At 46.9% G+C, this 72,089-nt stretch overlaps 1 protein-coding gene across 3 annotated transcripts; it reads right to left on the bottom strand.

Moving 5' to 3' along the window:
* Positions 1-7,392: 7,392 nt before the first annotated feature.
* Positions 7,393-55,398, bottom strand: tmem177 (transmembrane protein 177). Of its 3 annotated transcripts, none has more exons than XM_038790058.1 (2): positions 55,379-55,398; positions 7,393-9,118 (listed from the first exon to the last, which is right to left on the bottom strand). In XM_038790058.1, exon 2 carries the CDS (start codon positions 9,087-9,089, stop codon positions 8,154-8,156), a length of 936 nt encoding a protein of 311 aa, XP_038645986.1. In that variant the 5' UTR covers positions 9,090-9,118; positions 55,379-55,398; the 3' UTR covers positions 7,393-8,153. The 3 variants fall into 3 exon arrangements, with proteins under 3 accessions (XP_038645986.1, XP_038645984.1, XP_038645985.1); XM_038790056.1 differs by lacking the exon at positions 55,379-55,398 and adding an exon at positions 14,612-14,736; XM_038790057.1 differs by lacking the exon at positions 55,379-55,398 and adding an exon at positions 14,560-14,657.
* Positions 55,399-72,089: the final 16,691 nt, after the last annotated feature.

Here is a 72,089-nt window from a genome sequence, read left to right on the forward strand (position 1 = left end):
CGCACTGTCTGTAGAGGACGGCATCGTTTTAAAAAACGGAATTTATGTGGTCCCACCCAGGACAGAAACCAGCTCATTTGCCAATTTCATGACGGATACAGACATAAGGGGATAGACCATTGCCCATTTAAGATCTTTGTGTTGGTGGCCCGATTTAAAAAGCAATGTATCCCATTATGTCGAGAATTGCCTTATCTGGGCTCAGAACAATCCTGAACGTTACTCAAAGAAAGGACAATTACGTCACACCCGACCTGTGAATGGCCCTTGGACAAATTTGCAAATCGATCACATTGGCCCCCTTCCCCTTTGCAGAAACGGCTTCAAGTACGTGCTGGTTGTTACCGACACCTTTATTAAACGGGTAGAAGCATTTCCCTCACGGACAAACACAGCAAAGGCCACTGCTAAGATTTAGACCCAACAGTTATTCACACGCTGGGGTCTCCCCCACAGCATTGAGTCAGACCATGGTTCCCACTTCACCGGCAGTCATGGAAACTGTTTTAACAATTTTTGGGATCAGGCAGAAATTCCACATAGCATATCACCCCCAATCCAGCGGCATTGTCGGAAGAATGAATCGAACTTTAAAAGCGACCATTAGGAAGATGGTGCAACAGAACAATACCACGTGGGACACAGTCCTCCCATTTGCTCTCATGTTTATTCGGAACACCGTTTCCAGTTCAACAGGTTTCACCTCCCCACACGCTCATGACTGGATGGCCCATGAAAGGTATTGAATATTTATTAGGCCTCGATCTGGCAAGCCCTACAGTAACCACCCTCACCCACGAAAAAGCAGTCCAACAGGTTACAGATAACACTAAAGCGGCACAAATGGCTGCAGCTGTCCGATTAGGCACAAGAAGGAAGCAGAATAAAGCCTGCTTTGACAAAACTGTCCACCCCATAGAGTACAGTCAGTCAGTAAGTAATGGTTTCACTTTACAACCCCAGTTCTTTCCTCTCCCCCAAATCTGCAGGACCCTACTCCATTTCTGACAAAGTGAGCCCCTCCGTGTACAAGGTAACGTACCCCAACGGTAAAACTGGTTGGTTCCACATCAACCAACTCAAAGTCTATGGGTCACAATGTAGCCACTCCCACCACATCTCTTTGACAATAGGAGATGATTACGCCCAGCCCATCGACAACCCAGTCCAACCCCTACGCCAACCCTCCCCCAGCCATGCCGGCATTTATCCCTTGTCCACGCCCACAGACCCGAACTTGTCTCCGCCTACAGGTATGAACTTTCACCTTGAACTTGACTCTGAAGACAGCGAGAGCCTCCCGGATTTGATTACTATCCCTGAACACTGGCGCGATCTCTCTGCCCCCAGTCACTCCAGCCTCCGGAACCAAAATTTAGATATCTTTGACCTCCTATATGCCCTCCCCGAGCCACCGCCACAGCCGCCTGACCACAGTAACTTGCCCTCCACTCCCACCACCCCTATGGCTCACGACAAACAAGCCCCTCTTTGACACCACAACTCTTGCTGACTGGTAAGGCACAACGATTCGGACCATCCGACGGCCCACACCGCCAAGGCACAGAAACTGCAGACACGAGTCTGGCAACCGGGAAATGGGGATGATTCAGATACTGACTCTCGTTTTGGTAATGCTGTTTGGTACAGAATCCTGAGGTGTCCAGATGATGAGAAAGAGACACCTCCTAAGTATTAAGATGTCCAAAGTTCTGATGGAGCCTGCCGCCTTTTTCCATCTTATTTTTCTACTACATGGTTTTAATTCATGTCGTCCGACACACAATTACTCTTCTGATTCGAGGGTACGATACCCAATGTCAGTTAAAGGCACATGTTTGTCGAGAAACAGATCACTGTTCTTCCAGTCTTTATGATTAGGTTCCACACAACTACAAATTCTTACCGTCCACCCAGGTCGGAAGTAACGGCACTAATCCCTGCCCTACTTGAGGACCCCAAATGCATCCGGTCAGTTAAGCTCGGGTAGTGGAGTAACGGCACTAACCCCTGCCCTACCCAGGGATTCCACCCATTCCTCTCCCGCAGTGGCCCACACACACCTCATGTTCCCGTCACTTCATATGCTCTGGAATGGTTCTCTACACTGTCTTTGGCAGGACTTAGTTTCACCTTCTCTGCTCTCCGTTTGGTTGTGGTATGAAGAATGCATTTTGCCATGTTCCGTAGGCTTACCCCTTCTTTCCTTCACCTCCCGTGACCCCCTGGTCCTTCCCACATATGACACAATTGGTTGCTGATCTCTGCTGCTATACACGTTGCTACACGCGAACTACCACTGAGCTGTTTTTGAAAACACACCATTATTCTTAGAATTCCCCCTATACCAAAAAGGGCTGACATTCTAAATGGTGAACAGGGATTCTCACTCCCTGACTCTGATGCAGGCTTTGATGGGTGCTATTCAGGTCAAACTATATTTTCAAGTTATCCCCCGGTATAACCCACACCTTCACCGAAGAATTTTACCTACTTACCCCTTAGTAGCATCGATGTCCTGGGTCCTGCGTTGTTAAGTAAGTAAAGTAGGCTAATAACCACTGTTTCAGGTTAAAACATTTTAGTTATTTTATTATTATAATTTTTTTTATAGCTGTAAACTCTTTCTTAACAGAAAGGTAAAAAGATCTTGCTTCTGGATCCTTCCTGTTGGTTGAAGGGACCTTCAGGTCCACCTTGACAATCAATCTTCTTTTAAATCTGGTCTTCTTGAGATGTATTCGCTGGTGAACTCGGTTGCTGTGTCCTATCCTTCCCATGTACCGAGCTGTGAGAGCTGGCTCTGGCGGCTGTCCCCTTTCTTTGGGTTTATATTCTCTTTCGAAGAGATATTAAGTTTTAACGACTTTATTGTAAATGAGCTTGTTTCACTTTGATTGTTAAAAAGTATCTTTGATGTAAACATTTTAATACAACTAATTATTCATTTTGGGCATAATGTCACCTCTCAGATCTGATTAAAAAATGCTTTGGTTTCAATAGGTGTTACTTTTATTTCTGTGATTTCGAATCGTTTTATTTTCTAATTGTCCCCAGCTCATAACTTTGCCTTTGATTTTGACTTTAAATTAGACAGGTTGTCTCCAATTTTCTTTTAATTGACTTGATGTTCGTAGAATTTTACACTTAGAATTGACACCAAATTCGACTGAGCATCATCCATCCTTTCCAGCTGTTTACTAAGAGAGTTTACTTCAATTAAGGTGTGAAACTTTGCTTTTAGCTGTATGCTAAAATTTAACTTGGTTATGACTTGAAAGACCTGCCTGTTTTAAACATTCGTCACTTAATTCAATTGAAACTCTCATCCATGCTTTTCCAGAAACTTCCTAAGATAGTTACATCCTATGAAGGTGTGAGCCATTGTTTTAGCTAAATACCAGAATCCTGTGTGTTTGCTAAGCCTGCTTGTGAGAAAGAATCTGCATTTTATAATCCTGCTCTTTGCAGCTGCTATTAACCTTTTGTGGGATCTTTCCCTGTATCCTCTCAGACCAGATATTGCCAGACTTCCATGTTTCAAATGACACATTTTTCTGCATTTTCAAGAACAGGGCCCTGGGACGAAAATCTATAAAACTGGTCGCCCTGAGATTCAGCTGCTTAAGATATGCCTCAACCACCACAGGTTGCAAGTAAAGAAAAGGCCGGTCGAAGAAATTGCCCGATCGCTCCCAGCATCGACCACAAGCTGCGAGTCTCTGTACTTTAAAAGAAAAATTTCATTTCTTGTCTCTCCAAAATGGTATTTTTTAAAAAATGAGTCACACATGGTGACAATCATAACGGGTAATTGGAGTAAGGAGAGAAAGACTAATAAAATGAGATATTAACCAAAGAGAATAACAGATACTATGCCTGCACCCGCAGGATTACATGGAAAACAGAAGACACAGGATGAAGCAAGGACTGCTGACATGCGTTTGGATCATCGCTGGACTTCTACAACTGCGCGCGCAACAAACCTTTGTAACAAATCCTACACAAGCCCCGAACATTACCACCCAACAGGCCACCACCAGCCCAGGTACTACACCAAACATAAAGACAGACATCGAAACCCCCACTTGGTGCGAAAACATTGCCAAATGAAACCCCCTTTCATACATCGTAGAGGCCCTTCTAGTAATTGCAATAATCTGCAGTGTCATTTAGACACTCCGACTCCGTAAATGGCGAGCAAAAGCCTCCTGCTCCCCGATATATACAGTCCGATCCCCCTTCTTTGGAATTCAATTAAATTGAACTCATGTAACTATCGCTGCTAAAAATAAACCATTTAACTTTAAACCATTAATCTTTAACTTTATTAGGATTAAGTAGAAATGTGATGCAGCTGCTTTAAATTTTGTACTGTATATAAGGGAAGGTTTGTGGTTCTCTAAGATAAATAGAAATACCCACAGTATTGGCGACGCTGTTGGGACCGAAACAGAGCAACACTAGGACCAAAAATCAGGAGCTTTTGAGCCTCAACATTTCTGAAGTTCCAAGATTAATTCCTGCATTTGGGGACAATATTCTGGAGGGATAGCTTTGGGCTCAGTTTGGAGTTGGTTCTTACTGTCTGTGGACATGGAGACCTGCTCAAACTTTGAACCCAATCCCCACTTAGGACACCACAACAGCAGTTTAGGGACAGGATCCCAGAGCATAGGGCAATTGGCATGTTATCCAAGTACAACAGATCATTTAAAGCTCATCTTCTATTTTGCTCAATTCCCACAGGGCTGAACTAATAACCCAGAGCTGAGCATCTACATCCGACCACAGGTGCTTGAGAATCTGAATATTTATAAAACATATTACAATAAAAAGCTAATCAGGAGAAATGACCCAGTGAAGTTAAAGATTGTCATAAAAACCCAATCATTTCATTAATGTATCTTGGGGAAGGGAACCTCCCTGTTCTCACCCAAGCTGGCCCATAACAGACGTCAGGTCCACCCGAACGTCCCTCTGAAATGGACTGACAAACCACCCAGTTGTCAGGATACCTGGGATGGACAATAAATGCCAGTCTTGCCAGTGATATCCAGCTCCTGAGAATGAAGACAAATTGCGAGCTAAGCAAGTTCCTTTCTCGGGTTAATTGTGCCAATTGCTCCAATGGAAGACAGTCTTGAAAAATTATATAAAATGATGGGCCATCCAGTATCTTGATTTGGCTGTGAACTCGGCTTGCCCACTCAACTGCTGCTCGCCAGCGATCTTCAGCGAGGCTTACCAAAGCTGGATTCTAATTTCCACTCTTAGCACATGACTTGTTTTTAGACAAGATCTGCACTCCACCTACAATGGTTAAGCAAATGAGCTAACTCAAAACGTCTGGTGGATTCAGGTCTGTAGGGCAAAATTGGCCACGATTCAGTTTGGAATGTTGAATTTCTTGGTCAAGTGCACCATCTAAGTAACAGGACTATACAGATCGTCCACCTTCCAGTTTGCAATGCTTTAGCTATTGTTTCCAAATGATGAATACATACCAGCAGCTGTGCCTTGGCAAAACATGTGTGTAGGTTTAATTAAAGACCTACTCATCTTGCAAGTGCAATTAATTAGTTTTCTACAGGTTTTGGTGGCCAAATGCAATAACCTTTCAATGAAACATGGGATCTAATACAGCCCAGAACGTTGGAAGAATTCTTTATTTTGTACAAATTATTGCAGACAGCATATAAGTTATGGAAGTTAGCCAGTCTTAATTTAAGCAAATAAAGAGTGCAACAAGAGAAAGAGCCGGCCTCACGGAAGCAGCACAAAATTCCTAACATTTCGCTTTTGGGAATACAGATTGTTCAGGCAGAATGCAAATACAGCTTGAGCATCTCTTATCCGAAATTCCAAAAACTGAAAGATTCTGTGAAATCTGCACTTTTTGAGCGGCAGTACCGACGTGATGTCACGGGTCCCCGGGCGATGCGCAGGTCCTAACGCCTGCACATACGTAGTTTCCAATGCACCATACATGCACAATTCCCAACACGCAGCAGATGCACATTATATTCCTAAATCGGATTGCCACCAGGCCCAAAGCATTCCGGATAAGGGGTGCTCAACCTGTATTGCATTACCAATATTTTAACTGTGGAGTGTAGCACCTTCAGTGAATGATATGCTCACATGCCGGTGAAATGCACCATTCGGCACAATGAGAACTCAAGGTAGGAAATCAAAGTTGGAAGCACTTCTTGTACATTATCAGACAGCAGAGGTATTAAAACATGCCTTGTTGGCACCTGCAAAAAAAAAAACTCGAAGTCCGTTCAGCCTCCTAACACTCAGCTGGCACTTATACACTGGTCATAATTTAACGTGAACACTTATTATTTGCAATATATTTGCACGAATTAAACTTTGGGGTAACTAACAATCGGTTTATTTTCACTCCTGATCCATGTGCATGGTTTGATTTCATTTCATAATGGTCTTAAATATGAAATGTCATGGAAAAGAGTGAAAGTTAATGCTTCATAATGTTCCCACCCCCATTAATTACCCAAATCCATGATGCTGCTGTATTTCTGATACTGAGAAAGAGGTAGTCCATTCACACACATCATGCCTCTCTCCACTCTCGTTATTTCATCAATATGGATGGAGAACCTTCTTGGATAGGATTTTCCCGCTCTGGTAATCAGACTGCTGAAATTCACCCTGCTTGGCAAGTTCAAGAGTTGACCATCAATTAAGACCGGCATTCAAATTCATTTTAGTCATCAAGCGTTTTTACTCATGCGGCATGGTGGCACAGCAGTTAACACTGCTGCCTCACAATGCCAGGGATCCGGGTTTGATTCCGACGTCGGGCAATTGTCTGTGTGGCATTTGCGCCTTCTTCCCGTGTCTGCGTGGTTCAGTAACGTGGACTGGCTACGCTAAATTGTCCCTAGGTGGGATTATGGGGTTAGGGTGAGGGATTGGGCCTAGGTAGGGTGCTCTTGCAGAGGGTTGGTGCAGACTCGATGGGCCAAGTGGCCTCTTTCTGTACTGTAGAGATTCTATGATTGTATGAATGCTTAATTCGCAATTTCTGTTCGAACTGCTATTTGTCAACACCTCCAACAAATATGTTTCCTTACTAGTCAATGTAAGGCGACATGAAGAAAAGGTTACTGACGGATTTAAATCTACATCTTCCAGCAGACCATGCAAAATCATCACGCTCATGGATTTAATAACTTGAGAAAAATTGAAGCCCAAATTTATTCTTGATCATCAAAAAGGCAAAGAAAAACTCCAGAATACCGGCTTGTCATCGAAACCGTACAGTGCAGGCCATTCGGCCCATTGAGTCAGCACCTACCCCCCCCCCCCCCCCCCCCCCCCCGCCGCAACCGAAAGAGCACCTCATCTAGGCCCACTCCCCTGCCCTATTTCCATAATCACGTAACCGGCACATCTTTGGACTGTGAGAGGAAACCAGAGCAGACACGGGAAGAATGTGCAAATTCCACATTCAACCAAGGCTGGAATTGAATCCGGGTCCCCGGCATTGCGATGCTATAAAAGTGAATGCAGTAGACATCAAGTGGCAAAACCCAGGGAATCCAACATTATTAATCACTGTACTGGCAACACTGACCACAAAATTAATTTTTGGGACGTTAGGCTACTCCCTCTATAGGAGAGCTGTGAAAACAAGAATTGGAGAAAGGAAAACTGGTTCAGAGGAACGCAGAAACCCGTAAAATGAAATTGAAGAGAATTCACTGACACATGATAACATACAAATAAATACCATCAGATCATTTTTCCTTTCACGGGTGGTGGGCGTCGCTGGCAAGGCCAGCATTTGTTGCCTATCATCTAACTGCCCTCGAGGTGGTTTGAACCACCTGTTGAACCGCTGCTTTACATCTGGCGCAGGTACACCTACAGTGCAAAAATGGCGACAAAGATCCAAGTCAGGGCGGTGTGTGGCCTGGAGAGGAACTTGCAGGCGATTGTGTTCCCATGCATCTCCTGCCTTTGTCCTTCTAGGTAGAGACCGCAGGTCTGCAAGGTGCCATTGAAGGAACTTTGATGAATTGCTGCAGTGCATCTTTTACATGGTGCACGGTGCTGCCACCGTACATAGCTGGTGGAGAAAGTTCATGTTTAATTTGGTGGATGGGGTGCCAGCCATTAGTTTACATCCAGCAATCCTTCAGAGTATTTTCAATCATCTCTTTCCTGGAGGTGTATGGAGCATGTTTTAGTCTGAACCAATGCTTTGGGAACAGGTTTCCATTGGTTGCATACATTTCCACTCCTTTTTTGCCCAGGAGAGAACGAAACGTTTTATTCCGTGCAAGCACTTTATCATAAAACTCAATACCTCCTTCTGCATAGTTCTTTGATATTGTAGCTGTCCGGCGGTCCGATCTGTAGTCAAGCCAGTGACTAACTGCATCGGAAAGAAGAAAATAACCCACAAGTCCCATTGCTGCTACAGCCAGGTTATAAAAGCCACGTAACATTAAAGGGCCAGAGTAAAGGCCAAGGGCTTGTTTTGCTGCCACTCCAGTCAGATACGTGCCCGCCAAACAGGCTGATCCCACCAGTGAATGAATGATGGGGCTGTTGCTCTGTAAATATATAATCTCTCTCGCAATGGCAAACTTCTGTGCATCAGAGGAGAAGGTGAGGGATTCTCGGAGGGCTTTTCCAACCTCACTGTCCCACTTGACGTCTCTGCCATTGATCATGACAATTCGATTGGTTATCCCTTTCCCTTCGTTATCTGAGCTATTGAAATTGGCAGGGATGCCAACGATGGAACCAGCTGGTAGCCAAGGAACACCCGCACTCACTGGCTGAAAGCTGAAGGCAGAGAACGCTGCGTAATTTGGAGCTGAGTCCACCCCAACATCTTTAAGCACCTCCTGAAAAGTATTCTGCAATTTGTCCGAGAGTTGAGCAGGGACCCCTCTTGACCAAGCTTGGTACAACTTTCCGTATGTCCGCTGGGGGAAAACATGGCAGAAGGCATTGGCAACAAACAACCCTCCACAGGAAACAGCCAGCAACTTTATTCGATGCTTGCTGGCAAATACAGCAAGTTTCCTAACAAACTGACTCGCCATCCCCCAACTGTATGTAGGAACTTGTTTATCTGTAAGAGACAATATCATATTTAGACATGGGCAGGTGAACAAACCAAATAATTTAACTAAAAAATTAAAAATCTAAAACCATTACACTAGGGGAAAGAAACAAAGTCATTCCAAAGTAACACTTTCCTGTCATCTACAAACATGATTTCCAACCTGTATGATTTTCAATCTGACTCTTAATTCAAGTTAATTTGCACTACAGCATCAGTAAAAAAAAAGCTGGGAGCGATTAGCAGTGGAGGCACATTTCTGGCAGGTCCTTAGCTACTGCCTTTTTAAAATTTACTATTAAACAAGATGGCGCACACTATTACTTATTCAAGATACTGGAGAGGAAGTTTCCTCTTATGGGGAACTAGAACTAGAGACAGAGTTTAAAATTAAGGGGTCTCCCATTTAAGACTGAGACAAAAGGTGTCTGGATGTGCACCTCATGTGTGTACCCTAAACGGCTACTGACCAAATGCTGGAATGTGTGATTTCAGCCGAGTGGTTCATTTCTTTGGCCGATGCAGACAAGATGGGCCAAGCGGTCTCTTTTTGTGCCATCAACTTTCTATGATTGGTAGGGAAAATCTTTTTTTCTTTCATAAGATTGTTAGTCTGTGGTATTCTCCTCCGCAGGGAGCAGTGAGGGAAGGTCACTGAATCTTTTTGAGGGGGAGTTAGATCCTCTGCCCTGTCAATCAATAATCTAAAGTTACAGGGGAAGATGGGAAAGAAGAGATGAACAACAATCAGATCAGCCATGATCTTATCAAATGATGGATCGGGGATGAATGGTCTACTCCTGCTTTCAATTTGTCTGATGTAGAGAAAAATGAAAAGTATAACGGCAGTTCCACTTCCACAAACAGGTAGGCACTGATTCGCCATGTTATAATAATAATCTTTATTATTGTCACAAGTCGGCTTACATTAACACCGCAATGAAGTTACTGCGAAAAGCCCCTAGTCGCCACATTCTGGCACCTGGTCGGGTACACAGAGGGAGAATTCAGAATGTCCAATTCACCTAACAGCACGTCTTTCGGGATTTGTGTGAGGAAACCCACACAGACACAGGGAGAACATAGAACAGTACAGCACAGAACAGGCCCTTCGGCCCTCAATGTTGTGCCGAGCCATGATCATCCTACTCAACCCACGTATCCACCCTATACCCGTAACCCAACAACCCCCCCCTTAACCTTACTTTTATTAGGACACTACGGGCAATTTAGCATGGCCAATCCACCTAACCCGCACATGAAATGAAAAAATGAAAATCGCTTATTGTCACGAGTAGGCTTCAATGAAGTTACTGTGAAAAGCCCCTAGTCGCCACATTCCGGCGCCTGTCCGGGGAGGCTGGTCTTTGGACTGTGGGAGGAAACCGGAGCACCCGGAGGAAACCCACGCACACAGGGGGAGGACGTGCAGACTCCGCAGACAGTGACCCAAGAGGGAATTGAACCCAGGACTCCGGTACTGTGAAGCAACAGTGCTAACCACTGTGCAACTGTGCCGCCCATCTCTAATCTTCTCCAATCCCACAACTACTCCTGCCCCCTGTGCTTATGTAATTCTAGCCTCGTGTGTCCCCAATTTGAATCGCTCTACCACTTACGGTAATGCTTTAAATGGCCGAGGAGCTGAATTTCCACCCTAACATTCGCTGCCACTCAAAATATTCCTTAAAACTTACCCCTTTTAACAAAGCGTTTTGTAATTTAGCCATGTCTGTTATGTGGCTTGGTGATGATCTTTGGGATCTATCATTACACTTAAGCCACGACATAAATAAAAGTTATTGTTGTCACCAGTATACAAAGCTCTGCTTCCCTTGATTAAAGCTTCATAAGGAACAAACGTAACATGGCAGGGTCCACTTGTGCTTTAGATGAATGCAGAACGTTACAGCACAGAGGTAGGCCATTCAGCCCATCATGTCCTTTTTTCTTTTCATGGGATGTGGGTGTTCCAGATTTCTTTCTGAAACAGTCTCACACTTAAAGAGTTTTAATAATGGGAGATGAGGAAATGGCTGAGGAACTGAACAGGTTTTTTGGGTCGGTCTTCACAGTGGAAGACACAAATAACATGCCAGTGACTGATAGGAATGAGGCTATGACAGGTGAGGACTTTGAGAGGATTGTTATCATTAAGGAGGTAGTGATGGGCAAGCTAATGGGGCTAAAGGTAGACAAGTCTCCTGGTCCTGATGGAATGCATCGCAGAGTGCTAAAAGAGATGGTTAGGGAAATTGCAGATTCACGAGTGGTGATTTACCAAAATTCACTAGACTCTGGGGTGGTCCCGGTGGATTGGAAATTTCCAAAGTGACACCAATGTTTAAAAAAGGAGGTAGGCAGATAGGAGGAAATTATAGGCCAGTGAGCTTAACTTCGGTAGTAGGGAAGATGCTGGAATCTATCATCAAGGAAGAAATTGCGAGGCATCTGGATAGAAATTGTCCCATTGGGCAGACGCAGCATGGGTTTGTAAAGGGCAGGTCATGCCTAACTAATTTAGTGGAATTTTTTGAGGACATTACCAGTGCAGTAGATAACGGGGAGCCGATGGATGTGGTATATCTGGATTTCCAGAAAGCCTTTGACAAGGTGCCACACAAAAGGTTGCTGCATAAGATAAAGATGCACGGCATTAAGGGTAAAGTAGTAGCATGGATAGAGGATTGGTTAATTAATAGAAAGCAAAGAGTTGGGATAAATGGGTGTTTCTCTGGTTGGCAATCAGTAGCTAGTGGTGTCCCTCAGGGATCCGTGTTGGGCCCACAATTGTTCACAATTTACATAGATGATTTGGAGTTGGGGACCAAGGGCAATGTGTCCAAGTTTGCAGATGACACTAAGATGAGTGGTAAAGCGAAAAGTGCAGAGGATACTGGAAGTCTGCAGAGGGATTTGGATAGGTTAAGTGAATGGGCTAGGGTCTGGCAGATGGAATACAATGTTGACAAATGTGAGGTTATCCAGTTTGGTAGGAATAACAGCAAACGGCATTATTATTTAAACAATAAAATATTAAAACATTAATGCTGTGCAAAGAGACCTGGGCGTGCTAGTGCACGAGTCACAGAAAGTTGGTTTACAGGTGATTAAGAAGGCAAATGGAATTGTGTCCTTCATTGCTAGAGGGATGGAGTTTAAGACTAGGGAGGTTATGTTGCAATTCTATAAGGTGTTAGTGAGGCCACACCTGGAGTATTGTGTTCAGTTTTGGTCTCCTTACTTGAGAAAGGACGTACTGGCACTGGAGGGTGTGCAGAGGAGGTTCACTAGGTTAATCCCAGAGCTGAAGGGGTTGGATTACGAGGAGAGGTTGAGTAGACTGGGACTGTACTCGTTGGAATTTAGAAGGGCGAGGGGGGATCTTATAGAAACATTTAAAATTATGAAGGGAATAGATAGGATAGATGCAGGCAGGTTGTCTCCACTGGCGGGTGAAAGCAGAACTAGGGGACATAGTCCTAAATCTACTTCCCCTTATTTTGAGGCTGAGTTTAGGAGGAACTTCTTCACCCAAAGGGTTGTGAATCTATGGAATTCCTTGCCCAGTGAAGTAGTTGAGGTTCCTTCATTAAATGTTTTTAAGGTAAAGATAGATAATTTTTTGAAGAATAAAGGGATTAAGGGTTATGTTCGGGCTGGAAAGTGGAGCTGAGTCCACAAAAGATCAGCCATGATCTCATTGAATGGCGGAGCAGGCTCGAGGGGCCAGATGGCCTACTCCTGCTCCTAGTTCTTATATCCATTGCTTTTAATTTCTTCACCAGAGGAAATACCTCCATATCTACCTTAAACATTTGAAACAGCTCAATCAGATTATTTTGGGCAGCACAGTATCACAGTGGTTAGCATTGTCCTCTGGGGCATTGTCTGTGCGGAGTTTGCACATTCTCAGTTTCTACGTGGGTTTCCACCGGGTGCTCCGGTTTCCTCCCACAGTCCAAAGACGTGCAGGTTACGTGGATTGGACATGCTAAATTGCCTTTAGTGTCCAAAAAGGATAGGAGGGGTTAATGGGTTACAGGGGTAGGATGGAAGTGAGGGCTTAAAATGGGTCGATGCATGCTCGATGGACCGAATGGCCACCTTCTGCATTGTATATTCTATCACCCTTCAATATATATTTTTAAAATTACTGTCTCAAGAGGCCTGGGGTCACTGACAAGGCCAGCGTTTATTGCCCATCCCTAATTGCCGGTGAACTGCCTTTATTAACCATTGCAGTCCACATAATACAATGGACAGTGCAGAAACCAGCCACAGGCGCCGGAATGTGGCAACTAGGGGCTTTTCACAGTAACTTCATTGAAGCCCACGTGTGGGCTTCATTTTCATTTCATTTCATTTTCATTGTGACAATAAACGATTATTATTATGGCCCATCGAGTCTACACCAGTCCCTGAAAGAGCACCCTACCTAAGCCCACACCTCCACCCTATCCTTGTAACCCAGCACCCCACCTAACGTTTGGACACTACAGGGCAATTTAGCATGACCAATCCACCTAACCTGCACATCGTTCGACTTTGGGAAGAAACCGGAGCATCCGGACGATACCCACACAGCCACAGGGAGAACGTGGAGACTCCACATAGACAGTGACCCAAGCTGGGAATCGTATCCGGGTCCCTAGCGTTGTGAAGCAAGTGCTAACCACTGTGTACCATGCCATTTGGTGTAGGTACACCCTCAGTGCTGTTAAGGCAGTTCCACGATTCTGGCCCAATGACACAAAAGGATCAGCAACATAGTTCCAAATCAGAATGGTGCAGGGTGACAAATGATTCTGTAAAATACAGGATTGTCCCTTATTTGCTCAGTTCACCTCAAGTTGCCTCCACCAAGGACAGTTTGCAATTTGTGCATGTAATGCAATCTCCCTCCCAGCAGCTTGACACCAAAAACTGATACATGTTCACTTTCCCCACCATCCCTTCCAGCTTCCACAGCACCCTCACCCTCTTGCAGCTTTTGAGCTGCCAACAACGAAGCCCTTCAAATGTTCACCAGGAGTCGGTCACCCATGGATGGTGTGTGGTGTGGAGGGGAACTGAAGTTGGTGGTGTTCCCAGACATCTGCTGCCCTTGTGGGTGGTAGAGGTGGAGGGTGTCATGGAAGGAGGCCTGGCGCTAACCTCAAGCCCAGTCTGTCCTGCTGGAGTAATGGAGACCCTTTAGGGTGGATCTGCATTGAACTGCAGCCCCATCCCCTCCATGACCACCTTGCAAACATGTATTAGTGAATGGAGAAGTTTCTTGTTTTAAAACGAGCAGCAGCAGGTGGAGCAAAACCCGCCCCGAGGCTGGGGTTGGATTCCCGGGGCCGAGTCAGCAGCTCAGCCTGAGCCCTATCCCCCCAGCCCCCAAACACCCAGAGACCGGCGCCGACTCACCACACTACCTATCAAACAAACTGATCACTACGCACGTTTTCACCCACTCCCCACTCCCCCTGACGCCAACTTGCTCTCCATCTTTACCTCCGGCTCCAGGAAACCACAGGAAGAGGCGGACGCCGCTTTACGACAACCGCAGGATCCGGAATACGGCAGGATTCCGGAACACGTGATCCCCAGGCTCTGAAACGAACGAGGCCGCGGGCGCCGCCATCTTTGTAAGGTCCAGGGCCGGAGAGCGTCGATCAATGAACGGCCATCTTTATAAGGTCCGGGGCCGACGAAGGAGAGGGTCAATCAATGAGCGGCCATCTTTGTAAGGTCCGGGGCCGGCGAACGAGAGTGTCGATCAATGAGCGGCCATCTTTGTAAGGTCCGGGGCCGGCGAACTAGAGGGTCGATCAATGAGCGGCCATCTTTGTAAGGTAAAATCCATATACCATTTGTTTGTCGAGCCAATGAATAAACATTTTTGTAAAGTAGGGTTAATAAGTGAATAAATGTACTGGAGGGCACCTCGTGGGAGATGTTATGGTAAAATATGTTTTAAGAGCTAATTTTATTAAGCAGCATTAGCGTCATGTAAGTGCCAGGCAATGACAAGAGAGAATCTAACCATCTCCCCTTGACATTCAATGGCATTACCATCACTGCATTAGCATTATCATCAATGTCCTGAGGAGGCTCCCTCTCCATTGCGGGCAAAACTCTGGTCATCAGGTGTGAGGTACTCTCGGTGTTACTGTACGTGGCGCAGGTCTGGCCATTCACTCGGACCTACGCCGCAGCAGTCACCCGGGCCATCTTCAAATTCATTTGGAGATCCAAGATGGACCGGGTCCGAAGAGACATAATGTACAAGCCTCTAGAAAAAGGAGGGAGGAACGTAACCAACGCCACCCTCATCCTGATGGCCACCTTTGTGTGCAGCTGCATCAAGCTGTGCGTAGACCCTGAGTATGCAAACACCAAGTGTCACTACATACTGAGGTTCTACCTGTCTACCTGTGTTACGAAGGATGGGCTTGGCCTCATTGCCGCGGAACGCTCCAAGCAGTTGGACCGTGCCGTACCACCTGTCCTTTGTGGAAACGTTTTTGAAGAAAAACACCTTTGACCACAAAGCAATTAAGCAGTGGTCAGCATGTAATGTCCTCGAGGCTCTCAGGGAAAAGGAGACTGTGGGGGACGTTGGATGGTTCCATGAGCAGACTGTCAGAGTCATCTGGCAGAACGCCTCATCACCAGAACTTTCAAACAAGCACCAAGACCTAGCTTGGCTGGTGGTGAGAAGGGCCCTCCCTGTCAGATTCTTCATGTACACCCGAAGGCTCAGCACCGTTGCACGCTGCCTTCAGAGTGGCTGTGGGGGAGATGAGACGGTCACACACCTCCTTGTGGAATGTGCCTTTGCAAAGAAGGTCTGGAGAAAGATGCAGTGGTATCTGTCAAGGTTCATCCCAAGCAGCTCAGTAACACAGGACTCTGTGCTCTACGGACTGTTTCCAGGGACACACACCGAGACAAATATCAACTGCTGCTGGAAGGTCATCAACTCGGTGAAAGACGCTCTTTGGCCTGCCCGAAACTTGCTGATCCTCCAGTGCAAAGAATTGTCCTCGACTGAGTGTTGCAGACTGGCACATTCCAAGGTCCAGGACTACATGCTGAGGGACGCACTCAAGCTTGGGGCAGCTGCCGCCAAGGCGCAATGGGGAAAGACCACTGTGTAAGGTCTTACCAGCAACTGTACACCGAGGGATTGGCAACAGTGTAAAGCCCCTCGGTCCGGATCTTCAATACCACAATGTATGAAAGAAACAATGCAATGTAAATAATTAAGAAAGAACTGTAACTTAAAGTAGGATACGTGTGTAACGTTATCCCAATTGAATTGAAGAAAGACAAATGAATGTAACTCAGATGGAAATGTACAGACAAGACAATTTGAAATGTTCTGTAAAGTTTATGATAAATTTTATGAATAAAGTATATTTTTTGAAAAAAAAAATCAATGCCCTGAGGAGATTTCATACAGTGCAGTAGGAGACCATTCGGCACATCGTGTCTGCAGCAACCTTCTGAAAGAGCATCCCACCACCCCACTCTATCCCTGTAACCCCACCAAACCGGCAAATTCCTGGACATTAAGGGGACATTTAACATGGCCAATCCATCTAACCTGCACATCTTTGGACTGTGGGAGGAAACCGGAGCACCCGGAAGAAACCCACGCAGACACTGGGTAAAGTGTTTCCCGTAAAGGGATAATCACCACAATCTCCTAGCTCTCTTTGTTCCAATAAATCAATCTCCATTTCCTTGGTTTCTTCTCTTAAAATGACTGAAGGATATTTTTCAGTTTCTTTCCTCTCCTGTATTTTTGCACAAATTATTTCTCTCCGATGTCAGAAAGAACAAGACTTATATTTGTGCCATCAGAATGTCCCAAGATGCTCCTTAGCCAATCTATTACGTTAGAAGTGTAGTTTCTGTTGAAATGTAGGCAAATAGGTAGCAATACGACCATAAGACATAGGAGCAGAATTAAGCCACTTGCCCCATCGAGTTTGCTCCGCCATTCAATCATGGCTGATATTTTCTCATCCCCATTTTCCTGCCTTCTCCCCATAACCCCTGATCCCCCTATTAATCAAGAACCTATCTATCTCTGTCTTAAAGACACTCAGTGAATTGGCCTCCACAGCCTTCTGCGGCAAAGAGTTCCACAGATTCACCACCCACTGGCTGAAGAAATTCCTCCTCATCTCTGTTTTAAAGGATCGTCCCTTTAATCTGAGATGGTGTCCTCTGGTTCTAGTTTTCCTAGCAACAGTGCCTTCAGTACCTTCTTCCAGATCATTAATGTATATTGTAAAAAGTTGTGGTCCCAGCACAGACCCCTGAGACACACCACTAGTCATCGGCTGCCATCCTGAAAAAAGACCCCTTTTTCCCCACTCTCTGCCTTCTGCCAGTCAGCCAATCCTCTATCCATGACAGGATATTACCCTTAACACCATGAGCTCTTAACTTATTTAACAGTCTCCTATGCGGCACCTTGTCAAAGGCCTTCTGGAAATCTAAATAAATCACGTCCACTGGTTCTCCTTTGTCTAACTTCCTTGTTACCTCGATGTCTCACAAAGTGGGAAAGTGAGCAGTTAATATGTTTTAGTTGGAAGATAAATGCTGGCCAAGACACCTCACTGCTTGCTGCATCTTATGCCGTATTGGTATCTACTTTCAGTGGCAGGAAGGACTTTGATTCAGCATCTCATCCAAAATACAACACTCCCACACTAATGCACTGAAACACCAACCGAGATTATGTAATCCGTGACTGCCTTGCCAATCAAAAATATGTGTAACTCAGCCTTGAGCATATGCAATGATTTAACTTCCACTGTTCGCTGGGGAAGAGCATTTTAGACATTAGCATCTCTGAGTGAAGAAATTCTTCCTCATCTCCATCTTAAATGGGAGACAACTTATTTTGAAACTATGTCTTCTATTTGTAGATTCCCCCATGAAGGAAAGCATTCTGTCAGCATCTACCTTGCCAAGCCCCTCAGCATCTAATATGTTGCAATAAGATCACCCCTTCTTCTCTCTCCCTTCTGCTAATCTCCTCTGCTCCCGACTCTTTCTGTTCTCCCCCTCTCTGTCTCTCCCCTCTCCCTCTTTCCACTCCCCTCTGCTCCATTGTCTCCCTCCCTTCTCTCTCCTCCCCCACGTTATCCTCCTCTTTTCCCTTCCTTTCTCACCCTCTGCTCTTCCTCTTCCTTCGTCTCCTCCACCCCCTTCCTCTCCTCCATCCTCCGAAACCAGAGATCTCACGTTTTTGGACCGGACGGAGCCAGAAGTGATGTTGAACGCTGGCTTCTGCAGTTTTCCGGCCAGTTTGTGCAGCAGTAATAGTGACCGGAATGAGAAGTATTAGGTTGGGAAAGTTGGGGGTTGGGGATGTGGTTGTATCAGAGAGAGTCGTCGGGGTAGGGAGGTTTGGGATTTGGGATGGGGCCTGTGGGGGGGGGGGGGGGTGGGGAGAGGGGTTGTGTGAAGTTCAGAAGGAGCCGCCGAGGCTTGGAGTTCAGTGGTGAGGCCCAGAGATCAGGAGTAACGTGGGGGGGGGACACGTGGTTGGGGATAGTGGGATGACAGAGAGATTAGACCCAGAGATTGGGGTGTTGTGATGGGCGGGGGGGGGGGGGGTGCGGGTAGGGGTTGAAGGAGAGTGTTTAGACCCTAGACTGGGGGATACAGGAGGTTTTAGATGCTGAGACAAGGCAAGGTTGGGGGTGCTGTGGTTGGGTGTTGTGGGGGTGGAAATTTAGACCCTGAGGTTATTGGGGGTGGGTATATAATTTTATACGCCTCAAGCAGGTCCCCCTCAGACTTCTCTGCTCCAGGGAAACCAATCCCATCCTATCCAGTCTCTCTTGATAGCTGAAACAAACCAGCCCTAGCAACATCCTGGTTGTTGTTGAAAACTCACCACTATTCTCAAAATTCCCCCTATACCAAAAAGGGCCACCATTCAAAATGGTGAACAGGGATTCTCACTCCTTGACTCCGATGCAGGCTTTGGTGGGTGCTATTCGGGTCAAACTATATTTTCAAGTTATCCCCTGGTATAACCCATACCTTCACCGAAGATTTCACCTACTTACCACTTAGTAGCATCGATCCTGGGTCCCGCATTGCTAAGTAAGTAAAGTAGACTTAGGAATAACCACTGTTTCAGGTTAAATTACGTTATTTTATTATTATATTTTTTATTTTAAAATCTGCAATCACTTTCTTTACAGAAAGGTAAAAAGATCTTGCTTCTGGATCCTTCTGGTTGGTTTAGGGACCTTCAGGCCCAACTTGACAATCAATCTTCTTTAAAGTCTGGTCTTCTTTAGATGTATTCTCTGGTGAGCTTGGTTGCTATGTCTTGTCGATCCCATGTACTGAGTTATGAGAGCTGGCTCTGCTGGCTATTTCTGAGATGACTCTGAGCTGACTCTGCCTCCCCATTAAATTCTAGTCTTCCTTAGATGTATTAGCTGTTTTATCTCGGCTGCTATGCCCTATCTTTCCCATGACCGAGCTGGCTGTAAGCTGAATCTGCTTGATTCTCTTGTTCCTTCTCTGCTTCTCTCTGAATTCTGGTTCTGGTAGTTCCTGCCCTGGTCTCTAGGTTTATATTCTCTTTCTAACAGTTATTAAGTTTTTATGACTTTATTGTAAAGTAACTATTATTTCACTTTGATTGTAAAAATTATCTTTGATCTAAACATTCTAATATAACTAAGTATTTATTTTGACATGACCTCACCTCTCAGGTCTCTGATTACATTGTTTCCTTTGTGATGTTCAAAGTTCCTTTGTGATATTCAAAAATGCTTTAGTTTCAATAGAGGTGTGAATTTTGGTTTGGTTCCTGTCATTTCTATAGTTTTATTTCCCAATTGCGTCCCCAGCTCATAATTTTGACTTTGATTTTGGCTTTAAATTATGTTTCTCGTAGACCGATAGTCTCCAGTTTTCTTTAATTTACTTGATATCAGCAGAACTTCACACCTAGAATTGTCACCAAATTCAACTGAACCTCATCCTTTCCTTTCCAGCTGCTGACTAAGAGAGTTAATTTCAATGAAGGTGTGAAACATTGCTTTTAGCTGTATGCTAAAATCCACTTGGTTATAACTTGAAAGGTTTACATTTATCACTTAGCTCAACTGAAACTCTCATCCATGCTTTTCCAGATGCTTACTAAGATAGTTACTTTCAATGAAGGTGTGAGCCATTGTTTTTAGCTTCATTCAAAACCCCTGCGTGTTTGTTTGGGAGAAGGAATCTGCATTTTATAATCCTGCTCTTTGCAGCTGCTATTAACCCTTTGTGGGATCTTTCCCTACATTCTCTCATGTTTCTCTCAGACCAGATATTGCCAGACTTCCATGTTTCAAATGACACATCTTTCCATATTTTCATTAACGTGGTGAGTCTCCTCGGCACCCTCTCCGGTACAATCACTTCCTTTCTACAGTGTGGTGATGAGAACTGTACACGGTATTCCAGATGGGACCTAACCAGCATTTTATACAGCTCCAAAATAACCCCCCCACTCTTATATTCAATGCCTCGGTTAATAAAGGCAGGAATCCCATAGGCCTCCTTAACCACCTTATCTACCTGTCCTTCTGTCTTCAGAGATCTGTGAACCGGCACACCAAGATCCCTTTGCTCCTCTGTACCTCCGAGGGTCCAACCAGTTATTGCCTTGTCAGTCCTCCCAAAATGCATCACCGCACACTTTTCACCATTTGCCACTCTTCTGCCCATCAAACCAGCCCGTCTATATCACCCTGAAACCTAAGGCCTTGTTCCTCACTATTTAACACACCACCAATTTTTGTGGCATCCGCAAACTTACTTATCATACCTCCCACATTCACATCCAGATCATTCACAGATCCCTGCGGAACATCACTGGACACAGGCTTCCAGTCACAAAAACGTTAACCATCACCCTCTGCCTCCTACCACTCAGCCAGTTTTTGATCCACACTGGTCTGGATCCCATGGGCTCTTACCTTCTTCATCAGCCTTCCATGTGGCACCTTTTCAAAAGCCTTACTAAGGTCCATGTAGACTACAGCAACCATACTACCCTCATCTACACACCTGGTCATCTCCTCAAAAATTTCAACCAGATTGGTAAGACACAACATCCCTTTGATAAAAGATGCTGACTATTTGTTATTAATCCTTGCCTCTCCAAGTGGAGATTAATTCTGTCCCCCAGAATTTTTTCCAGTAGATTCCCTACCAATGAGGTTACTCACTGGCCTGTAATTTCCTGGTTAGTCCCTACTTCCCTTCTTGAATAATGACACTATATTAACTTCCTGACATCTCTCCTATGGCCAAAGTTTTGAATTTTTTTGTCAGAGCCACTGCAATCTCCTCCCTTGCCTCCCACAACAACCTGGGATACATCCCATCGGGCCCCGGGGATTTATCCATTTTTAGGCCTGGTAAATCTGTTGAATTGTCCTCCCTCTCAATGTCAAGTAATTCAAGTAAATCACATTGCACCTTCCTGATTTCTAAACCTACAACATCCTTCTCTGTCGTGAACACAGATGCAAAGTACTCATTTAAAACCTCACTTATATCTTCTGGTTCCACATGCAAATTGCCACATTGGTTCCTAATGGGCCCTACTCTTGCCCTGGTCAATCTCCTGCCCTTAATATATTTATAACACACCTTTGGATTTTCCTTTGTTTTACCCATCGGTGCTTTTTCATGAACCCTCTTTGCTCTCCTAATTTCTTTCTTAAGTAACCTTCTACACTTTCTATATTCCTCTCGGGCTTCCACTGCTTTGAGCCCTCATTATTTTCCAGAAGCCTCCCTTTTTTCCCTTATCCAACACTTATCTATCCCTTGACATCCAGGGTTCCCTGGACTTTTGCTGCCACCCTTCACTATCATGGGAACATGCTGGCCCTGTACTCTCTCTATTTCCTTTTTGAATGAATCCCGCTGCTCCGATGTCTATTTTGCTGATGCATCGCATCATGAGCTACAATGTCCATTGTGTAATTGCTAAATTAAAGGGAGTGAAGGAGCAGAGGACCAAGGTGTCGGTGTGCATAAGTTATCAAAGGTGGCAGGATAGATTGAGAGTGTGGTTAGCTCACAGCATCCTAGGTTTTATTAATAGAGACATAGAGCACAAAAGTGCTTGTACAGCTGAAGTCCCGTGTGTCACACAAAGAAAAATGTGAAAGTGTTGGAGAGAGTGCAGAAACGATTCATGAAAATGGTTCCAGGGATGAAGAACTTCAGTTGTGTAGATCGATTGGAAAGGGGGGGGGGGGGGGGGTGACATTATGTAGAATGTCGAGTATATAAAGAGTTAATGTAATATCATAATTGACCACTAGATGGAGATGGGAACAGACCTATAAAAGATCTGACTGTCCGGTTTCAGGGTGAGAGTGTAGGAGAGAGCAGAGTACAGTTTAAGATAGAGAGCATGAGACAAGTATTAGTATAGTGTAGACTGTAGTTTAATAGATTAGTGCTTGTTATCGGAGGAAGTGGTTGAGCTGTATATTAAGTAGTGTAATAAATGTTAGTCTTGTTATTAAACTTAGCTTGTGTGGTCTTTATGAACACTATGACATCCATCCTGAGTATGATAACCACAAAGAACACCACAGGTGGCACTGTTATCTGTGAAAGAGAAACAGGATCGAGGTATAAAATAACCATGATGGGTCTGGAGGGAGTAGATTGAGAAAAACATCTTCCCATCGGTGGAAGGAAGCATTGAGAAGGAAAAGGGCACAGATTTAACATAATTGGCAAACAAAATAATGGTGACGAGGAGAAAGACTTTCACGCAACGAGTGTTTAGGACTTGGAATGCGGTGTCTTGAGAATGTCTTGAAGGCAGATTTCAATTGAGGTATAGAAGAGAGAATTGGATTATTATCTGAAAATAACCCCATAATTCCCGTACCAGCCTCCCCAAACAGGTGCCGGAATGTGGCGACTAGGGGCTTTTCACAGTAACTTCATTTGAAGCCTAGTTGTGACAATAAGCGATTTTCATTTCAAAAGGAAGAAGGTGCAGGGCTGTGGGAAGGTATCCAAGGAGTGGAATGAGGTAAATTGTTCTTTTGGAGATCCAGGACAGACGCGATGAGCAGCATGGTAGCACAGTGGTTAGCACAGTTGCTTCACAGCGCTGGGGTCCCAAGGGTTGATTCCCGGCTTGGGGCCCCGTCTGTGCGGGGTCTGCACGTTCTCCCTGTTTTTGCCTGGGTTTCCTCCGGGTGCTCCGGTTTCTTCCCACAGTCCAAAGATGTGCGGGTTAGATGGATTGGCCATGCTAAATTGCCCTTAGTGGTCAAAAAAAGGTTAAGTGGGGTTATTGGGTTATGGGATTAGGGTGGAGGCATGGGCTTGAGTGGGGTTCTCTTTCCAGGGGCCGGTGCAGACTCGATGGACCGAATGGCCCCCTTCTGCACTGTAAATTCTATGAATGGTCTCCTTTTGTGCTGGAACCATGCTGTGATTCTGTGACAATGCTTTCCCCAGTGACTGATAGTTCAGGGTGCAAGGAGCAGAATTTCAGTGCACAGAGAGGGTTTTGGGAACTGACATCAAAGCATTGTTATAATGAATGCAAAATACAGTAGATGCTGGAAATACTAAATAAAAACAGTCAGTGTTGGAAAATCTCAGCAGATCTGGCAGCAACCATGGAGAGATAAACAGAGTTAACATTTTTAGTCAAATCTGACTCTTCTTTGGAGCAGGAAAAGGTAAAACTGGCGACTTCCTTGGAGGTCGCTTTTCAAAGCCTCAGTGCATTCCCAACTGATCACGCGACCTTATCGTGGACCCCGACCAAAGACTGCCCCAGGCCTGCGCTGCGCGGCCACCCACCCACCAGGGAGGACTATCGTGCCATTTCTGCGGCCAGCCCCAGCACCCCCGACAGCAATGCCCGGCCTGCAACGCAAACTGCAGCAGCTGCGGGCGAAATGGACACTTTGCCAAGGTCTGCCTGGCCAGGTTGAGAGGGTTGTTAAGAAGGCGTACGGTGTGTTAGCTTCTATTGGTAGAGGGATTGAGTTTCGGAGCCATGAGGTCATGTTGCAGTTGTACAAAACTCTGGTGCGGCCGCATTTGGAGTATTGTGTGCAGTTCTGGTCGCCACATTATCGGAAGGATGTGGAAGCATTGGAAGGGGTACAGAGGAGATTTACAAGAATGTTGCCTGGTATGGAGGGAAGATGTTATGAGGAAAGGCTGAAGGACTTGAGGCTGTTTTCGTTAAAGAGAAGAAGGTTAAGAGGTGACTTAATTGAGGCCTACAAGATGAACAGAGGATTAGATAGGGTGGACAGTGAGAGCCTTTTTCCTCGGATGGTGATGTCCAGCACGAGGGGACATAGCTTTAAATTGAGGGGAGATATAGGACAGATGTCAGAGGTAGGTTCTTTACTCAGAGAGTAGTAAGGGCGTGGAATGCCCTGCCTGCAACAGTAGTGGACTCGCCAACACTAAACGCATTGAAATGGTCATTGGATAGGCATATGGACGATAAGGGAATAGTGTAGAGGGACTTTAGAGGGGTTTCACAGGTCGGCGCAACATCGAGAGCCGAAGGGCCTGTACTGCGCTGTAATGTTCTGTGTCTATGTCTAAGTTGAAAAACCCCACTCCAACTTGAAAACTCCCTCCTCCAACCCTCAGGCTCGCAGACCCCGTAACGTGGCAGCGGGTCTGCGCACTCCGCCTCCGCACATGTGCGACTCACGGGGGCAGCCATCTTGGCCATCCTTTCGCACGCTGCCGGCCACGTGTGATCCATGGGGGCCACCATCTTCCTCGCCGCCCGCCACATGTGATCCATAGGGTGGCCATCTTGGACGCCATCTTCCTCGCCGCCCGCCTCGTGCGATTCATGGGGGTGGCCATCTTGGACACCATCTTCCTTGCCGCCCGCCACGTGCGATCAACGGGGGCCGCCATCTTGGCCATCACCCGCTACCCAACTCGAAAAGTAATTGCGGAGCCGCTCCAGCACCGCCGACCATGCCGCCGTCTACCCTCAACTCCGCGCCGTCACCTTGGACCAATGCAAAAGCTCCCAGACCTCTGTGCCCGCTCCTACTAGGACTGGATTTCCAGTGCAACCTCAGGAGCCTCACACTCAGCTTTGGCGGGCCCCTGCCCCCACTCACTATACGCAACCTAGCAACCCTGAAAATCGACCCCCCCTCACTCTTCGCTAATCTCACCGCCAACTGCAAGCCAGTGGCCACTCGTAGCAGGAGGTATAGCCTGCAGGACAGGGTGTTCATCAGATCTGAAGTCAGGCGCCTGTTGCGTGAAGGAATCATAGAGGCCAGTAACAGCCCCTGGAGAGCTCAGGTGGTGGTCGTCAAAACTGGGGAAAAGCTCCGGATGGTGGTTGATTTCAGCCAGACCATGAACCAGTTCATGCACCTTGATGCGTACCCCCTCCCCCGGATTGCGGACATGGTAAGCCAGATCGCACAGTACCACGTGTTCTCCACGGTGGATCTGAAGTCTGCATACCACCAGCTCCCAATCCGCCTGGAGGATCGCCACTACACGGCGTTCGAGGCAGACGGCCACCTTTTCTATATCCTCCCGGTCCACTTTGGCATCACAAACGGGGTTTCGGTGTTCCAACGAGCAATGGACCGAATGGTGGACCAGTACGGGCTCTGGGCCACTTTCCCGTACTTGGATAATGTCACCACCTGCGGCCATGATCAGCAGGACCACGACGCCAACCTCCACCGATTTCTCCAGACCGCCCATAAGCTCAACCTCACCTATAATAAGGAGAAATGTGTTTTCCGCACCACCAGGCTAGCCATCCTCGGCTACATCGTGGGAAACGGAGTCCTAGGACCCGACCCTGACCGTATGACCTCTTACAACTCCCTCTCCTTCACTGTCCCAAGGCCCTCAAGAGGTGCCTCGGATTTTTTTCGTACTATGCCCAGTGGGTCCCCCAATATGCGGACAAAGCCCGCCAACTATTTAAGCCCTGCACAGTGTCTTCACCCTGTTCGGTTTCCCCAACTATGTCCACAGTGACAGGGGCTCGTCCTTCATGAGCAACGAACTGCGTCAGTACCTGCTCAGTAAGGGCATCGCCTCGAGCAGGACTACCAGCTACAACCCCAGGGGGAACGGGGAGGTGGAGAGGGAGAACGCGACGATCTGGAAGACCGTCCTACTGACCCTACGGTCCAGAAACTTCCCGACCTCCCACTGGCAGGAGGTCCTCCCCGATGCGCTCCATGCTATTAGGTCCCTCCTTTGTACGGCCATGAATCAGACTCCTCATAATCGCCTATTTGCCTTCCCTAGGGGAACTACTACGGGGGCCTCGCATCCGTCCTGGTTGAGGACACCGGGCCCCGTCCTGCTTCGAAAACACGTTCGGACACATAAAATTGACCTCCTGGTAGAGAGGGTCCAGCTCCTGCACTCGAACCCCCACTATGCGTTTGTTCAACACCCCGATGGCCGACAGGACACCGTTTCCCTCCGGGACCTGGCACCCGCAAGCTCTACTACCACTACCGCCGATGTACCTCCCACACTACACCTCACCGACTTCCCATGCCCTGCGTCCCTGCATCTATTTGCTCCCCACGCTCCCTTCCACCCAACACACCGGTCCGCAGGAACGAAGCTCAGGAAGAGCCATCCCCGGAGTCTGCCCCCAGACCTGCACCTGACACCCTTCCACACCCACCCAAAGCAGCTGCAGCACCTGTGCTTCATTGGTCGCTACGCACGATCCGGGCGCCGGACTGCCTGAACTTACGAAGAAAATGAAAATCGGTTATTGTCACGAGTAGGCTTCAATGAAGTTACTGTGAAAAGCCCCTAGTCGCAACATTCCGGCGCCTGTCCGGGAAGGCTGGTACTTATAAACACGTCACCCCCGCTGGACTTGATTTTTTTAACAGGGGGTGAATGTGGTAAATGTGTAACCACTATAATTCACTGTACATTACTGTATCTCTGTGGGCTCCATCTGTGAGCCGTTGCGCGGCTCTGCCCACAGGGGGAGATGAGGAGCATGTACAGGGCTCCGCCCTTGGATCTGCCCCTTCAGGAAGTATAAGTGCTGCGGTCTGCGAGTCCGCCCTCAGTTTAGCACAGTCGCAGGCAGGCTCAGTTGTAAGCCGATTAAAGCCACAGTTTACCCAACTTGTGTCTCAGTGTGAATTGATGGTCGCATCACACTGGAATCCTCCTGTACCCCAATCCCCTCCCTTTTAATCACTGGGAACCTCCCGTGCCCCAACCCCCACCCCTTTAATCACTGGGATCTTCCTGTGCCCCAATCCCCTCCCCTTTAATCACTGGGATTGTTCTCTACCCCAATCCCCTCCCCTTTAATCACTGGGATCGTTCTCTACCCCAATCCCCTCCCCTTTAATCACTGGGAACGTTCTGTACCCCAATCCCCTCCCCTTTAATCACTGGGATTGTTCTCTGTCCCAATCCCCTCCCCTTTAATCACTGGAATCGTTTTCTACCACAATCCCCTCCCCTTTAATCACTGGGATCCTACTAGAACATAAGAACATAAGAACTAGGAGCAGGAGTAGGCCAAATGGCCCCTCGAGCCTGCTCCGCCATTCAATGAGATCATGGCTGATCTTTTGTGGACTCAGCTCCACTTTCCGGCCCGAATACCATAACCCTTAGTCCCTTTATTCTTCAAAAAACTATCTATCTTTACCTTAAAAACATTTAATGAAGGAGCCTCAATTGCTTCACTGGGCAAGGAATTCCATAGATTCACAACCCTTTGGGTGAAGAAGTTCCTCCTAAACTCAGTCCTAAATCTACTTCCCCTTATTTTGAGGCTATGTGCCCTAGTTCTGCTTTCACCCGCCAGTGGAAACAATTTGCCCGCATCTATCCTATCTATTCCCTTCATAATTTTAAATGTTTCTATAAGATCCCCCCTCATCCTTCTAAACGAGTACAGTCCCAGTCTACTCAACCTCTCCTCATAATCCAACCCCTTCAGCTCTGGGATTAACCTAGTGAATCTCCTCTGCACACCCTCCAGTGCCAGTACGTCCTTTCTCAAGTAAGGAGACCAAAACTGAACACAATACTCCAGGTGTGGCCTCACTAACATCTTATACAATTTCAACATAACCTCCCTAGTCTTAAACTCCATCCCTCTAGCAATGAAGGACACAATTTAAACCAATTTAAACAATGTAAACCAACTTTCTGTGACTCATGCACTAGCACACCCAAATCTCTCTGCACAGCGGCATGCTTTAATATTTTATCGTTTAAATAATAGTCCCGTTTGCTGTTATTCCTACCAAAATGGATAACCTCACATTTGTCAACATTGTATTCCATCTGCCAGACCCTAGCCCATTCACTTAACCTATCCAAATCCCTCTGCAGACTTCCAATATCCTCTGCACTTTTTGCTTTACCACTCATCTTAGTGTCATCTGCAAACTTGGACACATTGCCCTTGGTCCCCAACTCCAAATCATCTATGTAAATTGTGAACAATTGTGGGCCCAACACGGATCCCTGAGGGACACCACTAGCTACTGATTGCCAACCAGAGAAACACCCATTAATCCCCACTCTTTGCTTTCTATTAATTAACCAATCCTCTATCCATGCTACTACTTTACCCTTAATGCCATGCATCTTTATCTTATGCCGCAACCTTTTGTGTGGCACATTGTCAAAGGCTTTCTGGAAATCCAGATATACCACATCCATTGGCTCCCCGTTATCTACTGCACTGGTAATGTCCTCAAATAATTCCACTAAATTAGTTAGGCACGACCTGCCCTTTACGAACCCATGCTGCGTGTGCCCAATGGGACAATTTCTATCCAGATGCCTCGCTATTTCTTCCTTGATGATAGATTCCAGCACCGTCCCTACTACCAAAGTTAAGCTCACTGGCCTATAATTTCCTGCTCTCTGCCTACCTCCTTTTTTAAACAGTGGTGTCACGTTTGCTCATTTCCAATCCACTGGGACCACCCCAGAGTCTAGTGAATTTTGGTAAATCATCATTAGTGCATCTGTAATTTCCCTAGCCATCTCTTTTAGCACTCTGGGATGCATTCCATCAGGGCCAGGAGACTTGTCTACCTTTAGCCCCATTAGCTTGCCCATCACTACCTCCTTAGTGATAACAATCCTCTCAAGGTCCTCACCTGTCATAGCCTCATTTCTATCAGTCGCTGGCATGTTATTTGTGTCTTAACCTGTTCAGTTCCTCAGCCATTTCCTCATCTCCCATTATTAAAACTCCCTTCTCATCCTCTAAAGGACCAATATTTACCTTAGCCACTCTTTTTTTTAATATATTTGTAAAACTTTTACTGTCTGTTTTTATATTCTGAGCAAGTTTACTCTCATACTCTATCTTACTCTTCTTTATAGCTTTTTTAGTAGCTTTCTGTTGCCCCCTAAAGATTTCCCAGTCTTCTAATCTCCCACCAATCTTTGCCACTTTATATGCTTTTTCCTTCAATTTGATACTCTCCCTTATTTCCTCAGATATCCACGGTTGATTTTCCCTCTTTCTACCATCCTTCCTTTTTGTTGGTATAAACCTTTGCTGAGCACTGTGAAAAATCGCTTGGAAGGTTCTCCACTGTTCCTCAACTATTCCACCATAAAGTCTTTGCTCCCAGTCTACCTTAGCTAGTTTTTCTCTCATCCCATTGTAATCTCCTAAACACAAAACACTAGTATTTGATTTTACTTTCTCACCCTCCATCTGTATTTTAAATTCCACCATATTGTGATCGCTCCTTCAGAGAGGATCCCTAACTATGAGATCATGAATCAATCCTGTCTCATTACACAGGACAAGATCTAGGACCGCTTGTTCCCTCGTAGGTTCCATTACATACTGTTCTAGGAAACTATCGCGAATACATTCTATAAACTCTTCCTCAAGGTTGCCTTGACCGACCTGGTTAAACCAATCGACACGTAGATTAAAATCCCCCATGATAACTGCTGTACCATTTCTACATGCATCAGTTATTTCTTTGTTTATTGCCTGCCCCACCATAACGTTACTATTTGGTGGCTGATAGACTACTCCTATCAGTGACTTTTTCGCCTTACTATTCCTGATTTCCACCCAAATGGATTCAACCTTATCCTCCACAGCACCGATGTCATCCCTTACTATTGCCCGGATGCCATCCTTAAATAACAGAGCAACACCAGCTCCCTCCTGTGCCCCAATCCCCTCCCTTTAAATCACTGGGATCCTTCTGTGACCCAATCCCCTCCCCTTTAACCACTGGGATCGTTCTCTACCCCAATTCCCTCCCCTTTAATCACTGGGATCGTTCTCTACCCCAATCCCCTCCCCTTTAATCACTGGAATCCTCCTGTGCCCAAATCCCCTCCCCTTTAATCATTGGGATCCTCCTGTCCCCCAATCCCCTCCCCTTTAATCACTGGGATCCTCCTGTGCCCCAATCCCCTACCCTTTAATCACTGGGATCGTTCTCTATCCCAAGTCCCCTCCCCTTTAATAACTGGGATTGTTCTCTACCCTAATCGACTGGAGATAGATGGGTAACTGTAAGAGGGACTGGGAAGAAGCAGTCAGTGCAGGGACCCCCTGCGGTCGTTCCCCTGAGTAACAAGTATACCGTTTTGGATACTTGTGGGGGGGACGACTTACCAGGGGTAAGCCATGGGGTACAGGCCTCTGGCACGGAGTCTGTCCCTGTTGCTCAGAAGGGAAGGGGGGAAAGGAGTAGAACATTAGTAATTGGGGACTCAATAGTCAGGGGCACAGATAGGAGATTTTGTGGGAGCGACAGAGACTCACGTTTGGTATGTTGCCTCCCAGGTGCAAGGGTACGTGATGTCTCGGATCGTGTTTTCCGGGTCCTTAAGGGGGAGGGGGAGCAGCCCCAAGTCGTAGTCCACATTGGCACTAACGACATAGGTAGGAAAGGGGACAAGGATGTCAGGCAGGCCTTTAGGGAGCTAGGATGGAAGCTCAGAGCGAGAACAAACAGAGTTGTTATCTCTGGGTTGTTGCCCGTGCCACGTGATAGTGAGATGAGGAATAGGGAGAGAGAGCAATTAAACACGTGGCTACAGGGATGGTGCAGGCGGGAGGGATTCAGATTTCTGGATAACTGGGGCTCTTTCTGGGGAAGGTGGGACCTCTATAGACAGGATGGTCTACATCTGAACCTGAGGGGCACCAATATCCTGGGGGGGAGATTTGTTAGTGCTCTTTGGGGGGGTTTAAACTAATTCAGCAGGGGCATGGGAACCTGGATTGTAGTTTTAGGGTACGGGAGATTGAGAGTATAGAGGTCAGGAGCACAGATTTGACTTCGCAGGAGGGTGCCAGTGTTCAGGTAGGTGGTTTGAAGTGTGTCTACTTCAATGCCAGGAGTATACGAAATAAGGTAGGGGAACTGGCAGCATGGGTTGGTACCTGGGACTTCGATGTTGTGGCCATTTCAGAGACATGGATAGAGCAGGGACAGGAATGGTTGTTGCAGGTTCCGGGGTTTAGGTGTTTTAGTAAGTTCAGAGAAGGGGGCAAAAGAGGGGGAGGTGTGGCGCTGCTAGTCAAGGACAGTATTACGGTGGCGGAAAGGATGCTAGATGGGGACTCTTCTTCTGAGGTAGTATGGGCTGAGGTTAGAAACAGGAAAGGAGAGGTCACCCTGTTGGGAGTTTTCTATAGGCCACCTAATAGTTCTAGGGATGTAGAGGAAAGGATGGCGAAGATGATTCTGGAAAAGAGCGAAAGTAACAGGGTAGTTGTTATGGGAGACTTTAACTTTCCAAATATTGACTGGAAAAGATATAGTTCGAGTACATTAGATGGGTCATTCTTTGTACAATGTGTGCAGGAGGGTTTCCTGACACAATATGTTGACAGGCCAACAAGAGGCGAGGCCACATTGGATTTGGTTTTGGGTAATGAACCAGGCCAGGTGTTAGATCTGGAGGTAGGTGAGCACTTTGGAAACAGTGACCACAATTCGGTGACCTTTACGTTAGTGATGGAAAGGGATAAGTATACCCCGCAGGGCAAGAGTTATAGCTGGGGGAAGGGCAATTATGATGCCATTAGACATGACTTAGGATGTGTTGGTTGGAGAAGTAGGCTGCAAGGGTTGGGCACACTGGATATGTGGAGTTTGTTCAAGGAACAGCTATTGCATGTTCTTGATAAGTACGTACCAGTCAGGCAGGGAGGAAGGGGTCGAGCGAGGGAACCGTGGTTTACCAAAGAAGTGGAATCTCTTGTTAAGAGGAAGAAGGAGGCCTATGTAAAGATGAGGCGTGAAGTTTCAGTTGGGGCGCTTGATATTTACAAGGAAGCGAGGAAGGATCTAAAGAGAGAGCTGAGACGAGCAAGGAGGGGACATGAGAAGTCTTTGGCAGGTAGGATCAAGGAAAACCCAAAAGCTTTCTATAGGTATGTCAGGAATAAAAGAATGACTAGGGTAAGAGTAGGGCCAGTCAAGGACAGTGGTGGGAAGTTGTGTGTGGAGGCTGAGGAGATAAGCGAGATACTAAATGAATACTTTTCGTCAGTATTCACTCAAGAAAAAGATAATATTGTGGAGGAGAATGCTGAGACCCAGGCTAATAGAATAGATGGCATTGAGGTGCGTAGGGAAGAAGTGTTGGCAATTCTGGACAAGGTGAAAATAGATAAGTCCCCGGGGCCGGATGGGATTTATCCTAGGATTCTCTGGGAAGCCAGGGAAGAGATTGCTGAGCCTTTGGCTTTGATTTTTAGGTCATCATTGGCTACAGGAATAGTGCCAGAGGACTGGAGGATAGCAAATGTGGTCCCTTTGTTCAAGAAGGGGAGTAGAGATAACCCCGGTAACTATAGGCCGGTGAGCCTAACGTCTGTGGTGGGTAAAGTCTTGGAGAGGATTATAAAAGATACGATTTATAATCATCTAGATAGGAATAATATGATTAGGGACAGTCAGCATGGTTTTGTGAAGGGTAGGTCATGCCTCACAAACCTTATCGAGTTCTTTGAGAAGGTGACTGAACAGGTAGACGAGGGTAGAGCAGTTGATGTGGTGTATATGGATTTCAGTAAAGCGTTTGATAAGGTTCCCCACGGTCGTCTATTGCAGAAAATACGGAGGCTGGGGATTGAGGGTGATTTAGAGATGTGGATCAGAAATTGGCTAGTTGAAAGAAGACAGAGAGTGGTGGTTGATGGGAAATGTTCAGAATGGAGTTCAGTTACGAGTGGCGTACCACAAGGATCTGTTCTGGGGCCGTTGCTGTTTGTCATTTTTATAAATGACCTAGAGGAGGGCGCAGAAGGATGGGTGAGTAAATTTGCAGACGACACTAAAGTCGGTGGAGTTGTAGACAGTGCGGAAGGATGTTGCAGGTTACAGAGGGACATAGATAGGCTGCAGAGCTGGGCTGAGAGGTGGCAAATGGAGTTTAATGTGGAGAAGTGTGAGGTGATTCACTTTGGAAAGAATAACAGAAATGCGGAATATTTGGCTAATGGTAAAATTCTTGGTAGTGTGGATGAGCAGAGGGATCTCGGTGTCCATGTACATAGATCCCTGAAAGTTGCCACCCAGGTTGATAGGGTTGTGAAGAAGGCCTATGGTGTGTTGGCCTTTATTGGTAGAGGGATTGAGTTCCGGAGCCATGAGGTCATGTTGCAGTTGTACAAAACTCTAGTACGGCCGCATTTGGAGTATTGCGTACAGTTCTGGTCGCCTCATTATAGGAAGGACGTGGAAGCTTTGGAACGGGTGCAGAGGAGATTTACCAGGATGTTGCCTGGTATGGAGGGAAAATCTTATGAGGAAAGGCTGATGGACTTGAGGTTGTTTTCGTTAGAGAGAAGAAGGTTAAGAGGTGACTTAATAGAGGCATACAAAATGATCAGAGGGTTAGATAGGGTGGACAGCGAGAGCCTTCTCCCGCGGATGGAGGTGGCTAGCACGAGGGGACATAGCCTTAAATTGAGGGGTAATAGATATAGGACAGAGGTCAGAGGTGGGTTTTTTACGCAAAGAGTGGTGAGGCCGTGGAATGCCCTACCTGCAACAGTAGTGAACATGCCAACATTGAGGGCATTTAAAAATTTATTGGATAAGCATATGGATGATAAGGGCATAGTGTAGGTTAGATGGCCTTTAGATTTTTTCCATGTCGGTGCAACATCGAGGGCCGAAGGGCCTGTACTGCGCTGTATCGTTCTATGTTCTATGTTCTAATCCCCTTCCCTTTAATCACTGGTATCCTCCTGTGCCCCAATCCCCTCCCCTTTAATCACTGGGATCCTCCTGTGCCCCAATCCCCTCCCCTTTAATCACTCGGATCCTCCTGTGCCCCAATCCCCTACCCTTTAATCACTGGGATCGTTCTCTATCCCAAGTCCCCTCCCCTTTAATCACTGGGATTGTTCTCTACCCCAATCCCCTTCCCTTTAATCACTGGTATCCTCCTGTGCCCCAATCCCCTCCCCTTTAATCACTGGGATCCTCCTGTGCCCCAATCTCCTCCCCTTTAATCACTGGGATCCTCCTGTGTCCCAATCACCTCCCCTTTAACCACTGGGATCATTCTCTACCCCAATTCCCTCCCCTTTAATCACTGGGATCGTTCTCTACCCCAATCCCCTCCCCTTTAATCACTGGAATCCTCCTTTGCCCCAATCCCCTACCCTTTAATCACTGGGATCGTTCTCTACCCCAAATCCCCTCCCCTTTAATCACTGGGATTGTTCTCTACCCCAATCCCCTTCCCTTTAATCACTGGGGTCTTCCTGTGCCCCAAACCCCTCCCCTTTAATCACTGGGATCCTCCTGTGCCCCAATCCCCTCCCCTTTAATCACTGGGATCGTTCTCTGCCCTAATCCCCCCCTTTAATCACTGGGATCCTCCTGTGCCCCAATCTCCTCCCCTTTAATCACTGGGATCGTTCTCTACCCTAATCCCCCCCTTTAATCACTGGTATCCTCCAATGCCCCAATCCCCTCCCCTTTAATCACTGGGATCCTCCTGTGTCCCAATCCCCTCCCCTTTAATCACTGGGATTGTTCCCTAGCCCAACCCCCTCCCCTTTAAATACTGGTATCCTCCTGTGCCCCATCCCCTTCCCTTTAACACTGGGATCATTCTCTTCCCCAATCCCCTCCCCTTTAATCACTGGGATCCTCCTGTGCCCCAGTTTCTCCCCGTTAATTACGGGGCTAATTCTGTACCCTCATTTTCCTCCCTCATTTTGAGGGACACGGGACGTGGGAGCAGGTGGAGGCCCAGGCAGAGGGCGATTGAGGAGGTGTCCGAACCGACCGTCTTCCGCACGCGGCCAGTTGAGCGACCAGGTATCCCTGGGGAGGCAGCGGGCGATATCCTCTGGCACCCTCCGGACCTCCCATGCCCGTTTGGGTGCCGACGGGGAGCCATTTAAACACATTTGGATTTGATGTTTGAAGTCTGCTTTGCGTTTTTGTTGAATGTCATTGAATTATACGTGGTGCGTCTCTGGAGGTCCTGCTCAGGAGGGTTGTGGAAGCAGATTCTTCCAATGTTTATAATGTACAGAAAGCTTTGGCTGGTAAAGGTCGGGAAAAATCCCAATATATCAATGGGAAGAGGATAGCCAGGGAGAGAGTAGGATCCCAGGGGGAAATTTATGGGTGGAGCCAGAGGACATTGGTAAGGTGTTGAACGAATATTTGGCATCTGCCTTCGCCCAAGAGGTAGGTAGGAGGTAGATATGGAACTCGGGCAGAGAGATTGTGAGGTTCTTGAGCAAGGTGTCACAGGAAGTGACAAGTTATTGGAGGTGTTGGCCGGCTTAAAAGTGGACTAGTCTCCAGATCCGGATGAATTGTGTCCCAGGGAGCTGAGGGATGAGATTGCTGGGGCTCTGACCCAAATCTTTAATTCCTCTCTGGCCCCGGGGGAGGTGCCAGAGGACTGGAGAACAGCTAGGTAGTCAAGAAGGCATACTGCATGCTTGCCTTCATTGGCCGGGGCATTGAGTATAAGAATTGGCAAGTCATGTTGCAGCTGTATAGAACCTTAGTTAGGCCACACTTGGAGTATAGTGTTCAATTCTGGTCACCACACTACCAGAAGGATGTGGAGGCTTTAGAGAGGGTGCAGAAGAGATTTACCAGGATGTTGCCTGGTATTGAGGGCATTAGCTATGAGGAGAGGTTGAATATACTCAGTTTGTTCTCACTGGAACGAAGGAGGTTGAGGGGCGACCTGATAGAGTTCTACAAAATTATGAGGGGCATAGACAGAGTGGATAGTCAGAGACTTTTTCCCAAGGTAGAGGGGTCAATTACTAGGGGGCATAGGTTTAAGATGCGAGGGGAAAGGTTTTAGAGGCAAGTTTTTTACACAGAGGGTAGTGGGTGCCTGGAACTCGCTGCCAGAGGAGGTGGTGGAAACAGGGATGATAGTGATGTTTAAGGGGCATCTTGACAAATGCATGAATAGGATGGGAATAGAGGGATATGGACCTTGGAAGTGTGGAAGGTTTTAGTTTAGATGGGCAGCATGGTTGGCGCAGGTTTGGACGGCCGAAGGGCCTGTTCCTGTGCTGTACTTTTCTTTGTTCTTTGTTTGTTATTTGTTGTACGTTCGAGCCACTCTTTGATCTTAATCAGTCAATCCCAGTTGACACTGCTGGGAGAAATGTTATCCCATAAGACGTTTCACCTTTCCCATGAGATGCTGAGTGAAGCTTCATCTTCCTGGTGCCATAGATTTGAAAGGTTAAAGTACTGACATTTTCCACTCCTCTTTGTTGCTGGAGGGACTTTGCGCACAAGTTGGCTACCACATTTGTTTACAGGAGCAATAGGGACAGTGATTTAGAAGTGGCTGTACAGTATGTACAGATGCACAATGATGATAATTGGTACTGGATAAGTCCAATGACCCTTTCTTTACAATGCTGCTTCATTCGGTCTTCGGTTTCTAATAGATACAAAGAGGGTTCAGCATTTATAAACCTCCCTTCCAACAGCTATTTCTGGACTTCTTCTGCTGCAGCAGAGATGAAATCAGACTTGATGTTGTTCACTGAAGAGAGCTCTCTGTCTTTATGGATTATCCCTCAAAAGGTGGGTGGACGTTCTCACAGTCAGCCTTTTCTGTTCCTAGTAATTAAGCTGTTCCGGGATAAAGACGTGACATAGCTATTGCCTGACAACTGTTCATTTCTGTACCCAAGTGCTTGCTGGTGCCTGCTGTTTCGGTTAAACTTATTCCAGAAGTTGGCAACTCTCTAAGCAACAAAAAAAAGAGCAAGCCAGCACGCTACTCCTTTCATCCAACTGTTTTCAGCATTAAGTGACGCAAAGTTATCCTAAGTCACGCCACTTCAGTGATTGGATGTGCTGGAATTTTGTATATTCCTGAGATATTCAAGTATTATAGAATCATAGAATCCCCATCTAACCTTTTGGACACTTAGGGGCAAGTTAGCATGGCCAATTCACCCCACCTGCACATCTTTGGACTGTGGGAGGAAACTGGCGCACCTGGAGGAAACCCATGCTGACCTGGGGAGAATATGCAAACTCCACATAGACAATCACCTGAGGCTAGAATTTAACCCTGGTCCCTGGCGCTGTGAGGCAGCAGCGCTAACCAGTGACTATTAGCATTTATTTAGTCTTTCTCACTTCTTTCTTGTCTTCTCCAGAAGATGCTGACTTACAACGGGCAAAGTTTCACAGGTACCAATCAATCGCTCCCTGGCCCATGTCATCATGGCGTTTATAATATAATAATACAATAAAACATATTGGCGCCTGTTTGGGTAAGCTGGTACGGAAATTGAACCTGCACTTCTGGCCTTGTTCTGCATCACAAACCGGCTGTCTAGCCCACTGAGCTAAACCAGCTCATAGGGTTTTGTGGGGGAATAACAGCCAGAAGTAATACTTCCCTGAAAGAGAACTGGAAAGTGATCACGTGCAGGAACTCTGATAGATTGAAACCCTCCCCCAACTCCTCTCACTCATTATTTCTTAGCCAGAGACTCACATTAGTGGCGTCCCACTGCTCTGGCTGATATGAGCTAACTCAGGGATCGAAAGTGGGAGATTTTAGACTCAATACTTTACAATGTAATGGATTTAGTCACTAAGCCTGCTAATGTTGCTCATTACAATATCCTTTGGCATTCACAATGTGAACCTTCATCATTACCTTTCATCCTGAACATAAGGACACTGAGGCAAAATATATCTTATCATCACAGAGCAGTGATAGCAGTTATCCAGCTGACCTATGTTTGCTGGTAATTGGTATTGATTTGGTCTTGGAAAAGGGAGGGGGTCACTGTAACTGTGAAATAATCATAAATTGTAATCAATAGTGAATCAAATCCACTGAATCAAAGGCTATCAGTTAATGACCGGTATCCTAGATACGTATTTAATTGATAAAATGTTCAGTTTCATTGTAAGATTAATGATTTTATTTGCAAATAAAGATCTTCCCCTGTATTTCTCCCCTTCGCTATCCCAACGCTGAGGGCGTTGACTCCAGTTGAGTTACGGTTTCTTAAATGCCACCAGTTCTTTGATGCCACACCCAAGTGTCTAATCACCATTTGTGAATCTTGGGAGTAAGAAAATGAGAAAGTCAGGAATGGGAGCCCTTTGATCCAGCTTTGTCATTCAACGTGATCATGGCTGATCTTTGACCTCAACTGTACCTTCCGTCACTATTCCCATAGCGCCAGATTCCTTTGGGTCTAAGAATCTACCAAGCTCAGCCTTGAGTATATTTAATGACAGAAATTCCTCCGCTCTCTTGGATAGAGAATTCCATAGATTGACAACTCTGAGTGAACAGAAATCCCCTTTATCTCAGTGTCAATTTATTGCCTTCAAACCCTGAGACTGGGCTGAGCCTTTTCTACTGTGCTTGAGTCAGGGAATTTTCCGTTTCTGCGCATCTGCCTCAGTTTAAAAAGCCCCGCTGGACCCAGGTTTGACTCCATGGAGGTGGATGTGAGTAGAGTGATTCCGCGATTGGATAGCATTTGCTAAACAATCCTCAGTGTGCTATGAATTATGCTGACAACCAATTTGAGATTGTCAGTCGGGTTTGCAGTGTTGTGCATTTGTGTGCATATCACATATATTAATAGGGGCGGCATGGTGGCACAGGCACTGCAGCCAGGGACCCCGGCTCAATTTCGGCCTTGGAAGACTGTCTGTGTGGAGTTTGCACTTTCTCCCTGTGCTGTGTGGGTTTCCTCCGAGTGCTCCGGTTTCCTCCCAGTCCACAGATGTGCAGGTTAGGTGGATTAACCATGGCAAGTTGCCCCTTAGTGTCCAAAGATATGCAGGTTAGGTGGGGTTACAGGGATAGAATGGGGTAGTGGTCCCAGGTAGGCTGCTCTTTCAGAAGGTTGGTGAAGACCCAATGGGCCGAATGGCCTCCTTTGGAGTCTCTTACAGCATAGTGAGAGGTTTCTGCATGCCAGGTTGCTGGTTGTCGAAAAATAAAATAGTTGCTAATCTTTCATATTGTAATTTGTAAAACAGTGAATCATATTTCGGAGATGAATAAAAACAAAATCTTTCCCCTCATAGTGTAATCACTGTTACCTGTGTGCCAATTGATTCTCCCCTTTCTTTGACCTATTTTCTTCCCTCCTCTCCTTTCCTGAAGGCATTAGCACCTTGCTAAGATTACATCAGCACTTGCTATCCTCTGGTAACTTTCGTAAGGGGTTATTACTCATGCATGAACGTTGATAATGAGTAATAACAGGCTATTCCACCTTGTGAGGCCTCAGGTATGAGCCTGATCCTGATACTGCCGAGCTCTTCACACGCAAGTACTTTCAACAGGGGCTATTTGATAGACACCAGGAGAAGGAACATTGACGGATCTTCACTTTTTTAACCTAAGCGCACTGAGGCCAATTGAAAATTTAGAGTACCCAATTTCCCCCCCCCAATTAATTGGCAATTTAGCATGGCGAATCTACCTACCCTGTACATCTTTGGGTTGTGGGGGTTGTCATGATATGCAGTCATGCACATAATGAAATACAGACAGGCAGCTAATGAACACAGAGAACAGGACATAACCAATCAGCAGGCAGAACACTTGGGGGTGGTTTCCCACTATAAAAGGCACTCGGCACTCACACTCCGCCTCTTTCCACTGGGGACATCTACAGAGTGAGTCAGGTGTATATATCACATAACACCTCCAGCACGTGGCTAAGAGCTAGTTTGGTTCAGTCAGACAGAGAGATCACACTTAGGTTAGCAGAGAACTGTGCTAACTGTGTGACAGGTTCAATAAATCAAATTGAACTAACTTCAAGGTCTGGAGTATCTTTCAGTTAAAGCTGCATCCAGTTGCAGCCCATGTTATTTCAGTTTGCTTAATACGACAGAGGTGAGACTCACACAGACACGGGGAGAATGTGCAAACTCCACACGGACAGTGACCCAGGATCGGGATCGAACCGGGTCCTCAGCGCCGTGAGGCAGCAGTGCTAACCACTGTGCCACCGTGCTGCCCTTTCTGGATCTCATTCTTAAGCCGTGCTTTTAGTCATTTATCCTATTGTCTCTACATAGAACAGTACAGCACAGAACAGGCCCTTCGGCCCTCAATGTTGTGCCGAGCCATGATCACCCTACTCAAACCCACGTATCCACCCTATACCCGTAACCCAACAACCCCCCCCCCCCCCCTTAACCTTACTTTTATTAGGACACTACGGGCAATTTAGCATGGGCAATCCACCTAACCCGCACATCTTTGGACTGTGGGAGGAAACCGGAGCACCCGGAGGAAACCCACGCACACAGGGGGAGGACGTGCAGACTCCACACAGACAGTGACCCAGCCGGGAATTGAACCTGGGACCCTGGAGCTGTGAAGCATTTATGCTAACCACCATGCTACCCTGCTGCCCCTAACGACATGTTATCCTAGGTTCAGCGTGGTGTCATGTTACCTCTATTCTGTACATAGAAAGTACCTTGTGACATTCAATTACATTAAAGGTGCTACATAAGTGCAAGTTATTGCTGTTCCAATTCTCTTTCCGGGCTCCAAAACTGCCCTATTTAGATTTCTTCTCACAGATGGGGATTGTTTTTCAATACAGTAACATTTAATTGTGTGAGGCATAAATGGGGGAAGTACTTTAGGTTCAAAATACATTCCTGTTTGTCTTTAATCCTAACTCAATAATGCTTATTTAAGTTTAGCTGCAGAAAATATTTCTGCAAATTATGTAGGCAGCTTTAATAAATTTATTTTAGTTTAAGTGACTTGCCTATTGTTGTTCTATCAACCAGTTACCAATGTAGTAGAATCATTGAGGTATTATTATTTGGAAAATAAATATTTCAGTGCACAAGCCTTCCCACTGTAATAAAAGGCCAAATGTTATGACATGTTAAGCTATGGTGCTCATATGCAAATTTTCATAGACGATTTGAGTTTGGGGTTGTGAAGTCAATAAGAATTGTTGAAACAGTAAGAAATGTGTAATAATTCCTGAGGTATTAACAGTAGCCGGCTAGAAATTGCTGTCAAAATACTAACAGGACTATCGTCACTCACCATTATTTGTGGGTAAATGGGACTGCAATTCCAGGCAATGCTAATATCCAAAAGCTACTCTCTGAGTTATGCTGCTTTTTAATTAAAAATATAGACTTAGCAGCTGAGACACTCAGCTGAGAGTGGGGGGCGGTGGGGAACACTAATAAAGATTATTATTATAACAATAATCTTTATTGTCACAAGTAGGCTTACATAGGGGCTGGTTTAGCTCACTGCGCTAAAACACTGGCTTTTAAAGCAGACTAAGCAGGCCAGCAGCACGGTTCGATTCCCATACCAGCCTCCCCGGACAGGCGCCGGAATGTGGCGACTAGGGGCTTTTCACAGTAACTTCATTGAAGCCTACTCGTGACAATAAGTGATTTTCATTTCATTTCGTTTCATTAACACTGCAATGAAGTTACTGTGAAAAGTCCATAGTCGCCACTCTCTGGCGCCTGTTCGGGTACACAGATGGAGAATTCAGACTGTCCACTTTACCTAACAGCACGACCGTGATTCTCCCTTCTGGGGACTAAGTCCCCACGCCGCCGGGAAAACCGCTGCCAACCACTCCGGCGTCAATAACCCCCGAAAGTGTTGCTCTCTCTACATTTCCGGGGGCTAGGTGTGTTAAGTAATGGGTGAAGAGACATTCCAATTAGTTGTCTCATTTATGTTAAGTATATAATAATTGACACTGATCTGTAAAGGGGCTTCAGGTGGCCTTTGTGTCAGGTGATATGACGTTTGAGTTTTGTGCAGAGTCTGTGGAAGTAAATTAAAGGTGTTTGTGGAATAGGAGCAGAACCTTTGATTCTTTATGCAACAGCAGCTAAACGTCCAACAAATTGGTCGTAGAGAATGGTTGCTGTGCAAATGTGAAGGGTTGAAAGATACAACTTTTCCAGACCAAACCAAAGATATATGGCTGAACCTAGGATAAAGATGGCTGGATATGACTACCCTCCCCCTTATTTTCTGAAAGGGGATCGTACGACCAATGGAGAAGTGCAGTAGTTATGTGGACTAAGGTAACTGCCTTGGGAAAGAGAAAACAAGGTATGGCATTGGCTCTTTCTCTACTTTCTGATAGTAAAATCCAGAGGAAAGTGTTTTCTGAGCTAGAATTGGAAGAGTTAGACTCAGAAGAAGGTCTGCAGACTCTGTTACATTATATGGATAATATTTATAAGAAGGATGACTTGTTAAGTGCGTATGAAGCATGGTCAGATTTTGATAGGTTCCAGAAAATAGAGAATTTCTCCATTGAAGACTATATAATGGAATTTGGCAGACTATATAAAAGTCTGCAGAAACACAACCTGGAATTTCCACAGTCTGTGTTGGTCTTTAAATTACTTGACTGTGCTAGAGTGAGCAACATGGATCGGCTCCTGGTTTTGACAGGTGTTTAAAAGGGTTTCTGGGGAAACATTCGATTCCGATGGCTCTGATGACCCAAATAGGTCAGCCAGCAATGAAGCAAAATATGGAAGATACACTACTAACAGGATGGCAAAATCGTACGGCTACCAACAGGTTCTAAGACTATAGAAGGACATCGGGACCCCGGAAATTATGAAGACAGAAAAACCCAGTTAGAACATACAATAGGAAAATGAACCCCAGAAATGCACTGGGCATGAGAAATCGATGTTTTCAATATGATTGTCAATACCATTATGCTTTCAACTGTTGTTGCTTGTTATGCTTTCCCTCAATTTTCTCTGTTTTAATTACCTTTGCTCAAGAGTCGGCAGGTATCTTTCTGATACCGCCACAAGGTTCAAAGCCGAATACTGATCAATGACTCGATACACCAGTTAGTAAGTTTGAAATCAATACACGTTTATTTACACACACAGTCAATTATTACTCATGCATAAACTCTACTCGCTAAACCACAACTACTACTAAAAGCCTATACTTAGCTTTGTGCGGCCCACTCAGTCAGAGGAACAATGGCCATTGTCCGGTTCTGATACTGTTGGCTTCGAACTGGTATAGAATAGCAGCTAGGAGCGCCTATCTCGTAACGTGCGTTGACCTTAGGCTTACTTGGCTGGTGCTTGGCGGCCTCTCGTCGCTGATTGCCAAATGCCAAGGTGAAGAAGAGGAGTAAGAGATCTTCCAAGAGAGCGAACTGACCTTGGGACTCTGTTTTATAGGCCCCAGAGGTTTCGCGCCCTTCTGGGCGGACCCTGGACTTGGTCCCAATTAATTGGACAATGTCCAAATCGTTCGTATTGATTTTCTCCAATAACGGGGTTGTTCCCTGATCGTTGGGCGTGCCCTATGTAACCGTTGGCCTGCCTTTGTTTTAGCTTCCACTGGCACCGGGAAGTCTGTCCTGGTACCGATTGTTTCAATGTTCCTTTTTGTCCCCGGAGATAGCTCATTACTCTGCTAATGGCTAGTAGTTTCAGTTCTGTCTGGGTTCTGCAAGTCCTAATACACTTGAAACCTTGCACCTGCTTGTTTCTCTAGAACATAGAACATAGAACAGTACAGCACAGAACAGGCCCTTCAGCCCTCGATGTTGTGCCGAACAATGATCACCCCACTTAAACCCACGTAACTCGTATACCCGTAACCCAACAATCCCCCCATTAACCTTACACTACGGGCAATTTAGCATGGCCAATCCACCTAACCCGCACATCTTTGGACTGTGGGAGGAAACCGGAGCACCCGGAGGAAACCCACGCACACACGGGGAGGACGTGCAGACTCCACACAGACAGTGACCCAGCCGGGAATCGAACCTGGGACCCTGGAGCTGTGAAGCATTGATGCTAACCACCATGCTACCGTGAGGCCCCTCACGGTACTGTCCATTTTTCCCTGCACTCTTTGCGAGTATCCATTTTGGAATCGGGACGTGGCCACCCCAGGTGGCTACATTGTCCAACACGTTCTAATAGAGTGTTTGAAGCGACAGAAGAGGAAAAAGATAGTGACTAGAAAGAAGGCATTGTCCTATTAACAAGCAGGTTTATGTCGGTAATGAGGGTGGTGGTTGCAGAATCCTTCAATTGTGCTGTATTGGACAGTGGCTGCACATCTACTGTGTGTGGAATTGACTGGTTAAAATGTTATCTGGACTCCTTGGATGCTGAAAATCGTAACAAGGTTAAGGAATTTGAAAGTTCCACAAGTTTCAGGTTTGGGGATGATAATACTCTGAAGTCGCTGAAAAGAGTGGTGATATTGCCAGAGTGAATCATTTCATTAGCATGGATGTTGTATCAAGTGAGATACCTTTACTTCTGAGCAGACTGTCGATGAAGAAAGCACACATGAAACTGGATACGGTACAGGTTAAGGCAATAGTTTTTGGAAAGACGGTGGACTTACAATTTATACAGTCGGGACATTATTATATTCTATTACTGACAAATATTTCAAGTACAGTTGTTAAGGATGTGTTAATGGCAGTTGAAAATGGGACTTTAGCTGATAAAAAGCTTGTATTAAAACTGCATAGGCAATTTACGCATCCGTCTCCTTGGAGGCTGAAAAATTTATTAAAGGATGCAGGGGTAAGGGATGAAGATTATACTAAGCTAATAGAACAGGTTAGTGATCGCTGTGAAGTTTGTAGGAAGTACGTAAGGACATCAGCACGACCAATAGTAACCCTACCTTTGGCCAGGGATTTTAACAACATTGTGGCCATGGACCTAAGATCTGGGATAAAGCCAATAATATATTTATTTTGCATTTTGTAGATTTAGCAACCAGATTTAGTCAATCAACGATTGTACGAAGTAAAGAAAAGAGAGTAATTCTGGATGGAATTGTGGAAAAATGGATAGAGACAGGAATGGGCCCACCGGCAAAATTCCTTCCGGACAATGAGGGAGAATTTGCCAATGGTGAGTTCAGGGATATATGTGAAAACGTGAATATCACAGTTCTGATTACGGCTGTAGAAAGCCCATTTAGTAGTGGTGTGTGTGAAAGAAACCATGCGGTAATAGATGACATGCTCTGGAAAATTTTGACAGATAGACTGAATTGCAAGCTAAATTCAGCTTTAGATTGGGCGGTACATGCAAATAATTCATTGCAGATGGTTGGGGGCTATAGTCCCTATCAATTAGTGTTTAGTAGAAATCCTAAAATTCCATCCATTTTGGATGACCAGCCTCCAGCTTGGGAAGGGACTACAATTAGCTCTGCCTTTGCTGAGCATTTAAATGCATTACATAGCAGTAGGAAAGTTTTTTTGGAAGCAGAGGTCTCTGAAAGAATTCGCAGAGCTTTAAGGCATAATGTACGGCCAGCAAATACTGTTTTTCAGTGAGGAGACATAGTATACTATAAGAGAGACAATTTTAATGAATGGAAAGACCCAGGGCAGATCACAGATGGCAAAACAATTATTTTGCAACATGGCAATCAAACTGTTAGGGTACATTCATCAAGGATAATTGGTACAGATTACAAAGTTTCAAATTTAGACAGAACAGACAGACGTGATGGGGCACCAGGGTCATCTGATATGCACATGTTACAGAACTGTGAGGACCAGTTAACTGATATAGACAGGGTTTCTGTAGAGGAACACAACACTTCTGATGATTTAGAACAGGCCATTTTTCCGAAAGGACAACTGCCAAAAGTTGGTACAAAAGTGACATACTTGCCTGAAGGGTCTAGTCAATGGCATGATGCAACTATTATTAGTTGTGCTGGGAAGGCCACTGGAAAGTATAAACATTGGTTGAATTTACAGCATTCAGGGGAGGGAGTCAAGACAATGGATTGGGAACACAAATTTCAGAAATGGAGGGCCCAGAAACGCAGGACCAGTTCAGATAGTACATCGGACAGTGATAAGTCCACAGGAAAAGGTTGAGAACTATTGAAAGGACATCCCACAGCAGAAGGGAAAGATCAAGCAGTAGCAGTACAGAACGAGATACCAGGCGGGAGAGGGGATGTAGTTTATCAAGGTCTTGGAACATGAGTAAGACTACAAATACTAATAGGAGTAGAAGCCTACATAGAACATACAGTGCAGAAGGAGGCTATTCGGCCCATCGAATCTGCACCGGCCCACTTAAGCCCTCGCATCCACCTATGCCTGTAACTCAATAACCCCTCCTAACCTTTCTTTGGTCACTAACGGAAATTTATCATAGCCAATCTACCTAACCTGCACATCTTTGGAATGTGGGAGGAAGCCGGAGCACCCGAAGGAAACTCATGCAGACACGGGGACTCCTCACAGACAGTGACGCAGCAGGGAATCGAACCTGGGACCATGGCGCTGTGAAGCCACAGTGCTAATCACGTCTGCTACTGTGCTCACATGGACGCGACATTTTGGTGGCTTCCAATAAGTTAGATGAAAAAGTTATCAAAGGTGCCAAATAGCAAGAACTGTATAGTTGGAGTGAATTTGGGGTATACACGGAAGTACCGGATAGGGGACAAATAGCTCTATCCCACAGATGGATTTGCATGGAAAAGATTCTTCCGGATGGAACTTATAAGGCAAAGGCCAAGCTTGTGTTGAGGGGATTTGAAGAAAACTTAGAAGATAAGGATTTAAGGGTAGATTCACCTATGCCAGGAAAGGTTATTTTAAAGATTTCTTGGCTCTATTAGCCACAAAGGCATGGGAATGCAAATCTGTAGATATAAAAGCTGCCTTCCACAGGGGCATCATCTCCCGAGAGACATTTTTCTCCGTCCTCCTAAAGAAGCAGCTAACACAGAAGGGGTACTCTGGAAGTTGAACAAATGCGTACGTGGATTAAATGATGCGTCTAGAGTCCGGTATTTTCCGGTAAGGTAAGTTTTGTTAAAGTTAGGTTGTTGCCAGTTGAAAGCAGATCCCGCAATGTTTTACTGGCACTTTAAAGGAAATCTTTCTGGCATCTTTATGATGCAAGTCGATGACTTTTTGTGGGGTGGGATTAGTGATTTTGAAGCTATTGTAATCTCTGGTTTGAGGAAAGAATTCAGGTTGGAAGTCAGGCTTCAGGTGCATTTAAATATATTGGACTGGAAATCGGACAGACTAAGTTAGGAGTAACTTTACGTCAGCAATCTTATTTGGAAAGCATCAGCCCAATAGCAATTAGCCGTGGCCGGGATTCACAAAAAGAAGCCATGGTTTCAAAGATGGAAAAAGATCAACTGCGAAATTTAATCGGGCAACTGAATTGGTTAGGAAGACAAACTAGACCCGATGTGAGTTTTGACGTCTTTGAGTTAAGTACAAAAATGAATGATCCCAAAGCGGAAGACATAATAAGAGCAAATAAAGCGTTGGTCAAATTAAAAATGCAGGAGTGTGTTTTGAGGTTCCTGGTTTTAGGTGACCTTAGGCACTCATAGTTTATAGTGATGCATCTATGCAAATTTATGTGATGGGGTTTCAAACGCAGGAGGTTTTATAATTTTCCTTTTGGGGAACAATGGTAAATGTGGCCTCTTGTGTGGGAAACAAAGAAAATAAGGAGAGTGGTCAAAAGCACATTGGCTCCAGGAGACATTAAGTCTTGTAGAGGCGGTGGATATGGCCTTTTATATATCTCAGATGTTGACAGAAATTTTGGGATTAGGGGATTTGGGTAATATACCTATTGAGTCACATTGACAATAAATCCCTCTGGGAAAATGTGCACTCTACAAAAAGTGTCAATGAAAAAAGGTTAAGGATAGACGTCGCAAGTTTGAAGCAGATGTTGGACAGAGGGGAAATAGCAAAAATTAAATGGGTTGACAGTAGCTATCAATTGTCAGACTGTTTTATAAAAAGAGGGGCGAGCTCACAGAAACGTCTGGATATTGTTAATGAAGGGCGCCTGTTTCTGTTCCAAAAAATGAAAAAAAAAGGAGGGGGGAAATTGCATGTGTGGCTTTGACTTTCTTGTAATTTTGTTTTCACCTAAGTAATGGGTTAAGAGACATTCCAATTAGTTAGCTTATTTATGTTAAGATCCAATAATTGACACTGATATGTAAAGGCGCTTCAGGTGACCTTTGTGTTGGGTTTTGTACAGAATCTGTTGAAGTAAATTAGAGGGTCGGGATTCTCTGACCCCCGCCGGGTCGGAGAATTGCCAGGGGTCGCCATGAATCCCATCCTCACCATCCTCGGAATTCCCTGGCCCCCAAAAGTCGGCAAGGCGTGAATGGCGCCGCCCGTCTTGCGATGGGCCAAAGTCCCGCCTGTTTTTTGCCACTCCCGCCAGCGTAGATCAGACTAGGTCCCTTACCGGCGGGACCTGGTGGCGTGGGTGGGCTCCGGGGTCTGGGGGGGGTGGGGCGATCTGGCGCCGGAGGGTGCCCCCATGGTGGCCTGGCCTGCGATCAGGGCCCATGATTGGGCATGATGTCAGCAGCCGCTGACGCTCCAGCGCATACGCGGACTTACGACGGCTGGCGGAGTCCCTTCGGCCCAGGCTGGCATGGCGCCAAAGGCCTTCCACGCCATCCGGTGGGGTGCAAACCACTCTGGCACCGGCCTAGCCCCTGAAGGTTGCAGAGGATTATGCACCTTTGGGGTGGCCCGACGCTGGAGTGGTTCACGCCACTCCGTCCCGCCGGGACCCCCGCCTCGTCGGGTACAGGAGAATCCCGCCCAAGGTGTTTGTGGAATAGGAGCAGAACCTTTGACCCTTTATACAACAGCAGCTAAACGTCTAATAAGGTGGACGCTGGAGGGGTTGGCGCCGCTCCAGCCGGCGGTGAAGGGCTGATGCGATTTTGTGCATGCGCCGAAGGGCCGGCGTGATCTCCTGCATGCACACAACATCCAGCATGATTCCACGCATGAGCAGACCGGCCGGCGTATTATGGCACATGCACGGGCGCGCATGTTCTCTTCTGTGAGCCGGCCATGGCGGAGCCCCACAGGGGCCGGCGCGGAAGAAAGTAAGGCCCCCAATGAACAAACCCGCCCGCAGATCGGTGGGCCCCAATCGCGGGCCAGGCCACCGTGGGGGCCGCCACCCCCGGGATCGGATCCCCCCACGTACCCCCGAGGACCGCCCGCGCATACTCACCTGCCTGGTCATGCCGGTGCGTGAGTTGAGTGATTCCCGGCGGGGGGTCGGAGAATCCCGCCACATGTCCGTTGGGAGGAAAGTGGAGCACCGAGAGGAAACCCACGCAGATACATGGAGAACATGAGGGGCGGGATTCTCTGAACTCCCGCTGTGTTGGAGAATCCCCGAAGAGGGCAGTGCGAATCCCGCCCCGACACCGTTTTTCGGGCATGGCCGTTGGCAGCGGGCCGCCCCCGGTGATTCTCTGTGCCCCTATGGGCCGAGCAGCCATCCATTTTTGGCCAGTTCCGCAGGCGTGTATCACTCAACTCACGCATCGGTGAGTATGCGTGGGCAATCCTCTGGGGGGGAGCGGGGGGATCCGACCATCGGAGGGGCTCCCACGGTGGGGCCTGCGGGTGGGCTTGTTCCGTGGGGACACTTCTTTCTTCCGTGCCGGCCCCTGTAGGGCTCCGCCATGGCTGCTGTATTTTGGCGCATGCGCGGGTGGTTCCCTTCTCTGCGCCAATAATGGCGGGGCCCTACAGGGGCCGGCGTGGAGAAGAAAACCAACCGCGCATGGGCCAAAATACAGCAGCCAGTCTGCGCATGCGCATAATAACACCGGCCCTTCGGCCCAGGTGCAAACTCACGCTGTTCCTTCAGCGCCAGCTGGAGTGGCGCCAACCATTCCTGCGTCCACCTAGCCCCCGAAAATGCAGAGAATTCCACACTTTCGGGGGCTGTTGACACTGGACTGGTTGGCGCCGGTTTTCCTGCCGGCGGGGGGGGGGGGGGTTAGTCCCCAGAAGGGAGAATCCCGGCCGCAGACTCCGCACAGACAGTGACCCAACCCAGGAACTGAACCCGGGACTCTGGCGCTGTGATGCACCAGTGCTAACCACTGTGCTACCATGCTGCCTGTCACACCTGTTGGTGATGTTAATCTTTGCGCCCACCTGCTTGTCCCAACCGGGGTCCAAAAATCCTCCCCTTGGCCTCCATATTCGCCAAAAGAAGATTGAAAGATTGCAGAAAGTGAAAAGATGTTGCTTGAATGGCAGTAGAACTGAGCATATCAGGAAAGGCTGAACAGCCTTTAAAAGGAATGGCTGAGGGGGGAGATCTGATCGATATTTGCAAGATTAAGAAAGGGTTTGATAGGATACATATGAAAAATTAAATGAAAAAATGAAAAATCGCTTATTGTCACGAGTAGGCTTCAATGAAGTTACTGTGAAAAGCCCCTAGTCGCCACATTCCGGCGCCTGTCCGGGGAGGCTGGTACGGGAATCGAACCGTGCTGCTGACCCGCTTGGTCTGCTTTAAAAGCCAGCGATTTAGCCTTGTGAGCTAAATGCCCCTATGGAGAAGATGTTTCGATCTTGATGCGATTACAGAAGTTGTTGTTGAAAACTCACCACTATTTTTAGAATTCCCCCATACCAAAAAGGATCGATATTCTAAATGGTGGACAGGGATTCTCACTCCCTGACTCCGATGTAGGGTTCGGTGGGTGCTATTCAGGTCAAAGTATATTTTCAAGTTATCCCCCGGTATAACCCATACCTTCACCGAATATTTCATCTACTTACCACTTAGTAGCATCGATCCTGGGTCCCGCATTGCTAAGTAAGTAAAGTAGACTTAGGAATAACCACTGTTTCAGGTTAAATTAAGTTATTATTATATTTTTTCTTTTAAAAGCTGCAATCACTTTCTTTACAGAAAGGTAAAAAGATCTTGCTTCTGGATCCTTCTGGTTGGTTGAAGGGACCTTCAGGCCCACCTTGACAATCAATCTTCTTTAAAGTCTGGTCTTCTTTAGATGTATTCGCTGGTGAGCTTGGTTGCTATGTCCTATCTTTCCTATGTACCGGGCTGTGAGAGCTGGCTCTGCTGGCTATCTTTGAGCTGACTCTGAGCTGACTTTGCCTCCTCTTTAAATTCTAGTCTTCCTTAGATGTATTAGCTGTTTTATCTCGGCCGCTATGTCTTATCTTTCCCATGACCGAGCTGACTGTAAGATGACTCTGTTTGATTCTCTTGTTCCTTCTCTGCTTCTATCCTCTCTCTGAGTTCTGGTAGTTCCTGCCCTGGTCTCTAGGTTTATATTCTCTTTCTAACAGTTATTAAGTTTTTATGACTTTATTGTAAAGTAACTATTATTTCACTTAGATTGTAACAAGTATCTTTGATCTAAACATTCTAATACAACTAAGTATTCATTTTGACACAACCTCACCTCTCAGGTCTCTGATTACATTGTTTCCTTTGTGATGTTCAAAGTTCCTTTGTGATATTCAAAAATGCTTTGGTTTCAATAGGGGTGTGAATCTTGGTCTGGTTCCTGTCATTTCTATAGTTTTATTTTCCAATTGCGTCCCCAGCTCATAATTTTGACTTTGATTTTGGCTTTAAATTATGTTTTTCGTAGACTGATAGTCTCCAATTTTCTTTTAATTTACCTGGTGTTAGCAGAATTTCACACCTAGAATTGTCACCAAATTCAACTGAACCTCATCCTTTCCTTTCCAGCTGCTTACTAAGATAGTTAATTTCTATTAAGGTGTGAACCATTGTTTTTAGCTTCATACAAAAATCCTGTTTGGGAGAAGGAATCTGCATTTTATAATCCTGCTCTTTGCAGCTACTGGTAACCCTTTGTGGGATCTTTCCCTGTATCCTCTCATGTTTCTCTCAGACCAGATATTGCCAGACTTCCATGTTTCAAATGACGCATCTTTCCATATTATCAATTACAAAGTAGGAGCCATAAATATAATATAAATGAAATGAAATTAAAATCGCTTATTGTCACCAGTAGGCTTCAATGAAGTTACTGTGAAAGCCCCTAGTCGCCACATTCCGGCACCTGTCCGGGGAGGCTGGTACGGGAATCAAACCGTGCTGCTGGCCTGCTTGGTCTGCATTAAAAGCCAGCGATTTAGCCAAGTGAGCTAAACCAGCCCCTAGTAAATCCAATAGAGGGCTTTGGAGAAACCGCTAATTAAAAAATATGACGGGCTCTGAAGCAAAGCCGAGTAGAATTTCTGGCAACGGAGCAGCCCTCCCCGATAAACTCAATGCATTCTATGCTCGTTTGCAGCAGGAAACCAACAAACCGCTGTCAATTGCCTCAGCAGCCCCGGGCACACCCATACCCCCCATCACAGCTTCCGAAGTCAGATTGGCCTTCGTGAAAGTGAACCCTGATTCTGCACTCAGATCTTGCGTGGACCAACTGGTGGGTGATTTCACGGACTTCTTCAACCTCTACTCCGTTCCGAGGTTCCCACCACCATCCTACTGGTGCCAAAGAAGAACCATGCAACGAGCCTCAATGACTACCGTCAGTGGCCTTGACATCTGACACATTATGAAGTGCTTCGAGAGGTTGGCCATGAGACATATCAACTCCATACTCCCCGAATGCCTTGGTCCTTTACAATTCGCATACCGCCACAACCCATCCACAGTAAATGTCATCTCCCTGGCCCTACACACATCCCTGGAACATCTGGACAACAAGGACTTCTGCGTCAGACTCCTATTCATTGACTACAGCTCCGCCTTCAATGCCATAATCCCAGCCAAGCTCATATCAAAGCTCCAAATCCTAGGACATAGCTCTTCCCTCTGGAACTGGATCCTCGACTTCCTGACCCATAGACCACAATCAATAAGGATAAACAACAATACCTCCTCCAATATAGTCCTCAATACCGGGGCCCCGCAAGGCTGCATACTTAGCCCCATACTATACCCCCTATCCACTCACGACTGTGTGGCAAAATTCTACTCCAACTCCATCTACACATTTGCTGATAACACGACCGCAGTGGGTCGGATCTCAACAAACAATGACGAGCCAGAATACAGGAGGGAGATCGAGAACCTAGACAACAATCACTTCCTCAATGTCAACAAAACAAGGAGCTGGTCATAGACTTTGGGAAGCAAAGTATCATACACACCCCTGTCAGCATCAATGGGGCCGAAGTGGAGATGGCTGATAGTTTTAATTTCCTAGGTGTGCACATCACAAACAGTCTGTCCTGGTCCACCCACATCGATGCCACGACCAAGAAAGCACAACAGTGTACATCCTCAGGAAACTAAAGAAACTCGGCATGTCCACACTGACTCTTATCAATTTTTACAAATGCACCATAGAAAGCATCCTATCTGGCTGCATCACAACCTGGTATGGCAACTGCTCGACCCAAGACGTAAGAAACTATGGAGTTGTGAACACCACCCAGTTCATCACGTGAACGCACCTCCCATCAATTGACTGTCTACACCTCCTGCTGCCTTGGGAAAGCGGGCAGCATCATCAAAGGCCCCTCCCACCAGGGCTATTCTCTCTTCCAACCTCTTCCATCAGGCAGAAGATACAAAAATCTGAGAACACGCACCAACAGATTCAAAAACAGCTTCTTCCCAGCTGTTACCAGACTCCTGAAAGACCCTCTTATGGACTGAACTGATCTCTCCCTGCACCTTCTCTACTGTGTAGCACTGCACTCCGTATGTTTCGTCCGATGTCTATGTCTATGTATTTACATACATATACATGTCTGTGTATATATTGTAAGTCCTATGTTTTTTCATGTATGGAATGATCTGCCTGAACTGTACGCAGAACAATACTTTTCACTTTACCTCGGTACACGTGACAGCAAATCTGAATCTAAATCTACCCTGTGAATGGTTGGAATGTGCAACACAGTGCTTCAAGGAGCAGTTGAAGGGACAGCGAGAGAAGTACATGAGGAAGAAAGGATTAGATGAAGTTAAATGAAGATGGGTGGAAGGGGACTCATGCAGAGTGTGAACTGAATGGCCTGTGTCTGTACTGTATTTTATTAAGATCATTGCAGTTTATGGGAACTTCCTATGTACAAATGGCGGTTGTGTTTGTCTAACAGTAAGCAACTCATCGACTGTAAATTGCTTGGCAACATCCTCAGGAAGTAAAGCGTGTTAGGTGAATGCAAATCGACCTTATAAAGTCAAAGGATTTTACCTCCGAGCCTATATTCTGCCTGCAGCTGCATGGGCATAATCATGCCCCAAAAATGTTCCTTCCTGACAACAACTTCCAAATATGTAACTATTGTTGCATTATGTCAAGATCACATTTCTGTGGCCTTGTTAAATATGCAGAATAACCATGTTTTCCCAACAAAGCCAAAGTTCAATTTCCCCAAATGCAGTCTATTCATTTCATATGTTCAATAAAGAAATAGTGAATGAATTCAAAAAGAGATACTAGTGGCCCACAACTTCCATGTATCAGCAAGAAGCTAGGACCCACTGATAATAATGATAATAATCTTTACTGTCACAAGTAGGCTTACATTAACACTGCAATGAAGTTACTGTGAAAAGCCCCCAGTCGCCACTGTTCGGCACACGGAGGGAGAATTAAGAATGTCCAATTCACCTAACAGCACGTCTTTCGGGACTTGTGGGAGGAAACTGGAGCATCCGCCGGAAACCCACGCAGACACGGGGAGAATATGCAGACTCCGCACAGTCAGTGACCCAAGCCGGCAGTTGAATCTGGGACCCTGGCACTGTGAAGCAACACTGCCAACCACTGTGCTAGATACTGAGGTAGAAAAGTGCTCACCTGCCAGCGTTCAAAATCCTGACAAAGGTTCTGACTCAAGCAGCAGCCTTGGGCCTGTGTGGGACACGGCACAGGCCAGAGCACGGTGCAGTTTAAATATAGCCATGCCCCCTTGTGGCAGGGAAACTAAAGGAACATAGATTGAGGTCAGGAATTTGAACTGCAGGTTTGTATTGAAGACAACAAGCAACAGGAATCACAGTTATTTTAAAGGTATGTTAAAGTTTTTTTTGTTCTTTCTTTTAAACATGCAATGCTATTGCTATTGGTTCTTTAAAAAAAAATTTAGAGTACCCAATTTATTTTATCCAATCAGGGGCAATTTAGCGTGGCCTTTCGACCTACCCTGCACATCTTTGGGTTGTGGGGGCAAAACCCACGCAAACACGGGGAGAATGTGCAAACTCCACACAGACCGTGACCCAGAGCCGTGATCGAACCTGGGACCTCGCCGCCGTGAGGCAGCAGTGCTAACCACTCTGCCAACGTGCTGCCCTTCTATTGGTTCTTTTAAAGTAATTTTTAATTTTATTTTTTATGAATGAAGATGATTATTATTTGATATTTGTAAGTGAACGTAGGTTTAATTATTTGTTTTAAATCTGCGAAACTACTATTTAAATCTGCACTATATTATTATAGAACTTAATTGCTTAAAAGTGTTCATCGGTTTTAATTTAAAATATGGCAACTGAAAATTTATTTGGGAAGAAGAGAAGTCAGAACTTCGGGGACCACGAATTATGGAGATTCTTGAAGCAGGCCAAATGTAAATAACACTGCCTCCTTACCGACCTGCAGAAGGGGTCAGAAAATGCTGTTAAAAGATGGTTCTGAGCTGGTCATCAGATTGAAAAAGTGCCCCCCTGGACTTTTTGCTTTTAGCTTTCAATGTCCTTGTAATATCTGATTTCATTTTGATTTGTGTTTATCATTACTATATTTCCGCCTTATTTACTTCAATTATCTTATTCATTTATAATTACCTCATAATTAAATATTGTGTTTTGATGTTTCAGTAAATTATTTGTCGAACATTGTAAAGTTTAATGGAAAACGTTTATTTTTTAAAATAAATTTAGAGTACCCAATTCTTTTTTATCTAATTAAAGGGCAATTTAGCGTGGCCAATCCACCTCCCCTGCACATCTTTGCGTTGTGGGAGTGAGACTCACCCAGACACGGGGAGAATGTGCAAACTTCGCACGGACGGTGACCCGGGGCCGGGATCGAACCTGGGTCCTCAGCACCGTGAGGCAGCAGTGCTAGCCACTGTGCCACCATGCCGTCCCAAATGGAAAACTTTTATTTCCCAAAATAATGTTACAAACAGAAAACTTTGATACCATGTTAACATTTAACTTAATGTTTAACATTAGCAACTGCTGTATGACATTTCATTTAATAACTACCTCCTTTTCCAAATTTTTGCAAATAAAATGTATTTTTTCACTTTACCACAATGTTGAATATTTTCTTTTACATGAAAACAATGGTCTGGTATCTCTGTAAATAAGGGAGGGAGGGGAGGGGAGGGAATGGAGGCGAGGCGAGTGGAGGGAAGAGAGAGAAGTGAGCCGAGGGGGAGGGAGGAAGCAATGACGGTTCAGTGTCCAAAAGCAGCAGCTGCCAGGTGAACTCGGACTGTCTATATACCACCTGGAGCATAAACTTCACTGATTTTAATAAGCCAAGCTAAAAGTGTGATGCATCAGCGGTGGTGGAGCATGACTCCAGATTTTGAATCTGCACTGGATTCTGCAATACCTGTCAGAGAGATAGTTCACATTAGCTTACAGGAGGCTTGCATACGTCGATTAAGACATTAAACTTTCCTAAAGCATTTGAAGTGATCACTGAGGCTTGTAAGGATCAACATTTGGGGGCAGCACGGTAGCATAGTGGTTAGCACAGTTGCTTCACAGCTCCAGGATCCCAGGTTCAATTCCTGGCTTGGGTCACTGTCTGTGCGGAGTCTGCATGTTCTCCCCGTGTCTGCGTGGGTTTCCTCCGAGTGCTCCGGTTTCCTCCCACAGTCCAAAGACGTGTGGTTTAGGTGGATTGGCCATGATAAATTGCCCTTAGTGTCCAAAAATTTTTAAGTGGGGGTTACTGGGTTACGGGGATAGGGTAGATACGTGGGCTTGAGTAGAGTGCTCTTTGTAAGGGCCGGTGCAGACTCGATGGGCCGAATGGCCTCCTTCTGCACTGTGTATTCTATGATTCTATGAATATTACATCAGAGAGACTCTTGAACAACATAGCTTACAGTACACTACAAAATCCAAATATACTTCAGCTGAAGCTTATTACATGCACTCCAGACCCACTCTATCCATTGTAGTTCCTTTAATGGAATTAACAGCCTCAATACAAACCAAAGCTTAAAATACAAATAAAAATGGATATTTATTTTACCATCTGTGTATTTTAAACATCTTATGAACACTATTATAAAAGATTAACCTACCTAAAAAATCCTCTCTGATGTCTGCTGCCGCTGCTGGCTGATTCTAAAAGGAAGTACATACTTACCTAACACCAGGGAAAGCAGGTCAAGTTAGCACTATCCCATGATTTATATTCTTATATTCTACACTTCAGCGCAGGGCTTGCAGCAAAAATCCTTCAAAGAGCCCAGCACGGGCTCACGGTAGCATAGTCGTTAGCACAATTGCTTCACAGCTCCAGGGTCCCAGGTTCAATGCCCGGCTTGGGTCTCTGTCTGTGTGGAGTCTGCACGTTCTCCCCGTGTGTGCATGGGTTTCCTCCGGGTGCTCTGGTTTCCTCCCACAGTCCAAAGACGTGCAGGTTAGGTGGATTGGCCATGCTAAATTGTCCTTCGTGTCCAAAATTGCCCTTACTGTTGGGTGGGGTTACTGGGTTATGGTATGGGCTTAGGAGGGTGCTCTTTCCAAGAGCCGGTGCAGACTCAATGGGCCAAATGGCCTCATCTGCACTGTAAATTCTATGACTCTATGAACCCGGTCGAAATTTTTAATCTGGACTCATGTCTGTGCTTTGGCATTCAACATTGCCCCGATGCGGAAGTGTGGCCCATGCTCTCTGCACGCCAGGAGATTCAGTGGAAGTTATAGGCCAGTGCCCTTTGTTGGCCAGGCGCGTGAGCTTGTTCTCTAACACATTTTTCCTTTGCTTATTTGATCCAAGTCAAGCAAAGTTAATAAACATAGTCATATAATTTTAGCCTAAAAATCCACTGCGATACTGAAACTGATTTCTATTTATTGAAAATGAAATGAAATGAAAATCGCTTATTGTCACGAGTAGACGTCAATGAAGTTACTGTGAAAAGCCCCTAGTCGCCACATTCCGGCGCCTGTCCGGGGAGGCTGGTACAGGAACCGAACCGTGCTGCTGGCCTGCTTGGTCTGCTTTAAAAGCCAGCGGTTTAGCCTTGTGAGCTAAACCAGCCCCTATTTAACTCCGTTTTATTCGTTTGCAGGATATTGGCGTCGCTGGCTGGGCCAGCATTTATTGCCCTTCCCTAATTTCCCTTGAGAAGTTGGCGGTGAGCTGTGGTCTTGAACTCCTGCAGTCCATGTGTGGTCGGAACCCCACAGTGCTGTTCAGGAAAGAGCTCCAGAGTTTTGACCCAGTGTCTTTTGCTGTTTGTTTTTTGAAAAAAATGTTTTTGTTCAACTTTTCAATGTTAAAAAAATCTTACAAAACACATACATTTTTATAAAACCTTTGAAACAGCAAACAAGAAAAAAAATACAGAAGAGAACACAATCCCACATATCCCAGCCCTCCCATCCCCTGTCCCCATAAGAACTGATGGTAATTAGTTCTTTGAAGTAAGTAATAAAAAGCCGTCACCTCCAGTAGAAGCCCTCTACCGATCCCCTCACAGTGTACTTAACCCTTTGTCGGTACAAAAACTCCACTAGATCCTCTAACCATGTCGGGGGACTTGGTTGGGTTGGAGACCTCCACCCCAGGAGAACTCGCATCTGGGCACTCAAAGAGATGAAGGCAAGGACATCTGCCTCCGTCCCCACCTGCTGCCTTGGCGAGTCTGACACCCTGAATATAGTAACCAAAGGGCAGGGCTCCAGTTCAATATTGAGAATCGGCAACATGCAGTTAAAGAAGAAGACTCATTGCTCATGAGTTTGGGACAGGCCCAGAACACGTGTGGTTGGCCAGGCCCCCGGAACACTGCTCAGGCCTATCATCCGCCTCCAGGAAAAGAACTGCTCATCCTCTTCTTGGCTAGGTGCACCCTAAACACCACCTTTAGCTGGATCAAGCCCAGTCTCGCACAGGAGGACATGGAGTACACCCTGCAAAGGGCCTCACTTCACACATCATCTACTACAGGCCCCAGCTCCCCCTCCCACTTTGCTTTCACTCTATCCACTGAGCTTACTTCTTCTGAAAGGAATCGCCCTAGATTCCCAAAGTGTCCCTCACCTCCGACCCTGGAAGTAATAAGGTCCTTTCCATTAGAGATGTCGGCAGCAACACTGGGAAAGTCTTCTGTACTAAATTCCGAATCTGCAGATATCTGAATGAGTTCAAATCCGAGAACCCGTATTTCACTGTTTCTCTAAGCTGACGAATGGTCCCTCCAAAAATAAGTCTCCTATTCTCCACACACCCCAAATATTGCGTCCAGTCTAGCTGGCTCAAACAGGTGGTTTGTACAAATTTGTCAATGTACTGCGTTCTTTTTCATATTCACTGTAACTAAGAAATAGTAGATAGTTACAGTGAATACGAAAAAAACACAATACAAAGAAGAAAGAGTCTTTGTACTGTGTTCTTTTTCGTATTCACTGCAACTATCTACTATTTCTTTTCTTTTGACTACTGTGTACGTACCGTGTATGTTCCCTTGGCGCAGAAAAATACTTGTCACTGTACCTCGGTATATGTGACAATAAATAAATCAAATCTAAATAAATAAGGACCAACTTCGACAAAGATCTCAGCCTAAAATGCTGTCTGAACTGCCTCCATATCCTTAAAATGGGCATGACCACTGGATTTACAGAATATTTTGTTGGCGACAATGGGAGTGAAGCTGTTACCAGCGCGAACAACCCAGACCCCTTACATGACCTCGCCTCTACCTGCACCCAAGCAGCGTCCAGGTCACTACACCACCCCAGCACCTGGGTCACTACACCACCCCACCACCTTTTCTATGTTGGCCGCCCAATAATAAAAAAGCAAATTAGGCAACGCAAGCCTCCTGGACTGTCTGTCCCTCTGTGAAACTATCACCTACTAAATCTCGGAGTTTTGCCCGCCCAAATAATAATAATAATCTTTATTGTCACAAGTAGGCTTACATTACCACTGCAATGAAGTTGTGAAAAGCCCCTAGTTGCCACACTCCGGCGCCTGTCCGCATACACAGAATTCAGAATGTCCAAATTACCGAACAGCGTGTCTTTCGGGACTTTCACGGTGTTATCAGCCTGTTTACCCTCCCAAAAAAGGATTGAGGGAGGAAGACAGGTGTTACTCGGACACCCAAATACCCAAAGCTTGATCTGGCAAGATGAAAGGGAAGCACCCCTGGGTTTGCTCCCCTCACCCTGGGGTTCACCAAAAAATACTCACTCTTACCCAGATTCATCTTGTATCCTGAGAAAGAGCCAAAGCTCTTCTGTAGCTGTTTATCACCCATTGTGGTGACTGGGCCCATCATGTAAATCAGTAAGTCGTCAGCCTTTAGGGACACCGTATGCTCCACCCACCGCTACTTATCCCCTTCCATTTTCTTGAAGCCCTCAAAGCCATAGCCAAGGGTTCAACCACCAATACAAATAGGAGGGGAGACATCAGACAACCCTATCTCATTCCCCAACCCAACATGAAAGTACCCCAAGCTCAAAGTGATGGTACGTACACTAGCCGACAAGGCCTTATACAGTAGGTGTATTTACAAAAATCGTATTTAGCTAAACAAACTTTTGTCCAAGCCCAAACATCTCCAAAACTGTAAACAGATACTTCCATTCCACCCTGTCAAACGACTTCTCGGCATCCATAGACACCTCCTCAGGATCCGGTCCCGCTAGCTGCAGGAGAACTACATTTAACAGTTGCCGGATGTTAGACAACAGTTTCCAGCCTTTAACAAACCCTGTCTGATCTTCATCTATCATCCCAAGAAGACAAGGCTCTAACCTCACCCCTACCACCTTGGCCAATACCTTGACATCTACATTTAACAATGAAATAGGACGGTATGACCCACATTCCATGGATCCTTACCCACCTACATGCCGCCACCGGATGTCCAACCTTTTTCAACTTAAGGGAAATTGATACCCGATCAGTGCCCCCGGAGAGAGTCCCAGTCAAAGAGTTCTGAAATATGTCCACCATCAATGGGACCAACGTTTCAGCTAACGTTTTTATAAAACTCCACTGGAGATCACTCCGGCCCCGCAACCTTTAACTGGTTTGCATCCGTCCTTTAGCTGCTAACACTTCCCCAGGACCTTGTGGTTCCTCCAACTCTTCACATTCCTCCTTCCCCACCACAGGATTCTCCAAAAATGCTGACTTCTCTGAACATCCCCTCTGGTGGCTCCGGCCTGTAAAGATTCTTATCGAAAGCCTCAAACGTGCCATTTACTCTATCCGAGGCAGACACTAGCTTACCGCTCAAGTCTCTCAACTGAATGATCTCCCGGGAGGCTGTCTGCTGCCTCAACTGGTGAGCCAGGAGATGGCTGGCCTTCTCCCCATATTCATAGATCACCCCCCGCCCCCCCCCCTGCCACCCCGCGAATGCTTAATGTAGACAACAGATCAAACTGCATCTACAATTTCTCCCTATTTTCCAGCTGCTCCGGGGTAGAGTCACTCGAATCACTGCGATCCACCTCCAGAATATTGTCCACTAGCTTCTGGCACTGTTATCTTATCTCCTTATCCATGTGGGCTTTGAATGATATAATCTCCCCTCTGATAACCTCTTTCAAAGCCTTCCACAGCGTGAAATGGGAGACAGGCCTGTTCCCATTAAACCTACATACTCAGTAGCTCTACGTCCAGCCTCCATATCAGGCAGCGCGATAGCCAAGGGTTCAACCACCAATACAAATAGGAGGGGAGACATCAGACAACCCTATCTCATTCCCCAACCCAACATGAAAGTACCCCAAGCTCAAAGTGATGGTACGTACACTAGCCGACAAGGCCTTATACAGTAGGTGTATTTACAAAAATCGTATTTAGCTAAACAAACTTTTGTCCAAGCCCAAACATCTCCAAAACTGTAAACAGATACTTCCATTCCACCCTGTCAAACGACTTCTCGGCATCCATAGACACCTCCTCAGGATCCGGTCCCGCTAGCTGCAGGAGAACTACATTTAACAGTTGCCGGATGTTAGACAACAGTTTCCAGCCTTTAACAAACCCTGTCTGATCTTCATCTATCATCCCAAGAAGACAAGGCTCTAACCTCACCCCTACCACCTTGGCCAATACCTTGACATCTACATTTAACAATGAAATAGGACGGTATGACCCACATTCCATGGATCCTTACCCACCTACATGCCGCCACCGGATGTCCAACCTTTTTCAACTTAAGGGAAATTGATACCCGATCAGTGCCCCCGGAGAGAGTCCCAGTCAAAGAGTTCTGAAATATGTCCACCATCAATGGGACCAACGTTTCAGCTAACGTTTTTATAAAACTCCACTGGAGATCACTCCGGCCCCGCAACCTTTAACTGGTTTGCATCCGTCCTTTAGCTGCTAACACTTCCCCAGGACCTTGTGGTTCCTCCAACTCTTCACATTCCTCCTTCCCCACCACAGGATTCTCCAAAAATGCTGACTTCTCTGAACATCCCCTCTGGTGGCTCCGGCCTGTAAAGATTCTTATCGAAAGCCTCAAACGTGCCATTTACTCTATCCGAGGCAGACACTAGCTTACCGCTCAAGTCTCTCAACTGAATGATCTCCCGGGAGGCTGTCTGCTGCCTCAACTGGTGAGCCAGGAGATGGCTGGCCTTCTCCCCATATTCATAGATCACCCCCCGCCCCCCCCCCTGCCACCCCGCGAATGCTTAATGTAGACAACAGATCAAACTGCATCTACAATTTCTCCCTATTTTCCAGCTGCTCCGGGGTAGAGTCACTCGAATCACTGCGATCCACCTCCAGAATATTGTCCACTAGCTTCTGGCACTGTTATCTTATCTCCTTATCCATGTGGGCTTTGAATGATATAATCTCCCCTCTGATAACCTCTTTCAAAGCCTTCCACAGCGTGAAATGGGAGACAGGCCTGTTCCCATTAAACCTACATACTCAGTAGCTCTACGTCCAGCCTCCATATCAGGCAGCGCGATAGCATAGTGGTTAGCGCTATGGCTTCACAGTGTCAGGGTCCCAGGTTTAATTCCAGCCTTGGGTCACTGTCTGTGCGGAGTCTGCATGTTCACCCCGTGTCTGTGTGAGTTTCCTCCGGGTGCTCCGGTTTCCTCCTACAAGTCCCGAAAGATGTGCAGATTAGGTAATTTTGACATTCTAAATTCTCCCTCCGTGTACCCGAACAGGCGCCAGAGTGTGGCGACTAGGGGCTATTCACAGTAACTTCATTGCAGTGTTAATGTAAGCCTACTTGTGACAATAAAGATTATGATAGACGCTGCATAGGGCCCACCTCTAATACCAAATCCACCAAGTGAAAAAAGAAATGAAATGAAATGAAAATCGCTTATTGTCACAAGTAGGCTTCAAATGAAGTTACTGTGAAAAGCCCCTAGTCGCCACATTCCGGTGCCTGTTCGGGGAGGCTGGTACGGGAATTGAACCCGCGCTGCTGGCCTGCCTTGGTCTGTTTTAAAAGCCAGCTATTTAGCCCTGTGCTAAACCAGTGCAGAGCATGGTCCAAAACCACTATAGCCGAATATTCTGCCTTTCCCATCCCAGGAAGGAGAAACCTACCCATCAAAAAGAAGTCTATCCTGGAGTATATCTTATGAACTGGGGAAAAGACGAGAATTCTTTACCCCCCCCCCCCCCCCCCCCCCCGGTTACATGAACAGCCACTGGTCGCTCTCCCCATCTCTTCCAAAAACAGCGCCTTTGCTGCCCCCGAAGGAGCCAACGACGGTCTAACTTCGGCTCCAGCAGATAGTTCATGTCTCCCCCCACGATCAGCTGATGTGTGTCCAAATACTGGATGGAGACCAACAGCTCATCCCAATTTGAGGCACATTAATTCACCGACAATACAAACCTACCCGTCAATGCCAATCATAGAACATAGAACATAGAACGATACAGCACAGTACAGGCCCTTCGGCCCTCGATGTTGCACCGACATGGAAATCATGTACCTACTACAAAAATCTGCTACACCTTACCCACAAAAAGTGCACCCGCTTGTTGGTGAAAACTGACACCCCCCCCGGGCCATATTATCGAAGTCCGAGTGAAATACCTGGCTCACCCACTCTCTCCGGAGTCTGGTCTGGTCCCTCACCAGTAGGTGGGTCTCCTGCCCCCCCAACACCCACACACTCCATGTGACCAACTTGATCGAGGATCTCTCACCCCCCTCCCCCCCCCCACTCCCATCACCCCGGACGGTGTCAGCTATTTCCACCACAAAGGATTATCCTGTACCCACGCCAAATACCTTGACCCAAGGCCCACCCGAGATGGTTGCTAATCCCATCCAAAAGGTGAGACAAAGAAAAAGCCCGAGTCACCATCAGAGAAATAGCCCCCCATCCCCCGAACACTTCTCTCCCTCTAGAACCTGCTGACCACCTCCCAGAGAACAGTGCACCCTCCTCACCAACCCTATCATCCCACCAAACAAACAAGTCTCATTGCACCATGTCTAATATATTGAGGAACAAAATGAAAAGGAACTCCAATGCCCATCTCCGATACGTATATAACAAAATACAATACAATGCCCCTGCAATCTTCAGATTCCTATCAGTGACCATGTATTTCCATTGCTATTACTTTAATCATTGCCCCCTACCCACATTAGTAGCACCCCCCCACATAACATAAACAGTCCCAGAATAATAGCAAATATATATACAGTGTACAAAAAAATGCAGAAAATCCACCCCATTAACACCCCTATCAGTTCCCACAGAACCCTTTTTAACTGAATCCAAGACCATGTTCTTTAACAAAGGCCTCTGCCTCCTCCGACATGTCGAAATAGTGGTTTTTCGGCCCATATGTAACCTGAAGCCTTGCTGGGTACATCACCTCATTCTGCTCTGGTATAGCCTGCCACTTTGCCAGCTCCACTCTGGTCCTGATATATCCGAATGGTGCTCCCCTCCTATCTCCAGTCTCGATGCTCTTTGGCCCATTTCAGGACCCTCGCCTTCTCTCGGAAGCTGCGGAATCTTACAACCACTGCTCGTGGTGGCTCGATCGCTGAGGCTTCAGTTGGAGAGTTTGGTTGCCGTATCCACCTCTGGAGAGGACATCTGTTCATCCCGCCCCCCCCCCCCCCCCCCCCCCCCCCACCTACCCCCACCAGCTTCCTGAACATCCGAGAGAAATAGTCAGTGGGATTTGGGCCCTCGATCCCTCTGCTAACCCCGTGATTCTGAGATTCTGTTGCCTTGACCTGTTCTCCAGGTTATCTGCTTTCAACTTCAAGATCTTGTTTCTCGTCCCCCACCTACGAAACATCAGCCTCCAATGAGGCGATTTGATCGCTCTGCCTTGACAAGGTTTCCTCCACTCCCTTCACCTCCTCTCCTTGCTTTTTCACAGCCTCCGAGATTTTCTCCACCTTCTCCCGAATCGGACCAAGCGCCTCCTCAATCGATTCTTTTCAGGCTTTCCATCTTCACCTGCCCTTGTTTTTCGAAGTGTTCTCCAAACTACTTCCTAAACTCTGAGGTCAGTACTCCCGCCAGCATATCTGCGGTGATAGGAACGGCTGCACGCTCCGAAGTTGACTCCATCTTCCCTCTTGGTGAGCCACGTGGACTCTACCAAATCTGTTGAAGGGTTTCCACTCGTAACTTTCTTTGCACCAGCCTTTAAAAAAATTTTCCACATTATTTCGTCAACGGATTCACTAAACCCTTAGACAGGCGGAGTTTGTTCACCAAAATTCCCCGGGAACTGGGCAAAAACGGCCAAAAAAACAAATAACCTGGTGGGAGCTACCTAGTAAGTGACTTTCTCATTCATGCTGCCACTGGAATCCTTTTTGCTGTTCCTTGACAGAAATGCGCTACGATGTCAAGCCAAAGGGTCTTCAGGTAAGTTAAAATATTTAGTTATCACTCTCGACTCCATATGGGGAGGTGGGGGACAGAGTAGGAAGCAAACTACAATGTTAGCACAAGGGGTCTATAAATGATGGGGATCTCCAGGGGAGGAAAGAAACCCTGGGCTGGATTCTCCGGTCCACTAGCGGCTCCTCGGCCGCGCGCCGTTTGCTGGTGGCGGGCTTCTATGTTCCCGTCGCTTGTCAATGGGATTTCCATTGTAACCACTCCACGACGCCGGAAAATCTACAGCCGTCAGTGAGTGGGAATGAATTGCAACGACCTGACAGCATGGTAGCATTATGGATAGCACAATGGCTTCACAGCTCCAGGGTCCCAGGTTCGATTCCAGCTTGGGTCACTGTCTGTGTGGAGTCTGCACATCCTCCTCGTGTGTGCGTGGGTTTCCTCTGGGTGCTCCGGTTTCCTCCCACAGTCCAAAGATGTGCAGGTTAGGGGGATTAGCCATGATAAATTGCCCTTAGTGTCCAAAATTGCCCTTAGTGTTGGGTGTCGTTACTGGGTTATGGGGATAATGTGGGGGTGTTGACCTTGGGTAGGGTGCTCTTTCCAAGAGCCAGTGCAGACTCGATGGGCCGAATGGCCTCCTTCTGCACTGTAAATTCTATGACGGGGTGGGGAGGGAGAAGAATAGGGGGTGTGGGAGGTTGGAGGCCTAGGGCGGGTGTACCCCTGGAGCAACGTTTTTGCGCTGGATAAGGCGTTGCTGGCGGGGCTGGTTGGCTCGGAGTATTCGACGATTGTGGTCTCCGACTGCACGCCGCACTGGGTGGATTTGCCAGTGGACTGGGAAGGGGGGGGGGGGGGGGGGGTCAGCACCTGCATTAGAGGCTAGATGTGGGGCTGTTGGAGGATGAGGAGGTGAGGAGGTGTAAGGGCCACCATTCGGGGGTACATGGCGCTAAATGACACGGGTGAGGTCAAGGCCGTCACGCTGTGGGAGGCGCTCAAGGTGCTGGTCAGGGGGGCGTTTATCTGATTTCTGATGCATAGGGAGAAGATGGGATAGGCGGAAATGGACTGGCTGGTAGATGAGATCCTGAGGGTGGAAAGGAGATATTTGGTGGCCACGGAGGCAGGGCTGCTGAAGGAGAGGCAGACGCTCCAGATGGAGTTCGGATTAGCGTCCACGGGAAAGGCGGTGGGGCAGCTACAGATGGCCAGAGGGGCAGTATTTTAATACGGTGAGAAGGAGAGGAGGATGCTGGAGATGGTGAGGGAGATTGGCAGAGTAAAGGACGAGATGGGAAGATGGTGTTGGACCCGGGGTGTTAAACGGTGTGTTTCAGGCGTTGTATAGAAGAATATATGAGTTGGAGCCCCCGGCTGGGGGTGGGGGGGGGGGGGGGGGGAGGGAATGTGGCAGTCCCAGGACAGGCTGGAGTTTCCCCGGGTGGATGAGGAGTTGGTGCAGGAATTGGGGGCACCAATCAGGGCTGAGGGAGGTGATGGAGGGTATGGGGGCGATGCAGGCAGGAAAGGCCCCGGGTCCAGATGGGTTTCAGGTGGAGTTTTATAAAACGTCCGGGGGGAGCAGGGGCCACAGCTGTTGAGGGCAGACAACGAGGTTATGGAGGGGGGGGAAATCGCCCCTGTACTATCGCATCTTCCACCTTCCTTATACTGAAAAAGGACAATGATCCAGAGCAATGTGGATCGTACCGCCCAATATCTTTACTCAACGTTGGTGCCAAATTGTTGGCAAAGGTGTTGGCTTCGCGAATCGCGGACTGTGTCCCGGTGATGATAGGCGAGGACCAAATGGGTTTTGTGAAAGGGAGGCAGTTGTCGGCGAATGTGAGGAGGCTACTCAATGTAATTATGATGCCTTCGGAGGGGCAGAAGGTGGAGGCGGTAGTGGCAATGGATGCGGTGAAGACGTTTGACCATTTGGAGTGGGAATATCTGTGGGAGGTGCTGGGGTGGTTTGGGTTTGGCAGGGATTTGTGGACTGGGTCCGGCTGCTGTACAAGGCACTGGTTGCAACTGTGTGGACGAACCAAGTGAGTTTGGGATATTTTGGAAGGGGTGCCCGAGCTCCCCTTTGTCTTGGCAATAGAGCCGCTGGCAATGGCGCTTAGGGGGTCGAGGGCTTGGAGAGGGATTGTTGCGGGGGGTGGGGGGGGGGGGATGCGAAGCATAGGGTCTCGCTGTATGTGGACGGCCTGCTGTTATACATTTCGGAGGTATTGGAGGCATTATGGGGATTTTGGAGGATTTTGGCCGGTTCTCTGGGTACACGTTGAACATGGGAAAGTGCGAAGTGTTGCCAATTGAGGCTAGAGGGCAGGAGAGGAGATTAGGGGAGCTGCTATTCAGGATGGTGCGGGTGAGTTTTAGATATCTAGGCATCCAGGTGACGCAGGGTTGGGCGCAGTTGCACAAGTTGAATTTCACCCAGTTGGTGAAGGGGAACTTTAAGAGGTGGGATGTGCTGCCATTGTCACTGGCGGCACTGGTGCAGACAGTATAAATGATGGTGTGGCCAAGGTTTCTGTTCATGTTTCAGAACCTCCCAATCCGAGTCACGAAGGCATTCTTTAAAAAGGTCAATGTATTGATTTCTGGGTTTGTGTGGGCGGGGATGATCCCGCGGGTCAGGAGGGCTTTTCTGAAGTGGGGGGCGAGGTAGGGGAGTGGGAGGGGGCTGGCATTGCTGAATATAATGAACAACTACTGGGTGGCGAACATTTCCATGGTGAGGAAATGGGTAGTGGGGGAGGGGTCGGCGTGGGGGCAGATGGAGGCGGCTTCTTGTCGGGGAATGAGCTATAGGGCATAGTTAACAGAGCCTCTGCCATTCTCTCCACATGCCTAGTGGCAGTGTCGGCCTTGAGGGTGTGGGGGCAGTGGAGGCAGCATTTGGGACTGCAGGAGGCCTCGGTGTGGGCACCACAGGTTTACATGGGGGGGGGGCGGGGGTAGCTGGATGCGAGGTTTCGGGGTTGGCGACAGGCAGGGGTTGAGCGATTCGTTGGCCTGTTTATGGGGGCAGATTTGGAAAGTTGGAGGACCTGGAGGAAGAGTATGAGTTGGGCCCAGGGGGAACGGATTTAGGTATTTGCAGGTCTGGGATTTCTTGAGGAGAGAGATGCCGTCTTTTTCTCGGCTACTGCCCCTGGGGTGGCAGGATAAGGTACTGTCGAAGAAGGAGTTAGGGGAGGGGAAGTTGCCCGAGGCCTACAAGGAGATGATGGATTGGGAGAGGGCCCTTGTGGGGTATATAAAGTGTAAGTGGGAGGAGGAGCTGGGAGAGGAGGTGGAGGCCGGGATGTGGGACGAGGCCCTGCGGAGGGTGAATGCTTCCTCGTCGTGTGCGAGGCTAAGCCTCATTCAGTTTAAAGTAGTCCATCGGGCACATATAACGGTAGCACGGATGAGTTGGTTTTTAGAGGGGGGTAGAGGACAGAGGTGTGGGCGGTGTGTGGGGAGGACCGCGAATCACATCTACATATTTTGGGCATATCTGAAGCTAAAGGGATTTTGGCAGGGATTTGCGGACGTAATGTCTGAGGTGCTGGGGATGAAGGTGGTCCTGAGTCCAGAGGTAGCGATATACAGGGTGTCTGAAGACCCGGGAGTCCAGGGGGCGGGAGAGGCCGATGTCTTGGCCTTTGCCTTCCTGACAGCCCGGATCTTGCTTGGATAGAGGGACTCGGAGCTGCCGAAAGTGGCAGCGTGGGTGAGTGACCTGACGGAATTCCTGACTCTAGAGAAGGTCAAGTTGCTCTTGAGGGGGTCGGTTGATGGGTTCGCTCAGAGGTGCAAGCCCCTGACTTCTTCAAGGAGGATTGAGGGGCCGGCAAGGGGTGGGGGGGGTGGGGGGGGGGGGGGAGTAAGGGAGTTAAAATGGGGAAGGCAGGATGGGAGAAGGGGCGATGGTGGGGAGCAAGGGGGATGTTGGTTATTTATAATGTTGTACGATTTTTCTTCTGCTTTGGTTTGTTTTTATGAAAATGCCTGAATAAGATATCAAAAGAAAGAAACTGCCATTGCCACAATGAACCACCGCTTGTGACCCTGGCTCATTCTTCTACTCTTTGAAATTGGAACTGGAATTCGGATCTGCTTCAATTACTGCCCCCTATAGTTGACAGCAGTGTCTGAGCTGTGCCCAGTGCAAGAGTCAAATTTGGGGCTTTTGCTGATTTGAAACAAGACCTTACTCCTGGATGAATCCACTCCATTTCAGGTTGAGAGCGACGCCTCAGAGGTAGCTCTAACAGCCACCTTAAATCAGGCAGGAAGGCCAGTTTTTCTCCCGTACCCTCTCTGCTTCGGAACTCCGACACTCGGCAGTCGAAAAAGAAGCACAAGCCATTGTGGAGGCTATTCATCACTGGAGGCACTACATCGCAGGTAGGAGGTTCACCCTCATCACCGACCAATGATCGGTTGCCTTTATGTTTGGCAACTCACAAAGGGGCAAAATTAAAAACGTGGAGGATTGAACTCTCCGCCTATAGCTACGATATTAAGTATCGACCAGGGAAGCTCAACGAGCCCCCAGATGCCCTATCCTGCGGGACATGCGCCAGCGCGCAGATCGACCGCCTGAAAGTCATCCACAACGACCTCTGCCACCCAGGGGTCACCCGGCTCGCCCACTACATCAAAGCCCGAAATCTGCCTTTCTCCACTGAGGAGGTAAAAGCCGTCACCAGAGACTGCCCGATCTGTGCGGAGTGCAAACCGCACTTCTATAGACCAGACAGGGCCCACCTGGTCAAGGATTCTAGGCCCTTTGAACGCCTTGCGATCGATTTCAAACGGCCACTCCCCTCAACTAACAGGAACGTTTACTTCTTAAATGTCATAGATGAGTTCTCCCGTTTCCAATTTGCTATCCCGTGCCCTGATATGACCTCCCACACAGTCATTAGGGCCCTGCATAGCATCTTCACCCTGTTTGGTTTCCCCAGCTACGTGCACAGCGACCGGGGTTCGTCCTTCATGAGCGACAAGCTGCGTCAGTACCTGCTCGACAAGGACATCGCCTCGAGCAGGACTACCAGCTACAATCCCAGGGGGAACGGGAAGGTGGAGAGGGAGAATGCGACGGTCTGGAAGCCCGTCCTACTGACCCTCCGGTCCAGGAATCTCCAAGTCTCCCATTGGCAGGAAGTCCTCCCAGACGCGCTCCACGCTATTAGGTCCCTCTTATGCACAGCGACCAATCAGACCCCTCACGAGAGGCTCTTCATTTTTTTGCAGGGGCACTACCATGGGGGTCTCACTCCCGGCATGGCTGAACACACCGGGCCCTGTACTCCTGAGGAAGCACGTCAGGGTGCACAAAACCGACCCCCTTGTTGAGAAGGTGCGCCTGCTTCACTCCAACCCCCAGTACGCCTTTGTTGAGTTCCCCGACGGCCGTCAGGACACCGTATCCCTCTGGGACCTTACACCCACCGGGTCCA

Source organism: Scyliorhinus canicula, chromosome 2 (genome assembly GCF_902713615.1).
Source record: "Scyliorhinus canicula chromosome 2, sScyCan1.1, whole genome shotgun sequence".
Taxonomy (NCBI): domain Eukaryota; kingdom Metazoa; phylum Chordata; class Chondrichthyes; order Carcharhiniformes; family Scyliorhinidae; genus Scyliorhinus; species Scyliorhinus canicula.

Excerpts from the sequence above, each read along its gene's own strand:
- tmem177 (XM_038790058.1), bottom strand. The coding sequence starts at position 9,089 with ATGGCGAGTCAGTTTGTTAGGAAACTTGCTGTATTTGCCAGCAAGCAT.